At 46.6% G+C, this 72,089-nt stretch overlaps 1 protein-coding gene and 1 long non-coding RNA gene across 3 annotated transcripts; both read right to left on the reverse strand.

Annotated features, from left to right (window-relative positions):
• Positions 1–754: 754 nt before the first annotated feature.
• On the reverse strand, positions 755–6,259 carry LOC119165611 (uncharacterized). Its single transcript, XR_012885857.1, has 4 exons — positions 6,149–6,259; positions 2,779–2,973; positions 1,598–1,784; positions 755–925 (listed from the first exon to the last, which is right to left on the reverse strand). It is a non-coding gene; the product is annotated as an uncharacterized LOC119165611 (long non-coding RNA).
• Positions 6,260–31,557: 25,298 nt separating this feature from the next.
• LOC142771276 (uncharacterized) lies at positions 31,558–36,340 on the reverse strand. 2 transcript variants are annotated; one of them, XM_075872753.1, is made up of 4 exons: positions 36,117–36,340; positions 34,822–34,983; positions 32,280–32,466; positions 31,558–31,730 (listed from the first exon to the last, which is right to left on the reverse strand). In XM_075872753.1, exons 1-4 carry the CDS (start codon positions 36,192–36,194, stop codon positions 31,669–31,671), a joined length of 489 nt encoding a protein of 162 aa, XP_075728868.1. In that variant the 5' UTR covers positions 36,195–36,340; the 3' UTR covers positions 31,558–31,668. The 2 variants fall into 2 exon arrangements, with proteins under 2 accessions (XP_075728868.1, XP_075728867.1); XM_075872752.1 differs by having other exon boundaries at positions 34,822–34,986; positions 36,117–36,334.
• Positions 36,341–72,089: the final 35,749 nt, after the last annotated feature.

Here is a 72,089-nt window from a genome sequence, read left to right on the forward strand (position 1 = left end):
GCGGCCATTTGTTTGGTGACGTGTCGCGTTCTCTTTTAGGAGCCAAGCTCCTAAGGTCTTTGCTCTGCCGATGTCGACGTCGCCGTCGAAGCTCCCTGCGCCGGGCAAAGGCGCCGGGCAAAGGCGCCGGGCAAAGGCGCCGGGCAAAGGCGCCGGGCAAAGGCGCCGGGCAAAGGCGCCGGGCAAAGGCGCCGGCCAAAACAGGTGCGCCGCGCGTACCGCTTCACTCACCCGCTCAGTCGGTCTCGCCACCGTGTGCAGCAGACGCTCTCCGCAACAACTCCCCACTCCCCCACCTTCACGAAAGCCAGCGTCGAGGTCGGGCCCACAGTCGTTTAATGGCGTCCCATTTTTAAGGACCTCCGATGATTATCGGAAAAAGAACTGTCCTGTATAGATTGTTGGCCACGTGGTGTTGTAGTGTGTTGCTGGCTAGTTACTCGATTTTTGCTTTTCTTCCTTCTCTTTTAGTTTGTTGGTATCTCCATAAACATATGGCGCTGCTTTATTTTCTGTAGGCTTATGGGAATAGAATACACTTGTAATAAAATTCACCTGGAAGTCTGCGCTAGTCCTCGTCATTTCTGTGTGTATTGTGTTCATTTTTTTGTACTGAGCAGTTTATTAATTTAGGTCGGTCCCAAGCTCCACTTACTACTTCAGCCTAACACTACTGGTGCAACGTTTTTTCCCCCACGCAGCCTTGCGCACAATAGGTTAAGCATCAAGGTTTGATTTAGAAAAGGAGCGCTCGAAGCGAAGTAATATAAGTTTATTTCCTCCCTATAAACTCTCACCTCCACGACATCGACTGGTACGCAGTTCAATGAAAGTGCGCCGTGTTCGGCATTGCACTTTCAATATCACGGTTGTAGAATGCAAGTACCTGTCTGAGCAGTAGAGCTGGATATGAAGCAAGTATAACCTGAAACAAAAAGATGCAAGTGGGTTTTATGAAGAGAGCGTATAAGAAGCTAGCACCACCGTACCTGAACAAATGCCACAAAGAACATACACACGCGTAAAAAGCAAAACTTCGCTTACTAACACTATGGCCCATTGACCGACCTTCAGCAGAAAGTGATAGTCTGGTCCACCAACTGCATTTGCTTGTGTGTGTGTGGGGGGGGGGGAGGGGCAAATTTTTGTGGCTATTTTCTGAAGCAGCTATAAATGCTTAAAACACACTCAGGTGGTGTGTGACCTTCGAGGCTTCTTATTACAGAAAAAAAAAGCTCCTTCGTTCGAGCCTCGGAAATTTTGGCGAATTGGATAATTTAGACGTGTTTGCTGCTGAGTCGGTTGATTCGGTGGTCGTGCATGGAGGTGTGCCAGTATAGCGAAGTGTAGTTTTGTCAGCTACACGAGTTCGAGTAAGAGTGTGTGCTCTCGCTCGAAGCGCTGCTCTTTCCCGAGGTTGTTGTACATTACTTTCGTTTTCTGCAGATTTATTTTAAGACCCACCTTTCTGCTCTCCTTGTCTAACTCCGTAATCATGAGTTGCATGAGTGTATATATATATATATACGGTAAATTATGCTGAGACTGTCCATGCTATTGCGATAAACAATTAATAAAACTAAGAAAACTGTCCTACCTCGTTGGCAAGGGCATTCATATAGGTGCAGACCCTTTGAGTTAGTGTCTGGTGAACAGGTTTGCCGAAATAAAGGTTTAACTTTGCATAATCCAACCTTCTCATTTTGACCATTCGCCACACAACAGAACATGTCTGGGTTTCCGCAGTCACCGTCTTTTTTACAATTCCTTCCTGTTCTGTCGCCCTGTAAGAAAGTGGCACCCAAAGGTAATTAGAACACAGCACATATTTAGCTTATATATAATTTACTAAAACCGTGATTCCCTGATTGGTGTTTTAGCAGGGAGGGTTCCAATAGCGTTTAAAAGATAAGCGATGAACACAGTACAGACATAGAAGCCACGACAGCATGTACAACTAAAATTTCACGCTTGTAAGACACCAATGCATGCAACTTTAAGACACGACTTTTAAGACAAATGGGTGAACATCTCTACAAGAAGAACCTCATTACCGAATGGGCTTTTCCACTCGTTACATGTTCAAGGAAAGATGCCTGTGTCTGATAGTAAGGAAGGCAGATGTGTTGGTTAAGCTGACATCAATTTTTGGCAGGTTCATTTCTTTCTAGCTGTTTGTGTTTTGTGCGCGAAGCTCTTCAACACCTAGCCTTGTCTTCCGTCATGGTGTCAGCATAGCTATACTCAGAACGTATGTGAGACACACACACAAAAAAAATTTACAATAGACCTAAATGTCGGCATAGCAAAATATAAGTGAAGAAATCACTGTTCCCGGTGATCGAGAAGAGTAGTCTGATCTCTAGTAAAATGTGCCTAGAACTGTAGGCTTCTCAATGAAACCTGCAACACAGAGGCACACATCAAGCTCTGTACGTCCCAAAAATTGCTCATGTTAACACGATATCTTGCCACCAGTCAGATTGCGGGTTCTTGGACTCACTTTCGAGGCATAATTTCCACTATAGCAATTTTTTTAAATCCTCTTAGTATCACCTAAGACTACTGGAAGGTGAAATAATGTTTCCTTTTTATGTACACTTTGTCACTAAATTAACGTTATATAGGGCGATTTTCGGGTTATATAGGGCTATCTATACGATGCTCGCAACTCCGCCCGCTCATCATGATGCACTTCTTGCAGATGTGTACATTTCTTTTATCTGTAATTTCCTTCCCCCAGCGCAGAATAGCGAACCGGAATTGGGTCTTATGGACCTTCGGGTCTCTCCTTTTTCGTCCTCCTCCTCCAAGGAAAGATGGAAGCCCCAGGTGTTGAAAAAACCGTTGAGCACCGTTTGTCACTGGAGCCAGTTTGTTGGCAAACAGTCTTGCCTTCTCCGGGACTGTACCCCCAAGCTGCCGCCCCGAAGAAGACAAAGGCGCTGTTATGGGTTTTTTTGGAGGCGCAGCCTGTTGAAAATAGATTACATTTGATAAATTAGTGAGATACAGACACAAAATTAGTTCTGCTGTTTTTTTTTCTGCGTAAAATGAAATGAAATAGCATACCTTCAAGATTTTAAAATATGTACTGCTAAGGGTGAGTACACCGCGAAAACTTAATTAGGGCATGTTTTCAAACGCTAGTTTTGGTGCTGGCTTTACCCCGACTGCACATGCCATGAGCCCCCCGAGATGTGCTCGCACAAGATATTGTGACGCTTCCGCCACCGCTCCGTGGCTTCGTTGATGTCACCAAAGTGGCCATTTCGAATTAAGTGCAGACCATTTCCTTGCCCACCAATTTCCTATCTATCTATCTATCTATCTATCTATCTATCTATCTATCTATCTATCTATCTATCTATCTATCTATCTATCTATCTATCTATCTATCTATCTATCTATCTATCTATCTATCTATCTATCTATCTATCTATCTATCTATCTATCTATCTATCTATCTATCTATCTATCTATCTATCTATCTATCTATCTATCTATCTATCTGTCTGTCTGTCTGTCTGTCTGTCTGTCTGTCTGTCTGTCTGTCTGTCTGTCTGTCTATCTATCTATCTATCTATCTATCTATCTATCTATCTATCTATCTATCTATCTATCTATCTATCTATCTATCTATCTATCTATCTATCTATCTATCTATCTATCTATCTATCTATCTATCTATCTATCTATCTATCTATCTATCTATCTATCTATCTATCTATCTATCTATCTATCTATCTATCTATCTATCTATCTATCTATCTATCTATCTATCTATCTATCTATCTATCTATCTGTCTGTCTGTCTGTCTGTCTGTCTGTCTGTCTGTCTGTCTGTCTGTCTGTCTGTCTGTCTGTCTGTCTGTCTGTCTGTCTGTCTGTCTGTCTGTCTGTCTGTCTGTCTGTCTGTCTGTCTGTCTGTCTGTCTGTCTGTCTGTCTGTCTGTCTGTCTGTCTGTCTGTCTGTCTGTCTGTTCTCCAATCATTGTTAGACACACTTCGCGTGTTTGTTGGCGCGTTCAAATCACACACGATGAGTTTGTACAACAGGACAGTGGCTGTCATGTGTCCAGTGCCTGAAGCTTTCTGTAGGCACCATGACTCGCCGGTTTACAGAGAGGTGGGATAAGCTTGCAGTCCTTCGCCTACTATTATTGAACGCAGCACTGTAGTTTAGGCTCACGTGTATCTTTTTAAATAAGAAAGTGTCCTATGCCGGGGTCCACCACGGCTCCGCTCACGTGATTCCTTCACCTTCACGGATATGAAATTGTAAAATATATATTAACAAATTGCAAAAAAACGAGGAAAAGGTTTCAGAGATGGGCGTCGAACCTACGACCTCTCGCTGCGCAGTGCGCGGCGCGAAAACCACTAATCAACAAGGCGTACGTTTCCAGCTTGCTAATGGCGAGCTATTTACATACACCACGCGCGGTTGGCAATCCTCAGAGCTCAGCGATTGCAGCTCCCATTTTTGTCATCAGTAGCGAAATTGCGCGAGGAGAGTGTTCTGAGCGTGCTCTATAAAAGTGGTCGCCCCGCGCTTTGTTATGCGCGCGTTCTTATCCCCTGACTCGCGAGTTTGCTTTTGATGTTACAGTGGCGAGGGAGCGCGAAGGTCACTTCTCTCGCTGCCGCGGCCGCGTTTACAAAAGGAGTGCACCGCTCACGCACGAAGAACAAAGAATTGTGACACTTAGCGCAGGGAGCGCGAAGGTCACTTCGCTCGCTGCCGCGGCCGCGTTTACAAAAGGAGTGCGCCACTCACGCACGAAGAACAAAGAATTGTGACAGTTCGCGCTCGTTCAGTGCACACTTGTCCGTTCGTTTCGTGCGTCTTTCTTTCCGTTTGAGCAGCGCACTTTGTACGTCGAGCTGTGGCAGTTGTCATTCCGCGCTCGCCCAGTGTGTGCTCATTTCATGCGTGCTTTTTGCCTGAGGTTGCCGCTGGAAGCTTCAAGCTCCTTGCCGTTCTTCGTGTGACATTGCGGTTCGTTGCTGTAGCATTCAATCATTCGCAGTTGCGCAGCCGTGCAGAACAAACGCCCAAATTTAGCTGTGAAGGCACGTTTCACTTTCGGGTTGTATACCGATTGCAAGACAGATAGATCAGCCGTGTTCTATATGTCCTCATCTTCAAATCTCTCTACCTCTTGAACTCTTAATCTGGATTCCCCAGTGTAGCATAGCAAACCGGACAGGTTGACATTCCTGTCTTTCCTTGCTTTTGCTTCTAGTACCTATAACGTTGTTTATGAGTCGATTTCGCTAAGAATGTAACTATCGCCGAAAAAAAATATGGGACCATAAAGCTTCACCTTTAGGAGTTTGTTTGTAAAGAATGAAAGCTACTTTCACTGCATTTTCAAGCAGAGGAAGTCCTTTTCACTGTACTAGCTTGTAGGTGCATGGCCGTGTGGTAGAACATCCGCTTGCCACGCAAATTATCCGAGTTTGATACCCACTCGGACTCAAACGACCCTGGTTTGGTCCCCACTCTGACTCAGGATTTTCTTATCATGTATTATTCTTGCATCTTTATCAATATTTAGACCACGCATAAGATGACGATTTTAGAAGTGAAGCTCCTTAAAGCGGCACCCGTTCGCCCCTCGTAGTAGTGCGTAACATGTCTTACGCTTTGACCTGCAAGGTGGTGCCGGTGGGAGATTTCTCCTGTGCGTTGATGAACAATAAAAAATTCGCAGCGTGCGCGTTAACTAAAAGCCCAATTCTCCTGTATCGATGGACTAGGTGGACTCCTGACTAGATGGACGAACGGACACATAGACAGATGCATGGACGGACGCACGGATGGCATCACGGACGGATAAACGCATGGGCGGACGCAGGAGTGGACGCAGGGACGGACGCACGAATGGACGTGCGGACGCATGAACAGTCGCACGCACGGACGGGCGTATGGACGCACGTACGGTCACACAGACGGACGAATGGGCGGGTGGAAGCTAGAACGAATGGACGGACGGATGCTTCGCCACACTTTCCATCATTCACCTCGTGGATATGCTGCCTTTTTTTTTGCTCACAACCAACTATTCTTACACCGACGCACGAATTTCTGTGAAACGAGCTCTTTAACGCGACAGCGTTAAAGATATGCCTAAAGATCTCACCAACGTTTCAGTCCATGCACACAGCAATATAAATGGCAGCAGAGAGTTTGCACGGATATTCATTTCGTAGCGATCTCTTTAGCGTCATACACGGGAAGAACCAGATATATATGCTCGGAGATGCGCGTTCTGTGAGCTACGCGAAAATATATTTCGCTAATTGCTCTGCCGATACGTCATTTGGCCCGAAAGGAATGGATCGATTGCAATGCGTTCGGCCGCTAATGACCTCTAAAAATATGTATATGTAGCAACCTGAAAATAGCTCTTCAAGATTTGGTTAGCGTATATGTGAACGTGCCAGTTGTGGATATGTGCTCAGAGGCGCGCTGACAATAGAGCACTGCGTAAACGCCACAAACGCGCGGCTGTTCCTAAAGAATTCTAATGAAGACGGAACGTTCGATGGCCGCATCAATGCAGCTTAACAGGAGTATCATTGCCGTATCGACATCGCCGTTCTAAATGCGAAGCATTCCTTAGCGAACTTCTACAACATTGAGCGTATCTATCTATCTATCTATCTATCTATCTATCTATCTATCTATCTATCTATCTATCTATCTATCTATCTATCTATCTATCTATCTATCTATCTATCTATCTATCTATCTATCTATCTATCTATCTATCTATCTATCTATCTATCTATCTATCTATCTATCTATCTATCTATCTATCTATCTATCTATCTATCTATCTATCTATCTATCTATCTATCTATCTATCTATCTGTGTGTGTGTGTGTCTGTCTGTGTGTGTCTGTGTGTGTCTGTGTGTGTCTGTGTGTGTGTCTGTGTCTGTCTGTGTGCGTGTGTGTCTGTCTGTGTCTGTCTGTGTCTGTGTGCGTGTGTCTGTGTCTGTCTGTGTGCGTGTGTGTGTGTGTCTGTCTGTGTGCGTGTGTGTGTGTGTGTGTGTGTGTCTGTCTGTCTGTCTGTCTGCTTACGTTTAGGTGCTCTCGTGGTCACCTCCTTAACTGGGCGTGAACCAAAATTAGCATAGGAAGGTAAGAAGGTTTGACGAATATGACGTGCTGGTCAAGACATAAAAAATGTCACAATCCCGTCGCGTACATCGTCAAACACTTCCTACCAGACAGTGGCACATACCCACGGGCAGGTATGTGTCCCAGGAAGCGGGTATGTGCCACAGGTGGTTGACACTTAATACCTACCCAAGAACGACTAGGACCCACATGGGTAATTTTAACGTTAAAAAATACCCGACATCGGTAACGTCGGCCCAACGAATGCAAAGAATAGATGTCAGGGTCCCAGCTGGAATCGAACCTAAGCGTTCTGCGTGGCAATGAAGCATTTTACCATCCAGCTACGCCAGGTCTCGGAACTACTTTTAAAATAGAAGCTAATCTTCGTAAAACGTCAATAGGGGTTGCAGTTCTGCCTACCAAATTTTATAAACGTTACATGTGTACTCCTTTGATACAGCCCTCACGTCGGGTTAACGTCAATTGTGGTTGGTTACCACGCGCCGGAGTCGATTTACGTAGCAGTGTGCAGGGCCAGCATCCTCGCGAGCATCAAAGCTTCTTATCAACTTCTGGTGTTGCTAATACGCACGTTCCAGTTGGCATCGTTGCGCAAGTGCAAACAACTGGTTATATAAACATCTGCAACTCTTCAACATATGTCTGTGCGTGCAACATTTGTGTCGTCATTTCATGACATGTCGCTCATTAAAAAGGTTGCAACATGGTCACCTTCCCTCTGCATGCTTCGCATAACGTCCAATCCCAGGTATGTGCGTGAAATCTGCTGATTTCTTAAAATATTAATATGTGGGGTTTGTACGTTTCGTAACCGCTATATGATTATGAGAGACGCCGCAGGGGAGGACTGGGTAAATGCAGGCTGTCTGGTTTTCGGTGACGTGATAGTCATTTTCGTACTCCAGTAAAAAACAAAATAACAAGCAAACATATAAACGAGGTATGTCACAAACGCGCTCAGCCAGGGACACGAGTGGCTAACATGTCGATTTCTTAGGAACGAAGCAACTAACCTTTGAGTCTCCGCTTGTGGGCGTGTCTTGTCGTCATCATGGTCTGTTAATGAGTATGCGTCACAAAAATCGCCTAAATCCCACTATGCGCGGCCGGTTCCTACTATACATAATATGCATTACAAGCATCTACTGCTTTTTCCAGGTTTGTGCACAGGTTCTTGCATTGATCTATGATAGGTTTTGCAATATTTCTAGCCGCTGTCGCTGCTGCCCTGTGATTTATTTTGCTTTGTGTTTGCTGTGAGTCTCTGTACTTATCATGTCAAAAGAAATCGCCAAACTATTGCAAGATTTTAAAGAGGAAATGAGAACTGAAAGAAAAAGCACGAAAGAGGATTTTGAACGAAAAATGCCCACAGACGAGCGCAAGATGCGCGTGGAAGTTGAGGAAATAAAATCCAACTTAAGTCATGTTAGCAACGGTCTCGATTATGTGAATCGCCGACATGACTTTGTTCCGAACGAGAACAAACAAATCAAGAAAGAAGATGGCGCTCTCAAACTCAGGATCATCACTCCAGAAAAGGGTCTTGCAACCTGCGAAACGAACATGCTGAAATCTGAGCGATAGTCGCGAAATCGAAACATTGAAATCAAGGGAATTGTAAAGGCAGCCGATGAGAACATTGCACAGCTTTTGATAAAAGGTGGACAGGCTATCGGAGAAGCCATATCAGCCTGTGATGTCGATGTGTGTCACCGGGTGCCGAGTAAAGGTAAAGAAAAACCAAACATCATTGTTAAATTCCAACGCCGCGAAAAGCGTGACAGGGTTCTCGCTCGAAAAAAGAAGATAACGAACGCTACTATAGGCTTGCAAAGTGACGCTTCCATCTATGTCAATGAGCACTTGTGTCTGGAAATGAAGAGACTACTTGGCATGGCAATTTCACGTAAGCGTGAACATGGTTGGAAGTTTGTTTGGATAAGAAACGGAAACATTTTTGCCAGTCGCACGGAGACGTCACCTATCGTGGTAATCTGTGGAAAAAGTGATCTTGAAAAACATGGCGCCACTTAACAAGTGAAGCCTTTGAAGTATTGGGTGATGGCTCTTTTTGCCTTGTTGTCGGCTAGTTATATCCCCGCTGTGGACTTTCAGCGCATTGTGAAATCTAGAAAAAAAAAAAAACGCCCGTAGTCTGTTCAAAGTGATGCATTCAAACGCCCGATCACTTCAACCAAAAAAGGGATGATGTCACCTCGCTGTTGGAATCGTGTGGCACAAACTTTCACCTTTTAATGTTCACAGAAACGTGGTATACTGAGGGGTAATTCTAGACGCCTAAAGCACCACAGACGCCTAAGCACCACCATTCTCTGTGATTATTTCTTCCTGTGGTGCTTTAGGCGTCTATAATTACCCCTCAGTATTACGAACCAACTAGTCCAACAACAAGTACTTCTAAGTTACGTGGTATACTGATGAGTCAGAACATTTCATGCTACCAGGGTACAATCACTTCTTTTTAAATCGCATGGAGAGCAGAGGGGGAGGCGTTGCCATTCTAACAACACTTGAGTCTTGTGAAGTAATCGAAGAACATAGTCTTATCACAAAAAAACTACGAATCTATATGTCTAAAGAAGGACACAAATGTACTTGCTGTTGTCTATGGCCCTCCTGGTGGTTCTACGGCTGATTTCCTAACATTTATTGATGGTCTTTTAACACAAGCAGGTGTCATGGATTATATGCTTACCGTAGGTGGCGATTTCAACATAGATGTCTCGAAGAACTGTCACCAGTACTGAATTTTTATTCGTGCTTGAGTGCAACTCATTTAGAAATGTCATTACTATACCTACGCGTATTACTTAATTCACAGTGTCATTGCTAGACATGTTTGTTACAAATCCTATGGCAGAAGAAACAATTTCAAGGGTGATTAGTTATGACATAAGTGATCACTTGCCCATAATCATTTTCCTAAAAATGCATACAAATTTGGTTTATGTAAAACCGGAAAAAATCATGTACCGCTCAATAACACCAAATACATTGGAGCACTTTAGGTGCCGCATCATGCAGACACATTGGAATAATATAATGGCTGATGAAGATGCAAACAACTCATATAACAACTTTATTGCAACATTCAAGGAACTTTACTTCAAATCATTTCCTCTCAAGGCACATCACAGGTCAAGGAAATCGCGGAAGCAATGGATAACAAACTACCTTAAGGGTCAGATAAACCATAAAAATAAACTTTACCAGCAGTTCGTCAAAACACGTAATGCGGACTTATGGGTTGAATACAAGGCTCTTAGAAATTGGTTTAATAAAAAAAATAAAGGACGAAAAGAGACTACTACAGTCGTATTTTTCAGCTGGAACGTCCAGAGCAACGTAATACCATGGGGAAAAAGGTAAATGAAGTATTGAACAGAGGAGCCCCTGCTGTGAAAACAGATAATCTTGAAATTGATGGAAGGATATTAAACGGCATCGACCTTGCTGAAAAATTTAATGACTTCTTTGTGAAAATAGGAAATGCCAGCCAGAGCGCGCAAACAACAACTGACATTACTCACTTGTCAAACACACTTTTTCTTAAACCGACTTCCACATCTGAAGTAATTACGCTAGTTTGTAAAATAAAAAATAGTCGGAGCTGTGATCCTGACGGCATACAAATGCGACCAATGAAGTACGTATTAGACCTCATAGCGGAAGTGCTAGCACATATGTACAACTTAGTGTTATCAACAGGTATTTTCCCAACCAACATGCAACTATCGAAAGTTACTGCAATATATAGGTCCGGAGATAAAAACAACTTAAGCAATTGTCTCCCAATATCCATACTACCAGTTTTCTCGAAATACCTTGAAAAAATAATAAACGGTGGAATTTACAGTTTCTCGAGAAAGCACTATCTAATAACCGAATGCCAATATGGGTTGAGAAAGAAACTTTCAACAGAAAGTGCCTTATTAGCACAAAAAGAAATCATACTTTGCAATATCGAAAAGAGACTTCGGACACTTGCGTTGTATTCGGACTTTAGTAAATCCTTTGATCGTGTATCTCATGAACTGTTACTAAATAAATTAGAATGCTATGGGTTTAGGGGAATACCACTCATACTTATGAAGTCATATCTGAGTGCGCGGTCTCAGTATGTTGAAATAAATGGCTTCAAATCGCACAACAAATTAAAACTGGGGTACCAAAAGGTAGTATTCTGGGGGCCTGTATTGTTTTTATACAACACAAGTGATATAGTCAAAATTGGTGAATATTGTAACTTCATAATATATGCTGATGGCTGCACATTATTTTTTACTGGAAAAGATTTTAGTACTCTCGAAGCTTTAGCGGCCAGCACATGTTATAAGCTTCGTGATTGGTCTACCAAGAACAATTTAATGTTAAATGAATCAAAAACAAAATGTGTCCTTTACCGAGCTCTCGGCATATCCCTGCATGTACCAAATTATGTTACCCTAAGGCTCTACGAAATTGCAGTGACCAAATCAATTAAGACGCTTGGAGTAGTTCTTAATGAACATATGTCCTGGAATGAGCATACAGACCATATTAGTTTAAAGTTGAGACGCGTGGTTGGCACTTTAAATCGTTGTCGACGTCTTTTGCCCGTTACTGTAAAACGACTCTTATATCAGGCTCTTTTCCATGCCCCTTTGAACTGCTGCGCCTTAGTATGGACAAACATTACGTCAACAAATTTGAATAGGCTAAAAATACTTCAGAAAAGAGCGATCAGGGCAATAGAAAACATACCATACCTTGAACACACAGGACACCTCTTTGTTAAATTGTTAAGGTAAATGACATATACAAATTCAGGTTGTTAAAATCCTATATTAGCGCAAACAGAGGGAAACACGACGCATTTCTGACACTTGGAAATCTTAAACATACTCAAACCATTTACTTCCATCGATATAAACCCCCGTGGAAAATTCCGCTATCTCGCACCAATTATGGCACCCAAAGGCTTAGCCACATGCTACCTACTATGCTCATATGAGCAGCAAAACATAAAAATTGACAAATTAAACAATATAGATGTGCAAACACTATTCTTGTAGATTTGTATTGTTTACATAGGTCACTCTGTGTTGCTTTGCATAATTTTTGGTCTACCTTTACTTTTTTATTTCTTTTGTGTAACCTCATTGTGTACCTTTCTTATGTACGAAAGCGATGATACATACTCTGCGAATCACTGTGCTCATGTGTTTATGAAATATTCCTTTTTGTTCGTATACCTTGGCCTGTCTTTTACTTTGCCTTTTGCTTGTATCGTTACTTGCTTTATAGTATTTGTTTTTTTTTCATTTTATTGTATTTCTTTTTTACCCTGCCATTGCTGACGTAGGGTGGACGGTGCTTAGTCAAGTGGCAATAACTGCAGCTTTTTTGCCGTCTCCCCATTTTTCGCCATTGTATCTGTTTTGGTGAAAATAAAATAAATAAAATAAATAAAAATAGATAAATGAATAATAATTTGAATGAGAGGTTTGTCGTTGCGGCGTTTTCCATAATGCTCCCATATACTGAGTCTATACCCAGGCAGTTGCCTAGTCTATAGACTAAGCAACTGCCTCGGTATAGCCTGCGAATCGATATTACTTTATTTGTAGGTGACATTGGCAGCAGAGGCGGTAACGAATGGCAATGCCATGCGCTGTGCACTGATATAAAACCTAGAAGCTCCCTCGAGACGAGGTATAAGTAAATGAGCGAGGGCCATATGGGCGCCGTGCACTTGCCTAATGTGAGAAAGGCGGACGAGACCTCGTACGCTCTAGGAAGAAGCCGCTCGTCTCGAGTGGGATCGTGTGTTTGCAAGAGAGCGCTTTGCTGTTTCGACAGCCTTCACTATAGCTTTATCACTACGTCGCGAATATTTTTGTCTTCGCCTTTTTCAGGAGGTATACCATGATACATCACTACGTGTTCAGCTCATTGCGCTTCCCATTTATTTTTTATTATTATTTTTATTTATAAAATACTGCAGGCCCAAACAGGGGCCCAAGCAGGAAGAGCAAAAGGACACAAACAAAGCAAATAAAGGCAGAGAAATAATATAACCTCGGATTATCACAGCCACAAGGTTAAAGGTACATTTTTGTAACGCTTACACATTTTCTTACTCCTCAATTCATACTAATTACAGAACCAGCTCCAGGGTGACATCGTTTTTCTTTCTGATCACTCCATTTTCTGTCATTCGTTATTGGCTGACCTGCTTCGTGATAGCTTTCCGTAGTCGCCTGATGTATTCCCCGTTCCTACAGCTTTCCTTCGACATGTGTTGAGATGCAAGCGTTAAATTTCTTTCCTTCCTTTTTTTTTTTGCTTTTTGCGACATTTTTTTTACGTTCACATTTTGCCGCTAATACTGTTTTGCCGCTGGTACCGCGTTTTTTGTTTTTTTCTTCTATTCACGTTTCAGTTTTGTTGCGTTTCATAGAGTAAATTTTAATTTGTTTAGTTTTGTGTATTGTGCAATACGTCACCCGAGCCCAAACGAGATAGGCCCACAACCGCACGCGAGGTTTCACATGCCGCGACGGGCTGGGCCCTCGAGTGAGTTCGGGAGGGCTCGCCCACAGTGATCCTCTCGTTACCTTTCACGAGATGACGTCTCGTTACAGAAGAAAGCGGCAGACATTTCCCTTTCCTCATTATAAGCTCCATAGATCACAAGCAAGCACGCTTCGCATGCTCCACACGGGGTCTACCTACCCCTCCGAAGGCTTTATGAGCGTGCTTAATCCGGAAGTCAATCCACTTTGCCCGGATTGTGGTGAATATCGTTCTCCGAGTCGCATGCTCTGGAAGTGCCCTGCGTTACAGGACTTTAACCGAGGAGTGTATTGGACGACGCCAATGGAAGACTCCGGACAGGACGTCCAGCTTCAGTCTGTCCAGACGCCCCGTGAACGTGCTGAGAGGCATGGCCTCTCTGTTCCGACATGGGACTGGCCGACGGCTGGGAGGGGACCTACTTAATTGGCCCACTGCCTGGCCTCTCGGTACGAAATTAAAGTTGTTTGACTGTCTCTTGTGTAATATGACATGTTTTCTTTGTTTTGAATTTGTATGTGTTGTAACTCACTCCCTTCTGTAATGCTTCGGCGATTGATGGTAACATAAATAAATAAATAAATAAATAAATAAATAAATAAATAAATAAATAAATAAATAAATAAATAAATAAATAAATAAATAAATAAATAAATGGCCTTATGGAAGTAGGTGCAAAGTACGTTAGGGGCTCGGCATGTCGCATCTCTCTGGTCGTCTTGGTGTGTGTCATACATTCGCGGTGCACCCCAATAACGAACATGCGCCACATTGGGTACATCCCACTGACCACCCCCGGTCCTTTAAAAATGACGTAAGCAACAGTTAGCCCGACCAATAGCCGACGACGTCGGTGCAGTTGAAACACCCTTTTCTACACGCCGTAGGGATCTAAAACCGGGCATGTGATGAAGCATCACCACCTTAGTGTTAGCTGCATTCCTACGTATTTTTTCAACGACGGCATGCAGTGGAGCGGAAATGGCCTTTCCCTGCGGTTGCAGGCTTTGCGCACCAAGTGGATAATCAAAGAAATCTTTCTGATGACACGGCGCGCATCGCTGCTCCACAGCTTTCGTGTCAGGAGCTGAAACACCCGTCCCCAAGTGCTTCGCAGCTCCCCAGGTTTTTGATGACTTGTGTTTGCTCTAGTTTGCTAACGGGGTGTTTTTAGGGGCGAAGCTCCTTAGGCCGTGGGTCGTTCCCTCCTCTGCAATCGTAGTAGTAGTAGTAGTAGTAGTAGTAGTAGTAGTAGTAGTAGTAGTAGTAGTAGTAGTAGTAGTAGTAGTAGTAGTAGTAGTAGTAGTAATAGTAGTAGCAGCAGCAGTATGTAGCCACCTATAGTTTATGAGTTGACTAATAGAAATAGGCGCGTAGCCAGAAATTTTTTCGGAGGGGGGGCACCTTGATTTTGGGAGGGGCACAACCTTAAAATTGTCATTTGTGGCTTCTATACCATGTCAAAAAATATAAGGGAGAGGGGCACGTGTCCGGTGTGCCACCCCCTGGCCACGCCCCTGAATAGATGGCGTTGTGCGTATATGTCCTTGGGAATTATATTGTCACGGGTATAGAATGGTACCTCAGGCACGGGTGCAGAAATGACGCAGAAGGAATGAAGACGACGATGTTGTTGTGGGGCTGTGTCTCGACTGCCCTGTTGTCCTGCATCCTTGCACACTGTGTGCAGTGCTAGTCCAACTGGCGTTAACTTATTAAATACTCCCAGTTACATATTTTTGGTGGAAGTGCTGGGTAACATTCCGACTCCGGATCTCAGTAGCGGACGTCAGCTTCGTCCAGCCACGATGCCCGAAGGCAGTGCGCCGTCCGTTCAGTCTACGCATGCTCCGTCACCTGTGATCCTTTCCCATCTTCTCGATCCAGGTACATTTTGTGCCACCGACACAACTGACGTTGACGAGTGGCTCGCCTTATACGAGCGCGTCAGCAAGCAATACAGGTGGGATGAGACTCTTATGCTGGCCAACATCATCTTTTACCTGCGAACTGCTGCACGTGCCTGGCACGAGACGCACGAAGAAGACCTGACGAGTTGGGACGTGTGCAAGCAGAAGCTCCGCGACTTGTTCGGCCGGTCAGTCGCTCGACAAATGGCAGCCAGGCCAGAACTCGCATCACGAGTTCAATCTTCCGCCGAGTCGTACGTGACACATATCCAAGACGTGCTCGCCTTGTGTCGGAAGGCCTACAAAGACATGACCGAACTAGACAAGGTCAGCAGTGTGTTGACGGGCATAGCTGACGATGCCTTCAACATCCTGATCTGCAAAAACTGTACCACCATTGACCCAGTTGTCAGTGAATGTCGGTGGTTCGAACAAGCCAAAAGCAGGAGAAGCACTCAATGCTTTTCCCGACTCCAGAACACCGCTGCAACTTCTTCCTGCGAGGATCCTGTGGCACCACGTCCATTCGTGAATCCTCCCAACATTACAAGAATTGCATGCCAGTAGCTGGAAGCCATGGCTCCTTCGGCTTATCAACCCCCTGAGCGTGACAACTTAGCCCCAATATCTCTTATTCAGGCTGTTGTGCGACAAGAGTTCGCCAACATGGGCGTCCTAGTTCCCCAAAACTCCAGCCACACACCGCAGCCCACGAATCTTAACGCTCATAACTCTCACTACCACGCCGCCCCACTTGTTGCTGCTGCCGCGTCGGTCCTGCGGCTCTCATCGCGATACCGAAATCCATCTGAGTGGCGCACAGAAGATGATCGACCGATATGCCTCTCTTGCCATCGTGTTGGCCACATTTCCCGCCACTGCCGCAACAGATGGTCTTTCCAGCCACGTTTTCTAGACGACCACCGACAGGATTGTGGGCAGTATTCGTCATCTCGTTTTGCCGATGACCACCTTCAGGACCTCCCACCTAGCCATCCTACGCTACGCTCCGAACCATCCTACGCCGATGTCGCCGCCCAGAGAACCTGGTTCAGCCGCTCGCCGTCGCGCCCAGGGTCGCGAGTCGCGCTCCTATCAACGCCGTTGCTCCCCATCACTGGCGCATTCTGGGCAGTTCTCGGGAATTTAACAGATGCAGCTCCTGGAGGTGGCGCTGCATCAACAACTAGGACGGGAAAACCTCTACCGACCACTAATTCCAGACGAAATTTACTTGGTGTTTTTATCGATGGCCTGACCGTTACAGCTCTTATAGACACTGGTGCCCACATATTGGTTATGAGTTCACGTCTTCGATTCCGCCTGAAAAAAGTTCTTAGCCCTGCCATGTCTTCGACTGTGCGAGTAGCCGACGGCAGCCGAACATCAGTTCTTGGTATGTGCACTGCCTGCGTCACTGTTGCCAGCCTTCATACTTCAGTCCTCTCCGCTGTTCTAGACGCTTGCCTACACGACGTGATTCCCGGCATTGACTTCTTCACCGCGCATTCAGCCCTCATCGATTGCTCAACCGGCACTTTACAGCTAGAGCTGCTTTTGTACTCTGATGTCCCTCCTGCAGCTCGCACACGGCTACGGTCTGTGGAGTGTCTACGATTACCGCCCCAGGCCGCTGTGTACCTTGCTATGTCGCCGTTTCCAGCTGTTCCTGATGGCGACTACTTGGCAGCTCCACTCATTGACCTGACCCTTTCCCGGAACATCATACTTACTCATGCTATAGTGATGATTAGGGACAACAAGACGCTTTTCCCTGTTTTCAGCTTCTCCGTGTCGACCCAGGTCATTCCTCAAGCTTATTGCCTTAGCAGAACTCTCCACTCTGGAGCAATCTACAATTTCATCTCTCACTCTTGACATCAAGACCGTAGCCGAACTTGTCGCAGCCGCACAGAATGGAGCTTTCCTTGACAAAATAATATCAAACAACCTGTCGCCGTCCCAAGTTGAAGCGCTCCGTGGTATTCTATTTTGTTACCTCGTCATCTTTGATATCGACGACCGTTTCTTGGGCCGCACGAGCATCGTAGCCCACAGTATCGACACTGGCGACGCCAGTCTCCTTCATAAGCGTCCGTATCGTGTGTCTCCTTCAGAGCGCCAAATAATTCAGAAGGAGGTAGAGAAAATGCTCAACAAAGACGTCATAGAGCCTTCAATTAGTCGTTGGACATCACCTGTTGTGCTTGTTAAAAAGAAGGACAACACCTGGTGGTTCTGCGTCGACTATCGCCACCTCAATCGAATGACCAATAAGGATGTCTATCCCATACCTCGAATTGATGATGCGTTTGACTGCCTTCAAGGTGCCAAGTATTTCTCTTCCCTGGACCTACGATCTGGATATATGCAAATTTCAGTCGACGACCGCGAGAAGACGGCATTCATAACACCGGACGGGCTTTATCAATTTGAAGTCATGTCTTTTGGGTTGTTCAATGCGCCAGCAACTTTTGAACGCATGATGGACTCCCTCCTTCGCGGTTTTAAATGGTCTACGTGCCTGTGCTATCTAGACGATGTCGTCGTTTTCTCGCCAACCTTTGAAGGCCATCTTCCACGTCTGTCAGCCATTCTTGACGCTTTTCGCTGTGCTGGCCTCCAGCTTAACGCGTATAACCGCACCTCTGGACGCCGTCAGATAAAGCTACTTGGCAACCTTGTTGACGCTGGTGTACGACCCGACCCTGATAAAGTCCGCGCTGTGCGCTAGTTCCCGGTTTCACGTTCCACGCAAGATGTCCGCAGCTTTTTGGGATTCTGTTCATATTTCCACCGTTTTCTCAGCAACTTCACGGAAATTGCTCGGCCCCTCCCGGATCTTCTAAAAAAGAGAACGTGGTTTTTCCCTGGCGTGAAGACCAAAAACATTCCTTTTCGTCGTTGATTTCTGCGCTCACATCACCACCTGTGTTGGCTCATTTTTGCCCAGCCGCTGGAACGGAGCTTTGCACCGACGCAAGTGGCCATGACATAGGGGCAATACTCGCACAAATGCAGAACGGCACAAACCGTGTCATAGCACACGCCAGCCGCCTACTTTCGCAGTCGGAAAGGAACTATTCAGTTACTGAGCGAGAGTGCATGGCTCTAATCTGGGCTATCGCACAATTTCGTCCGTACCTATGTGGACGCACGTTTGCAGTCATCACAGACCACCATGCGCTGTGCTGGCTGTCAACCCTTCAGGATCGTACAGGAAGACTCGGGTGATGGGCATTGCGATTGCAGAAGTACAAGTTCTCTGTAGTGTACAAGTCTGGAAAGCTTCACAGCGATGCCGACTGCTTATCTCGACACCCTGTTGATCCACCCAACTCCTCAGAGTTGGAAGCTGATGCCAACATCCTAGCCATAACATATTTTCTTCACATAGCCGACGAACAACGCTGATATATATCGCTGCTATCGTTGATTGAACGTCTTCAATCCGGTCATAAAGACCCTTCACTGAGTCTGTTTTTTCTTCAAGACAACGTTTTGTACCGCCGCAAATTACAGCCCGATGGCACGGAACTTTTGCTCGTCGTCCCGCGTCATCTGCGCAAGAACATCTTGCAAGAACTTCACAACGCCCCAACTTCTGGACATTTAGGTGTCTCCAGAACCTAAGACCGCGTCCGCCGACGGGTGTTCTGGAAGGTCCTATATCGTTCCGTTCGCCGCTACGTTGCAGCGTGTGACCTGTGCCAGCGTCCGAAAAAGCTTACGTCTCTCCCTGCCGGTCACCTTCATCTTATTGAAGTCTCAGCCGAGCCGTTTCATCGGGTGGGTTTAGATTTGTTAGGTTCCTTCAAAACATCAGGTCCCTTCCCTCAACGTCACCTTGGTGGCTGGGAGCTTTTGAAACGTTCGACACGGATAAGAGGGATGGAATGCGCTGCAACGCGACGAACGCGGCCTCTTGAAATCCACTTTTCACCACACGAATCTTGGGGTGGTGGTAAATACATTTGACAACAAAAAAGGAGGAATGCAGCAACCGCCTCATAAGAGGACGGCACCCACAACGAATAGGTGGGGATCCCTAGTACGGCAGCTAGGAATCCCCACCTTGGTTCAACAAGCCCAGGCAGCAGCCGACGCCAATGGCGTCGGCTGCTGCCTGGGCTCGTTGCCCTCAAACATCGAAATGTTTGAGGTCTGCCGGGCACAGCATAGTTTTCGTGAAGAGTTGGAGTGAAAGCCACTGCTCTGCTTTACTTAGGCCTTTGCATGGGCGTGGATAAATGCTGTGATCAAATTGGTAATAGTCCATAATTTTGCGGAAAGAATACACTGGATTAAATTCAAGGTCGTTCTAATCCGGGGAGGTAAGTGGGAATGCCCGGTGAGAGAGAGCGCGGGCGTCGGCGTCGGCTGATTCACTTATTTATTTTTTATTTATTTATTTGAATACTTTCCATTCCCGGAGGCTTTACAGAAAGGAGTGGGGGTTATACAACAAAAAAATTGCCCGCAGCTTCCCTCGGGGGAACACTGAGGAGGATGCGGACCATATAATTGGTTAACGGGGTGTTAAAGTGCGACTTACTTGGGTCGATGGCTAAATTGGTTAACGTGGTTGTGAAATGGGGTGTTAAATTGCGACTTACTTGGGTCGATGGCTAAATTGGTTAACGTGGTTGTAGGAGGGGGTGTTAAATGAGTGAACACGTACACACGTATGCGAAAGGGCGGCGCTGGTCGAAGGGACGTCGATCATTGTGTTTGTGGATTCGTTGGAATTCATTTCACCGCGACCTTGGACGTCGACGCGCCGTACAAACCAACCGACGAGCGGCAACTGAGCGAGCGAGCGCCGACCTTGAGTATATATACAGCACGACGGCGCATGCACTGTCAGCTGTTGAATGTTCTCGAAGCGCGACGCCACATGCGCGTCCACTGGAGAATCAGGAGATTTGTAGATGTCGAACGCGGTGTGTAGAGGAGGAAGGGTGCACAGATGGTGGAGGAGTGAAGCGCGCGCGGTGTGTAGAGGAGGAAGGGATGCACAGATGGTGGAAGAGTGGGCGACGGCGCGACGGCGCATGCGCGCGCGTCAGCTGTCGAATGTTCGAGAAGCGGTGCGGACGGCGCGCTACAAGGCGCGAGTATAAGATGCTCCGCATCTAAAAGTAAGCGAAATGTTACAATTGCTGCAAAATAGAGAGTTTGAAGTTTGCAGGGTCGATGAGGGATGCGGTGGCAGCGGAAAGACGCTCCAGTCTTTGCTTGTTCTCGGAATGAAGGAATCACTGTAGTGGTTTGTTCGGCAAAATGGCACACCTAATTTAAAGCAATGATCGAAACGAGGTGAAATGTAAGAGGGGGAAGAGAGAAGGCTCTCTTTTAAAGATGGATTGTAATGATAAATTTTATGAAAAAGAGAAAGGCGAGAGCATTTTCGACGGAACGATAAGTCGGTTAGATTCAGAGTTTTTTTCATGGCTGTGACGCTGGCATGACGGAAATAATTGCACAAAATGAAACGGGCTGCACGGTTTTGAACGGCTTCTAGAGTGAGAGTTAGAGTTACTTGACCGGGATCCCAGATGGCGCATGCGTATTCCAGTTTAGAGCGTACTAACGTTTTGTAAAGGTTTAGTTTCACTGACATGGGTACGGAAGAAAAGTTTCGTCGCAAATATCCGAGCATGCGGTTAGCATTATTAGTGACGTATTCGACGTGTTTCTGCCAGGATAGATTGTTGGTAATGTTAAGCCCAAGGTATTTATACGAGTGCACTGATGATAAGGGAGCATCATTAAGAAGATACATGCAAGTGTTAGAAGCTGAAGTTTTTCGAGATACACGCATGCTTTTACATTTTGTTGAATTAAGTTTCATCCGCCAGTCACGACACCAAAGAGACACGTTATCTAGGTCATTCTGAAGTCTGATAGAATCAGTTGGGTTAGGTATATTGGAATACAGCACACAATCATCAGCAAATAATTTATTGGTTGAAAACTCAACACAGTTAGGAAGGTCGTTTATATAAATCAAAAATAACAATTCCCTTCGATTCCCATATGAGCAGCAACCCGTACTATACAGCGGGGTGCAGGGGTTCCCTGGTAGTCCGAACGTTGCAATTCACGATGTTTCGACAGGCCTTTCGAGAATCGAAGATGATGGTTTTTAATCTAGGGTGGCAAGCGGCCAATGCAATGGCGGCTTTCTCCACATGGATTATGTCCCGGGCTCGAAACGTGAGCCCGTTAACTGTTTGGTTCTCGCGTACGACAGCGGCCGTTTACCAGCCCTTAGGGTGTGGGCCGGAGGCGTCAACGTAGATAACGCCGGGTTTCGGTCCATATTAGCGGGCCAGGGCTTCCGCCCACGCCAGGCGCCGACCACTGTGGTCTTCCTTTGTCATAATGTTCGGAAGAAACTGCGCATGGAGGGCGCATCTCCACTCGAATAGGAGTTGAACGCGATCTTCCGTGATGCGAATGTGTTGTATGTGTAGGCCGGCTAATAGGCGGCGCCCCGCTACCGTCTGTGAAAGTCAAGTGTACTGATTTGTGAGGTGGGCCTCTCGAAGCTCCCGAAACGTATTCACCATCCCCAGGCTTAGATGGCGCTCGTCAGAGGTATTCACGGGGAGGTTGAGGACGCGCTTTACAATTTTGCGAAGGATGACTTCAAGTACATCCTCGTCTTGCTTCCGCAGGTGGCGGTATGGCGTAGAATATAAGGTTCTACTGTTACAAATGCATGTGCCAGTCGCACGGCATCTCTGCACTGTAGCCCCCCGCGTTTATCACCCGGCGGACCATGCGACCCACCTGGTCACCCACCTTCCGGAGTTTGGCCAATGTGGTGTCTGACCGTCTGTTTTGATTAATAAAGACCCCGAGTACCCGGGCTTCTTTTTGTTCAGTGATTGGACCAGTCTCTCCAGTGAGAGTTCAATTTTGCCTTGCACTTGGGTGAGGGGCGTATGTACACGAATATTGATTTGGATGGTGAGCACTGAAGGCTGCACTGGTGGGCATAGGAGTCGACTATGCTCGCGGCTTGCGGCAGGTTCGCCTCAATATCTCCGAGTGCACCCTGCGTGGCCCAGATGGCGACGTCATCGGCATACGACGCATGATGTGTACCGGGAACATCAGCCAGTTGAGCTGGCAGGTGCATCATGGCCAGATTGAATAATAAAGGAGACAGCACCGCACCTTGTGGTGTACCTCTAGTTCCTAAGGGGAAAGGGCCGTGCTCCTTGTCCTTTATTAATATGTAGGATTGTCTGTCGGTTAAGAACTGCTCAATGTATCCGAATGCTCTCAAGCCGCAGCCACTTTGTGTAAGGTTGTATTAGAATTACCTCATGGATTACATTGTCAAACGCCCCCTTCAAGTCCGAGGCGAGTACAACCTTGTCGCTGTGAGGGCATGCAACAGGGTCTTGGATATCCCAATTAACTTGAAGGACAATGTCTAGCACGGATCAGTATGGGCGAAACCCGTGTATCTAATCTGCGAAAATAAGTTGATTTTCCATGAAATCAGACAAACAATCCTGCACCATCGCCTCCATCAGTTTGCCCGTACATGACGGTCATGGAAATGGGGCGAAGGTTGTCTGTGTTCACGGCCTTTCCAGGTTTTATTATAAATGCGACTAGGGCAGTCTTCAACTGCATGGGGAGTGGAACTTCCCCTGACCAAACTGAGTTGAAGTAATCTAATAGTGATTCATAAGCCGGGTCAGGAAGGTTAGTTAACATTTTCACAATAATATTGTCCCGACCCGGAGTGATGCCACATTTCATTTTAGTCATGAGCTTTTCTAAGTTCGAAGAGCTTGAATGGGTGATCCAGTTCCACGTCCTCCGCACCCGCGTAGGAGTATGCCGATCCACGCGGGTCCTGTGTGGAGCAAAGATATTGGTCCCTCAATTTCTGCGCCAGCTGGGTTGCATTACCTTAAAAGAGATGGATTGCTTTTTGTAAGTGTTTCAGTTTCGGTGCGGGTCTCTGTTGGGTCTATGATCGCGCGAAGTATTTTCGCCGGACATCTGGCGCACTGCCATGTTGCATTTTTTCGCCAAGTTGGCGTATGCGAGTTGGGCCGCATACTCGGCCACCTTCATGGTGAGCTCGGCAATTCGAGCTTTAAGTTTTCGGTTATGCTTTTGTTGGTGCCATCTGCGAACCAAGCAATGCCGTGCTTCCCAGAGGCGGAGGAGGTAGTTATCCACGTCCGAGACCGCCTCTCAAAGCTGAATTTTGGTTTTAGTGGAGTGAAGGTTACTAACCAATTCGTGGGACCACGTTTCGGAGCCTCGCTCGAGTATCGATCTCGCCATGTTATAATTTTGCCCAAATTTTGCCCAAATTTTGACCAGACTGGGAGCCGGGTCTTATATATGGGACGTGCCAATGGTTTGGTCCGGACTGTTGTATTCAAAATGCAGTGGTCGCTACCAAGGGTTTCCTCCGTGTTGACCCACTCTGCGTACTGAATGTTGCGGGTAAAGGCCAAATCTGGACACGCATCTCGTGTCACAGAGTTGCCTATCCGAGTTGGGCGGACCGGGTCGGTGTGAAGAGTAAGGCCCAGCGTTGACGCAAGTTCCGCCAGCTTGCGCCCACTCTTCTATTCACGGTGGTACCTCCAAACACGACTGGGGGTGTTGAAGTCACCAACGATCAGCAGGGGGTCCCTCCCCGCAACTCTTAGCACGCAGATAAAGAGGTCCGAAGATGAAACATTCGGCAGTTTCGGAGCGCAGTATACGTTAAGGATATATATATATATATATATATATATATATATATATATATATATATATATATATATATATATATATATATATATATATATATATATATATATATATATATATATAAAACTTTTTTACACCCAACATGTTTACACCCAAATTGGTGTAAAAGGCTTGCCTATGGACGACACCGTAAGGTGTTAATTCAGTACCTTCTATAATGGGTGCTTTTCCATGCACCCTTAGAGTAGGGTGTAAATGTAAAAAAACTTTAGGGTGTTACGAAAACACCTTTAAAGAAGGGTGCCTTCAATGTCCTTCACTCTTTTAACACACACTGAGGAGGGTGCGAGAGGGGTGCACAAGGGTGTTGAGTGCCCATGGCAGAGATGCCAGTATTCTTTTAGACTGCACTAATAGATATCAGCATGCACTGATTACACACTACTTGAAGAAAGTGGTCCTGATTAGCACTGGTGCGTCACCTGTCGAGCTCCATTCATACCGTGTGGGCAATAATATAAACACGTACAATCGTGTATGAACTTCTGCCGAATCAATATATACTTCACAGTATATGCATAATGTGCGTTAGAGAAAACTAAGCCTTGCTGCCCTTGCATATTGCATTCATTTAATAGGCAAATGAAACATATTTAGTAGTTGGTGCCATTGCTGTAAACTTTTTCTGCCACTCAACTTTGTCACCAGACGTGTAACATGTTCACGTATACGTACACCACAGACGCAACACCTCAAATGTTTATTATATTTTTTTTCAGTTTCACTTTATTGACAATTCTTTGAAAGATACAATTACACTCGTTTCAGTTTAGTATACTGCTTCAAGTACATAGAGACTACAAATGAAATACATGCAAATATATCCCCATATTTCTTTCAAGTATTTACAATCCCAATGGTTTAGGTTTAATACTCCTTCATGTACACAATCGTTCCAAAGAAGTGATGCACACGAAAAGATATACCGATAGTGTTTTCGAATGTATACAATCACTGAGGTTTAAGCTTTGTATTCCTAGATGTATAACGATTGGTTATGAGAAATCATGTACAAGCAAACATATGCGGGTTTTCGCATATATAACTTCAGCGAATACTTAAAAAACCAATACAAGGATCAGAAACAGAATAAGCTTAAAACGAACTCGAACGTGAGTCAAGACACACAAAAAACAAGAGACAATGCATAATTATGGCTAATGACACAGCTGGGTCATTTCATGCCAAATGTGGCGTGCATTTTGGCGACCATCTCAAATGTATTCGAAAAACTTGTGCAGCATTGAAAATAGTGAACTTCTAGAATATTTAGGAGAAATAATATATGGTCAGGTGGCTGCCTTCTGAACTTGCTGAAATGGCGTAGATGTGTGTGAAAAATTTTATTTTAAAAGCACTGCTCCTTCTTCCTGTACGAAACTCGGTCTACATGTTAAGTAACAAGAGTTTAATTTGGGCGAATTGGTTCGTTGTTGTTGTGTTCTAGTCACAACGCGACAACTTCAGGAAGAGACATAAAGGACAGGAAAGAGCACCGACTGTCAACTGAATTTTTTTAAGGTGCTACAGCTGCTTTTATACGGAGTACAAGAACACTGCTCATGCGCGACGACACACGCCTCATGCAGCTAGCGCTGTGTGATTACTACCTACAAAAACAGTACACTCACCGTTAACAGGCCAACGTTGTCTGTGTCCGCCGCTCCACGAATATTCCTTAATCCGAGCGTCACTTCGAACACGGAGTCATGCGTGACCACCATTGGCGATGCGCCTGTTCACTGGAACTCGCACAGTGACCAAGACCCCGGATCAACGCAACGCATTTGAAAGCAGGATGAGACAGAGAGAGAAAGAGGAGGCACTGGCGGCGGCGCCGCAGCTGTCGACGCAACTCTTTCCCTGTCTACACGGCCGTTGCCAGGGCGACCCTGCCTGGGTGAGCGGGAAACCCGCCAAGAGGGCGCCGAAAGGCAAACGCTATGACGCATACGGCGGGCGGCGGCTTCGACACGGAAGACAATCGAATTGCGCTTCGAGAATGGCTCCTTGTAAATGGCAACTCTCCTTCCACCCAGCCGCACAGCGGCGCAGAATATTCTACAGCCTCGCGTTCTTTGAGTATTTTTACGGAATCCGACTGCAGTTGGCGAACAATAGTGAAGCAAATCTTCCGGAAAACAAAGTGCTGCCTGGAACGGCCAGAAACAATAATTATTTCGTCCTCGGTGGGATTAGCGAGAGAGCATCGCTACACCTCTTTCCAGAGGAATTTCTTTTCGCGTGGTCCGTGTCTGGCAATTCCGTATATAGTGCCACAAACACTGAATGCCTAGTCGTAGCTGGAACAAATTAATCCACAGTCGCGGATGTTTAGAAGGCTTGTCACGCGCCACGAATGCCGAGGTTGTTGCCAAACTTATTGCTGACCACATGATCAGCACACAATTCCATATGGTTGCCGAATGAGCTAGCTAAGCACCTGTAGCGAAGGCAAGTTACGTTCTTTTTAAATTTTGTTAATATAAACGATGGTTGTGCATAAGCGCAGTTACAGCTTTCGGCGTGAATTGGTCATAACCCACGTTTTTGAGAGTAGCAGAGCCTCATCGTACCTAATCATCTGCCACAGCAAGTTCATAAGCAATGATGAGGTACGAGAATGTACAGCTGTTTGCTATGTAACGAATAGTCCATGTACAGTGCTTTGACCATCGCCATTCATTAAGCCACCTCTCATATAGACTCCTAGTCTGGACAGGTATGGGATGTTAAACACTAAGAAGCAATGCTTTTCTCACTCCCCCCCCCCCCCGCACACACACACGCAAAATTCGATTGCGCACGGGCTGATACACACGCGTGCCCATGCACAGGCGCACAAACATACACGTATACACACATACGGCCGCACACACATGCGACTGTAAACGTACACATGCACGGGCGCACAAATGTGCAGAGACACGCTTAACACAAGCACGAACTCACACATACACACACATGTGCACGCACAAATGCACGGTTGTACACACAATCGCGCTTACAACGAACACATGCGCAGGCTCACGGACACACACATATTCGGGCGAATATGTGTGTGTATCTAATTTATAGCAAACATGTAGCTTATAACCAACGCTAAGGAAAGCTTTCGTAGCATGGATTGCAGTTAATTGCCACTATAGATGAAACGTGATTTGCTTCTGCTGGTGTTCTGCTGTGTTCGGAGAGTATGTTCACCCATTCTAAGTTAATTAGGCCGGCATTTAACGTAAGGTCCTCATATTCGTACAGTAGCTTCGTTGCTCGGCCGCCGATCCGAAGGTCGCGTGTTCGATGCCGGCCGTGGCAGTCGCATTAAGACGGAGGCAAAACGGTTGAAGCCTGTGCACTGTGTGATATCAGTTTCTGTTAAAGAGCGCCAAATGGTCAAAATCTCTGAAGCTCTCCACTAGGACGACCCTCATAATCTTATCGTGGTTTTTGGGGCGTAAAACCAAAAAAATATTATAATTCTGTTTTCTTCTTTTGCTCTATATTCTATCTGATCAATCGTCACCTACACCTTGCTCAGGCACAAAAGCACCCTAAGAGCAAATTTTAGGGTGCTATCGAGTCAACCAAGCACCAAATAGAGGGGTGATTATTAAAAATCGACCATTTGTGTTAAAGGGTGTCGCAAAGGGTGTTTTACCGTATAAACGCACCCGTTCACACCCTTTTGGGAGTAAAAGTTTTTACTGTGCATATTATAGTACACTATACTGCAGGAGAGAGCGCTGCAATGTGGCCAGAGACTCACCCGAAATTCTGCTACATACCCGGCTGCAAGGAGATCGTTTGACCGGTCGGAGAAACGATCCCCGCCTCCCCCGGGGAGCCATGAAGAGGTCGCGTCAACACACTAACCCGTGACGTCGTTGTCACGTGATGCGCCATCATCGCCTCTTCTCTGTGGATTTCTCCCTCGTGTAAATCCCGCTTTACATGCTTGAAAAGTTGCGGTTCGAGTCCTTGCACGCTTCTGTAGTCGAGGATTGGATACCTTATATGGTTGGGAGGGTCACAGTTCGATTTATCTATCTCTCTTCCTCCCGCCCCACTCAACACACACGCACGTGCGTGCGCTTCTGAAGTTTACGGTGCTATAACCTACAGACTTTGAAAGCTCGGAGGTCGAGGGATGGGCATTTTACATTGAAGGATTTAGGGTCCGAGTCTTCTAAAACTTTGTTAGTGAACGGTTACACAACGTACACACTTGGAAAGTTTACAGCTGCATATTGTTCGCAGGTCGAAGGTTCGATACTGTACATGCTCAGGAGTTTTAGGTTTCAAATCCCAGCTCACAAAGTACGTCGCGAGTTTTAAACGTTTTTCACTGCATACCACCATATGTTTCCCATGTACGAGTATTGGACTAAGAGTGTTAGAATCTCGGACGAAGGAAGGATCTTACCCTATCTTCAATCACCAATACGTCAGTGCACGTCCACAGGAATATAAAGAGCAGAACAGACCTTGCGCGGATACCCATCTTTTTGCGATCTCTCTAACGCCATACACGAGCAGAAGCAGATTTCTACGTGGAACTGCGCGCGTTCTGTCACCTACGCCAAAACATGTTTCACTAAATTCACTGTCCGTACATGATCTGATCCGAAATGGTTCAGATAGAAGTGAGTCCGGCCGCTAATGGCATATTATAAAAGATGTGTATCGCGGCCTGAAATGAGCATGCTAGGTGCTTGCACATGACGCATCAAAGTTAACTATGACATTGAGGACGACGCAGCGAGCAATGGAAAGAAAAATGGTAGGTGTAACCTTAAGGGACAAGAAGAGAGCAGAGTGGATTAGGGAACAAACGGGGGTTAATGATATCATAGCTGAAATCAAGAAGAAGAAATGGACATGGGCAGGGCATGTAGCGCGTAGACAGGATAACCGCTGGTCATTAAGGGTAACTGACTGGATTCCCAGAGAAGGGAAGCGGGTTAGGGGGAGACAGAAGGTTAGGTGGGCAGATGAGATTAAGAGGTTTGCGGGTATAAATTGGCAGCAGCAAGCACAGGACCGGGTTAACTGGCGGAACATGGGAGAGGCCTTTGTCCTGCAGCGGACGTAGTCAGGCTGATGATGATGATGACATTGAAATATTTCAATTGATAGGTGAAGATTTGATGAGCACACGCGAACACGTCAGTCTCGGAACTGTGCTTAGGCCGCCGTTAAAACAATCGAGCAATAAAGAACTGTGTAAACGTCATAAACGCCGGCACGTCGGGTGGTCAGTTCGCTTTGCAGGGCAGTTCTGAAGAACTCCATCTTACAATTACAGAAGGATGGCCGCGTTAAGGCTGCTTCACATGACGCTAAAACACAGCGATAATTGCCGCAGCACCATCGCGGTTTTCACGTGCCGCAAAAAAATGCTGAAGCTTGTACAGAAACGCATCAGTCTTGAAACAGTGACACTGGATGATTCTGAAAACTAATCAGGTTGCTTCCTGGTTAGTTTCCATAGGCATCAGCAAAGTGGTGGAGGTTGTTTTCGAGGTTGCTTCTGAGTCGTTGCTAGGCTTTAGCTTGGCGATGCTATGTGGTTTTTACGTTGACTCAGCGCACAGAGGATCGACGTTAACCAAGAAGAGACGCGTCACGATCACGTGAACGTGGGTGGCGTAAGCCGTTCATCGCTTTAAGGTCTTCTCGCACTACCGTTGCCTTTCCCGTTTTCTATAATAACCAGTCGTACGCACTCTGGGTCTCCGTCTTGTTGCGACCGGGGTTTGCAGGCACTGGAGGTCCAGGAGGAAGTTGTCGAGGCAGGAGGAAGAGAGACTTGATGAGGGTTTGTTTACATTATATACAAGGTGAGCTCTTGTACATGACGAGCTCCTTCTTCCATGGCGAGCATTCGAATCTGGTGTTCCTCTACATGGCGCTCCCTCGAATGAGCCGGGTGGCTCACCAGATCAGGGAACACGTGCATAGGTTACTGTCCAATCACAAATCACACACAACTTGTGAGGGGGCACGAGCGTGCACGGCCCACGTGAACGTACAATATTGAGGCGTGATCTTCTGTCCAAGATCGCGCCAGCGGGGCTCTTCCTCGTCGTGTGTGTGCCGCTGGGCAAGGGGTCCCAAGCTCATGACAGCAAACTTCAAAGGGTCCGCCGAACTGCTCGCTTAATTAGCGGGGCGATTTGCGGCGGTTACCGCGGTCTCTTCCAAGGAAGATGCTGTATTTGTTGTCCCGTCTCGAACGGCTTACAGCGCAGTGGCGACACGACGTCTCACCCTCCGGCTAGGAGGGACAATGCCTGGCAGTCATAGGCAGCGGCCGGTCGGCTACTGGTTTGAAGATCAAAAGAGCGCCGCTCTCTCTTCATCTCGGGCGCCAGTCACAACAGTCTCGCCGCCGTCTTTTTGTGGCCATTTGTTTGGGGACGTGTTGCATTCTCTTTTAGGAGCAAAGCCCCAAAGGCTTACGCTCCGCCGATGTCGACGTCGCCATCGAAGCTTCCTGCGCCGGGAAAAGGCGCCGGGCAAAGGCGCCGGGCAAAGGCGGCGGGCAAAGGCGCCGGGCAATACAGGTCTGCCGCGCGTACCGCTTCACTCACCCGCTCAGTCAGCCTCGCCACCGAATGCAGCAGACGCTCTCCGCAACAACTCCCCACTCCCCCACCTTGATGAAAGCCAGCGTCGAAGTCGGGCGCCCAGTCGTTTAATTGCGTTCCATTTCTAAGGAGCTTCGATGATTATCGAAAAATAACTGTCCTATATAGATTGTTGGACCCGTGGTGTAGTGGTGTGTTGCTGGCTAGTTACTTGATTTTTGCTTTTCTTTCTTCTTTTTTAGTTTGCTGGTATCTCCATGAACATATGGTGCTTTATTTTCTGTAGGCTTAGGGGAATAGAATGCACTTGTAATAAAATTCACCTGGAAGTCTGCGCTAGTCCTCGTCATTTCTGTGTGTATTGTGATCACTTTTTGTGCTGAGCAGTTTAATAACTTAGGTCGGCCCCCTCTCCACTTAGCACTTCAGCCTAACACTACTGGTGCAACTTTTTTCCCCCACGCAGCCTAGCGCGCTACACGTCAAGCATCAAGGTTTGATTTAGAAAAGGAGCGCTCCAAGCGAAGTACTATATTTTATTTACTCCCTATAAACTCTCACCTTCACGACTTCGACAGGTGCGCAGTTCAATGAAAGTGCGCTGTGTTCGGCATTGCACTTTCAAAATCACGGTTGTAGAATGCAAGTACCTGTCTGAGCAGTAGAGCTGGATATGAAGCATGTATAACCTGAAACAAAAAGATGCAAGTGGGTTTTATGAAGAGAGCGTAAAAGAAACAAGTACCGCCGCACCTGAACTAATGTCACGAAGAACATACACACGCCTAAAAAAACAATGTTTGTGTGTGTGTGCGTGTGTGTGGCACATTTTTTGTGGCTATTTTCTGAGGCATCTATTAATGCTTAAAACACAACTAGGTAGTGTATAACCTCCGAGACTTCTTATTACAGAAAAAAAGCTCCTTCATTCGAGGCTCACGAATTTGGCGAATTGGATAATTTAGACGTGTTTGCTGCTGAGTCGGTTGATTCGGTGGTCGTGCATGGAGGTGTGCCAGTATAGCGTAGTGTAGTTTTGTTAGCTACACGAGTGTGAGTAAGAACATGCGCTTTCGTGCTTTCACTATATATATATATATATATATATATATATATAACATGTGTTGTCACTTTATGCTGAACATGATGGTGGCGACGCCGACAGCGACGCCAAATTAGGCCGACAGTGTCCATGCCATCACGATAAACAATTATTAGAGCTAACAAAACTGGCCTACCTCGTTGGCAAGGGCAGGCATATAGGTGCAGACCCTTTAGGTTAGTGTCTGGCGAACAGGTTTGCCGAAATAAAGGCTTATCTTGGCATAATCCAACCTTGTCATTGTGACCATTCGCCACACAACAATAGGCCTCTCGGTTTCCGCAGTTGCTGTCTCTTCTACAAATCATTCCTGTTCTGCGGCCCTGTAGAAAGAGGCAGCCAAAGGTAATTAGAACACAGAACATATTTAGCTTATATATTATTTCATAATTCCGCGATCATCTGATTGGTGTTTCAGCAGGAAGGGTTCCAATTGCTTTAAGAGATAAGCGATGAATACAGTACAGGCATAGAAGCCATGGCAGCATGTACAACTAAAGTTTGACGCTTGTAAGACACCAATGCATGCAACTTCACGACACGACTTTTAAAAGAAATAGGTTAACATCTGCTAGAAGGACCTCATTACCAAATAGGCTATTCCACTCGTTAAACATTGAATTGAATCTTTATTTTCATGTTTGAGACTACATGAAGGATAGCGGGTGTAAAATCTGTATTAAAACACCCTGACTAGCTCCCACTGCCTAAAATGAATGGGTCGAAAGCATTGGCATACAAATAAAAAAAGCATACTATACAGAAATATGGTCATGTCAAATAATGTAATTACATAATATAAACGAAAAGAGACACAGCAGTTTCCATGAAAAGGTTATGTATACATGTGTTATAAATACATTAGAGGTCAAACTGGTACGAAAGTGTAAACGACATCATGAATATTTTTAAGAACAATGATTCAGCATTTTTTGTGGTCATATTTTTTATATTTGCATCAATGCTGCTTAAGTAATTCAACATTCTGGGATTAGCATTGCGTATCACTTGATCACTATATTTTGTGCGTGACCGTGGTATTAACCAGGGGTTATGCTTACGGGTATCATATTTTTTCTCCGAAATTTGTAGGTTGGCTAAATCAGATAGCACAGTTTTTTGGCTTCAGCTCTTTTTTTATACTTCTACAATAGTTGTAATTGTAAAGATTTTGAAAAATGATTAGTTTATATTTTTATTGCATGTATACAAGTGATTGATAAGATTCTTTCTTAGCGATAACTTTTAGGAATCTGCTTCGAAGTCTACTGAGCTTATCGATCAATATTTGTTTGTGTTGTGTCACCCCATACTATAAAGCAATAGTTAACATAGGAGATAAACGAAGAGGGATAAATAATAAGAATCGTTTTTAACGGAAGTAGATGATTGTTTCGATAAATTAAACCAAGTACACGTACCGTTTTTGTCGCTACTTGCTCTATTTGTGTGTCCCATAATATGTTGTCTGAAAATACACCTAATGTTTTCCCATTATCCACCATTTCAATCAGACTTTTATTGAGATAGAGCGGAGAAGTTACTTCTACCTGCTTACCTTTTGCTCGAAACATAACCGCTTTGGTTTTTTCTGTGTTTATTAATAGCCCATTGGAACATGCCCACTTATATATCTTTTCTAATATATTATTTCCTCTTTGAATCAACTGGTCAGTATCATCATGTGCAAAAAATACGTTTGTATTATCAGCATAAATAAGAAATTTTGCTGAAGGATCTATATATACAATGTCATTTATGTATAAATTAAACAAAAAACGGACCTAAAATACTGCTTTGACGTACTCCGAGATCGTTAGGTTTAGTCGTCGAAGAAAAATTGTTTATACACACGTATTGTTTCCTTTCACTTAAGTATGAGTCAAACAAGTCTAAAGCAACGCCTCGTACACCGTATAAATCTAGCTTACGTAAAAGTAATTGTCTATTCACATAGTCGCAGGCCTATTCAAAGAGTCGAAGGAAAGATGCCTGCGTCTGATACTAACTTAGGAAGGCAGATGTGTTAATTAAGCTCACATCAATTTTTGGTAGGTTCATTTCTTTCTAACTTCTTGCCTTCTGGGCGCCAAGCTCTTCAAGACCTAGCCGTTGTTTTCCGTCGTGGTCTCAGCATAGCTATACTCGGAGCGTATGTGAGACACACAAAAAAGGTTTTACTGTAGACTTCAACGTAGACATAGGCAAATTATAGGTGAAGGAATCTCTGTTCCCGGTGATTGAAAAGAGTAGTCGGATCTCCATTAAAATGTGTCTAGAACTGTAGGCTTCTCAAAGAAACCTGTAACACAGAGGCATACGTCGAGTTCTCTATGTCCCAAGAATTACTCATGTTAAGATGACATCTTGCCACCAGTCGGATGGCGGGTTCTTGGACTCACTTTCGAGGCATAACCTACACTCTAGCGATTTTTTTAGAAATCCTCTTATTATCACCTAAGACTACTGGAAGGTGAATAAATGTTTCTTTTTTATCTACACTTCGTCACTCAATTAACGTTTCAAAGGGGGATGATCGGGTTATATAGGGCTATCTATACGATACGCGCTGCTCCGCCCGTTCGTCATGATTCACTTTTGCAGATGCGCGGATTTCCTTTATCAGTGGTTTCCTTCGCCCAGTGCTAAATAGTGAATCGGAAATGGGTCTGATTGACCTTCGGGCCTCTCCTTCTGCTTGGTCCTCCTCCTCCACCTCCTCCTCCAAGAAAAGATGGAAGCCCGAGGCGTCGAAACAACCGATGAGCACCGTTGGTCGTCGGAGCGAGCATGTTGGCAAACCATCTTGCCTTCTCAAGGACCCTTGAAGCACCTTGAAGCTGCTGCATCGAAGAAGACGAGGGCGCTGTTATGGCTTTTTTTTTTTGGTGGCACAGCGTGTTGAAAAGAAATTACGTTTGATAAATTAGAGAGATACAGACACGAAATTAGTTCTGCTGTGTTTTTTTCTGCGTAAAATGAAATGAAGTAGCATACCTTCAAGATTCTAAAATATGTACTGCTAAGGGTGAGTACACCACGAAAACTTAATTAGGGTATGTTTTTAAACGCTAGTTTTGGTGCTGGCTTTACCCCGACTGCATATGTCATGAGCCTCCCGAAATGTGCTCGCACAGGATATCGTGACGCTTCGGCCACCGCTCCGTGGCTTCGTTGATGTCACCAAAGTGGCCATTTCGAATTAAGTGCAGACCATTTCCTTGTCCACCAATTTCCTATCTATCTATCTATCTATCTATCTATCTATCTATCTATCTATCTATCTATCTATCTATCTATCTATCTATCTATCTATCTATCTATCTATCTATCTATCTATCTATCTATCTATCTATCTATCTATCTATCTATCTATCTATCTATCTATCTATCTATCTATCTATCTATCTATCTATCTATCTATCTATCTATCTATCTATCTATCTATCTATCTATCTATCTATCTATCTATCTATCTATCTATCTATCTATCTATCTATCTATCTATCTATCTATCTATCTATCTATCTATCTATCTATCTATCTATCTATCTATCTATCTATCTATCTATCTATCTATCTATCTATATCTACCTGTCTCTATCTATCTATCTATCTATCTATCTATCTATCTATCTATCTATCTATCTATCTATCTATCTATCTATCTATCTATCTATCTATCTATCTGTCTGTCTGTCTGTCTGTCTGTCTGTCTGTCTGTCTGTCTGTCTGTCTGTCTGTCTGTCTGTCTGTCTGTCTGTCTGTCTGTCTGTCAAACAAAACAATTGGCAATGTAGAAATCCCGGATTTCATAGCCAACCAAAGTAGGTTCCGCTGTATTTTATTAAATTGTATAATTTATGAGCTTTCACAATTTTTCGCTCTCAACCAACCTTACACCGACACTTGAATTGCTGCGAAACGAGCTCTTTAACGCTGTCGCGTTAAACAAAAGGCTTAAAGATCTCACCCTTTCTTCAGGCACCAATGCTTCAGTCAATGCAAACAGCAATATAACGGGCAGCAGAGAGCTTGCACGGATATTCATGTCGTTGCGATCTCTTTAGCGTCATACACGAGAAGAACAAGATCTGTGCGCGGAGAGGCGCGTTCTGTGAGCTACGCGAAAATATATTTCGCTAATTGCTCTGCCGATACGTGATTTGGCCCGAAAGGAATGGATCGATTGCAATGCGTTCGGCCGCTAATGACCTCTAAAAATAGGTATATGTAGCAACCTGAAATTAGCTCTTTAAGATTTGGTTAACGTATGCGAACGTGTCAGTTGTGGATCTGTGCTCAGAGATGCGCTGACAATAGAGTACTGCGTGAACGTCACAAACGCAGTGCTCTGTTCGCTTTGCGGGATTGTTCTTAAAGAATCTTAATGAAGACGGAACGCTCGATGGCCGCGTCAATGCAGCTTCACAGAAGTGTCACTGTCGTATCGACATCGCCGTTCTAAATGCGAAGCATTTCTTAGCGAACTTCGGCGACTCTGAGGGTATCTATCTATCTATCTATCTATCTATCTATGTATCTATCTATCTATCTATCTATCTATCTATCTATACGCTTACGTTTGGGTTCTCTCGTGGTCACCCCCTTAACTGGGCGTGAACCAAAATTAGCATGGGAGGGTAAGATGGTTCGACGAATATGACGCGCTCGTCAAGGCATGAATAATGTCACAATCCCGTCGCGTACGTCGTCAAACACTTCCCACCAGACAGTGGCACATACCCATGGCATGCGCCCCTGGTATGCGGCTATGTTCCACAGGTGGTTGACACTTTGTATCTACCCAGGAACGACGAGGACACTCATGGGCAATTTTAACGCGTGAGCGCTTATAAATACCAGAGAACGGTTGCGTCGACACAACGAATTCAAAGAATAAAAGTCAGGGTCACAGCTGGAATCGAACCTAAGCGTTCTGCGTGGCAATGAAGCATTTTACCACACAGCTACGCCAGATCTCGGAACTACTATTGAAATAGACGCTAATCTTCGTAAAACGTCAATAGAGGCTGCAGTGCTGTCTATTTTATAAACGTTACATGTGTACTCCTTTGATGCAGCCGTCACGTCGGGTTGACATGAATTGTGGTTAGTTGTCACGCGCCGGAGTCGATTTACGTGGTAGTGTCCAGGGCCAGCATTCTCGCGAGCATCAATGCTTCTTATCAGATTCTGGTGTTGCCAATACGCACGTTCCAGTTGGCATAGTTGCGCAAGTGCAAACAGCTGGTTATATAAACATCTGCAACTCTTCAACATGTGTCTGTGCGTGCAACATTTGTATCGTCATTTCATGACATGTCGCTCAGTAAAAAGGTTGCAACACGGTCACCTTCCCTCCACATGCTTAGCATAACGTCGATGCCCAGGTACGTGAAATCTGCTAATTTTTTAAATATTGTCGCACGTTGTTAGGCACCTACCGAAGTTTTGCGCCGCTTCCTGCTCTTATGAATTCTGCCGCACCAACTGACAAGGCAAACGCGTCAAGCTAAACGCGCCGTGCAACGCTGGCTGCACGTGTCACCACACCACGCGCTGGAAAAAGAAGGCTGGAGGTTTTCTGAAGGAGCGGCACGCGGCAAGACGCAAAAAGAATATGTGGACGAGGTTTTCCATTAGCGAGCTCAGGACAACCTTTGTGTATTTAGTTGACGGGCACAAGTTCGGCATAAATAAATAGTTGTTTTAGCTTTTGGCGTTGTATTTGTTCGTTACAATATTAGTAAGTGGGGTTTGTATGTTCCGAAACCCCGATACGTATATGAGAGGCGCCGCAGGGGAGGACTGGGTAAATGTAGGCCATCTGGTTTTCGGTGACGTGATCGTCATTTTCGTACTCCAGTAGAAAACAAAATAACAAGCAAACATATAAACGAGGTAAGTCACAAACGCCCTCAGCCAGGGACACGAGTGGCTAACATGTCGATTTCTTAGGAACGAAGCACCTAACCTTGGAGTCGGCGCTTGTGGGCGTGTCTTGTCGTCATCATGGTCGATTGTTAATGGGTATGCGTCACAAAACTCGGCTAAATCCCACTATGCGCGACCGGTTCCTTCTATGCATATCATGATTGAGAGGTTTGTCGTTGCTGCGTTTTTTTATAATGCGCCCATATACCGAGGCTATACCGAGGCAGTTGCCTAGTCTATAGACTAAGCAACTGCCTCGGTATAGTCTGCCAATCGGTATTACTTTGTTTGTAGGTGGCGTTGGCAGCAGAGGTGGTAACGAATAGCAATGCCATGCGCTGTGCACTGATATAAAACCTAGAAGCTCCCACGAGACGAGGTATAAGTAAATGAGCGAGGGCCATATGGGCGCCGTGCACTTGCCGAGTGTGAGAAAGGCGGACGAGACCTCGTAGGCTCTAGGAAGAAGCCACTCGTCTCGTGTGGCATCGTGTGTTTGCAGAAGAGCGCTTTGCTGTTTCGACAGCCTTCACTATAGCTTTATCACTACGTCGCGAATATTTTTGTACTGGCCTTTTTCATAAGGTATACCATGATACATCACTACGTATTCAGCTCATTGCGCCTCCCATTTATAATTCATCTTGAGTTGATCACAGCCACAAGGTTGGAAGGGTACATTTTTGTAACGCTTACACGTTTTCTTACTCCTTAATTCATACCGGTTACATTTAACGATCGGAACCAGCCCCTGGGTGACATCGTTTTTCTTTCTGATCACTTCATTTTCTGTCATTCGTTATCGGCTGGCCAAGTCCGTGATAGCTTTCCGTAGTCGTCTGATGTATTCGCCGTTCCTACACCTTTCCTTCGACATGTGTCGAGATGCAAGCGTTTAATTTCTTTCCTTCTTTTTTTTTTGCTTTTTGCGACATTTTTGTTCCGTTCACATTTTGCAGCTGGCAATGTGAAATTTTACCACGTTTTTGTGTGTTTATTTCTTCTATTCACGTTTAAGTTTTGTTGTGTATTGTGGAGTAGATTTTAATTTGTTAAGTTTTGTCTCTTTGTAGTACCTCACATGAGCCCAAACGAGATATGCCCACGGCCGCGCGCGAGGTTTCACATGCCGCGGCGGGCTGGTCTCTCGAGTGAGTTCGGGAGAGCTCGCCCGCAGGGATCTTCTCGTTACCTTTCATGAGATCACATCATCATATAGGGGAGCGGCAGACATTTCCCTTTCCTCATTATAAGCTCCATAGATCACAAGCAAGCACGCTTCGCATGATCCAGACGGGGTCTTACCCCTCCAAAGACTTTATGAGCAAGCTTAATCCGGAGAAGAAGGAAGAAGTGTCTCTTTAGAAGAACGCTTATTTTTGCGCTCAGTATTTTTTTAGTGAAATAATAGATTTTTCGAGGTGCCTCGCCTCCCCGTCTTGCGGTGGAGGCCACGGAAAATGCCAGAGGCCCGCCTGGTGAGAGGTCCTCACACCCGTCAACCACAAGGAAGCAAGCGGGCTCCCACAGGGACACCGAAGACACTGATTTGTATTCCACGTCGGAAGACGACACATCCGATGACGACTTTATACCTGTCCGGGGTAAGAGGGCGAGGAGAAGGTCTACCAGTACATCAGCATCAGCTCCTGAGAGTACAGCGACTGTACAGTCAAGGCCTGCACACTGGCCGCACGTTATCATCTTCATGCCGGAAGATCCCTCAAGCAACTTACTACTTCTGAACAGGCAAGCCCTTTCCGTTGCTCTGGAATGTGCGGTGCCAGATCGAATAAAGGACGTAGGAATAAACCCGAGGAAGATTATTCTCGCCATTGACGTGCACAATATGAGTGCGCTATAGCACAGCTGCAGCAAATGACTGAGCTCGGCGGCATTAAAATGCACCCCTTTATCTCGATGGATAATAAATCGATCGCCGGTGTAATTTATGACATCGACATTGCCATTTCTAATGTTGACTTGCCTACCCTCATCAAGCCTGCAAACGAGGGAACTGTCATTACGCAAGTGCGGCGCCTTGGAAATACGCGTTACGTAAAAGTGTTTTTCAAGGGAGACTGCATACCGTCCTACGCTAAAGTTGGACATTTACGACATTCGGTTCGGCCATTAATCCAAAAGCCACTTCAATGTCATCAGTGATTCAGGCTAGGACATGTCAAGGGCGTATGCCGCAACTCACGACTGTGTTCCCGTTGCGCTAAACCTCATGCCGAAGACGCCTGTCGGGCGACTATTCTGTAGTGTGCCCACTGCAGCGGTCCTCACGCTGCCTCGTCGAAAGACTTTCCTCGAATCCAAAACGAGCACGTGGTTCTCAGACAAATGGCCCGAGAAAACTCGACACACAAGGAGGCAGCCGAAGTAGTCCGGCGTCGGCGTCCACGTCGGCATCATCGAAAGTCTTTAAAGAAGGCACATTCCCGAGACGCTCCTTCCCACTCTTTATTGGTTCCACCCAGTAGGGCTATGAAAAGACCCACCACTTTTACGAAAGAAGCGGAGAAGCCTCCTTCTCCGGAGGATTGGCCCATGCTCCCGACTCGCTCTTCTGCCAAGGAACCTCAGCAGGTTGCGGCCACACCAGAGCCGTATCCAGCCATGGAAGATTTGCCTAAAACGAATCGTCAAGTGATCTCGGTGCTGCGTTCCCTCATAGAAGCCATCCGAGTGATATTAGTCGACATGAAGACAGCATCTGCGCGAAGTGCACTTGGAGTATTTATTTATTATTTATTTATTTATTTACATTTCACCTACATCGCCGTGAGGCATTACGAAGGGGACGCCTTTAGCCCAGTGCTTGAATCTTTCAACTAGGGAGATGGCTACTCACACCTCATCATCTCGTAAAGAATTCAAGGCTGCATCCGTCATCCAATGGAACGTCAGAGGACTAAAATCACGCCTTTCAGATTTTCGTCAGTTTGTGTTTACCAACGTGTTTCCACTCATCGTCATTTGTGAACCCAATTTGTCGAAACCAATAAGGCTATGGGGGTACGAAGCTGTCATGTCTTCAACAAACGGTGCGTGCAGCAAAATCATCGTCTTTGTTCGTCGTGAGCTGACGTATGTTACGCAACCAATTGCACCTCAAGATGACAATCAGTATGTCTGCATCACTGAAAAAGAACAAACTCATGTTTACTCTCATAGGCGCTTATATATCGCCGTCGAATAATCTCGATTCCAGAAGATTAGCGGATATTTTGAGAGTGTGTCCTGCACCATGGGTCATCATAGGTGATTTTAATGCGCACCATATCACGCATGGGGACGTACGCGGACAAATGCAAGAGGACGCAGGTTAGCAAACATCGCCTACAACTATGGCCTTACTCTCCTGAACGATGGCAGCCCCACTTTTCTTCGAGGGGTGACATACGGCAGCTGTCTCGACCTTGCTTTTGTCTCCAACTCTCTCGCGAGATACGTCAAGTGGTTTCCACATGTTGAGACACGAGGAAGTGATCACATTCCAATCTATCTTAACATCAAAGGCTTGTCTGATTTGGAGTCCACGGACGACCATTCGAGCAGTCCAATGGATCAACTTCAAATCTGACATGGAAGAGTCTTGCAGCGATGGCCTACGATCTGGGTTAAAGCAGAGTCCTTCAATTTGAAGGACTATGGTTAAAGCAAACAATTAAGAGCACAATGCAAAACGCCACTCACACGTTGACCATATCTTCCCCACGAAACGACTTTGGCATAGAGTTGGAGTGACTCCGAGCACTTCGACGCTGAGCGGAGCTTTGGTATTGGCGTACAAAATAAATTCACAATCATTGGGCAGCCAGGAGGATGCAAAAGGAGATTCGGCATCGCATGGATAGATTAGCGTCGGAACGATGGACAACGTTTTGCCAATCACTAGACCCTCGCAAGCCACTCTCACACATTGGAAAACGGTGAAAGGTCTGCGTCACCCTACGGAACAGCGTTTTCCACTCGAAGCGCTCGCGCTGTTTCAAAGGAGGCAAGACATCGATGTCGCAGAAGATTCTTGTGCGCACATCGCCAACCAAGCCATTCGTCCAGATTCTCCAGTGATAAGTGACGTCCCCCGTTCCCGTGACCACATGGACCTCCCTTTTACAATGGAGGAGCTCGAGGTGGAACTAGCTCTCTGCAGGCGCTCAACTTCACCGGCCCCATATGGTATTCCGTACTGAGCCTTGTGCAACCTTGGGGAAGGTGCAAGGAGAGAACTGTTGAGCCTTTACAAGATCTCGTGGCAAGATGGCAATGTTCGTGATGACTGCAAAGTAAGCCGCTTGTTACCCATCTTGAAGCAGGGCAAATCCCCACTCGAACTCGCCTCATACCGCCCAATAGCATTGGCCAGCTGCCTAGGAAAGATAATGGAACGGATGATACTAGGCCGCTTGGAGTCGTATCTTGAATGCTACAAGATTTATCCGAATTCTATGGCTGGTTTTTGACGCGACCGCTGTTTTATTAAAAATGTCGTTGATCTAGTTTCGTACGTTCAGCATGAAAGATCCCGTAAGCGACTATCTACAGCTTTGTTTCAAGATGTGAAAGGCGCGTATGATAATGTACTACATGAAGCCATTTTGGGTGCTCTTGCGGTGGTTGGCCTTGATGGTCGAGTCTTTCGGTAAATTTCGAGTTTCCTGGCTGCAAGATCATTCTTTGTGTTAACAGAAGATAGCCCAACTACGCGACGCTATACTTCTAAGGGTGTTCCTCAAGGCGGAGTTCTTATCCTGGCACAATTCAATCTTGCACTAATTGGCCTTGCTGAATACTTGACAAGTACCATTAAAATCTCAATATACGCAGACGACTACTGTGTCTGGACTTCGGCAGTCACACGTCCTCAGATACGTTCCCGGCTTGAAAGAGCAGCAACTATGATTGCCAACTGCTTGTTAAAACAAGGTCTCAGCATATCACCAGAAAAATGCGCACTGGTGGCCTTCACTCGCAAAGCAATGACCCCTTATGTCATCTTAAGCGGCGGGTGGCTGATTTAGTACGCCAGAACCCACCGGTTTCTGGGCATCATTATTGATAGGGACCTCTGTTGGAGTCCGCATGTGGCCTATATGAAGAAGCGCCTGACCGCTATTTCCCAATTGTTGAAGCTTCGGGTGGGAAAGACGTGGGGGATGTCAGTAGACGCAATGATGGAGCTCTACAGGGCCTTATTTCTTGGTTTCCTGGGATATAGCTTGCCCGTGCTTAGCAATACCCGCAAGACCAATGTTCGTGTTCTACCGGCAGTACAAGCCCAAGCACTGAGAGTGTGCCTTGCTCTGCTCAGATATACGTCAACAGAGGAAACAATTGCAATTGCTGGCGACTATCCGAGACAAACTCACATTGTTGGAGAAGTCCTGAGAACGCACATCAGACACTTCGCACGTGCTCCTTGCCATCACCTTGCACTGTTGCCTTCAGAAAGGCCCCAAGCATTGTTCGCTAAAATGATTGTGAAGTACAACGAGAAACTTCACTCGGGCTTCATTCCTGCATCTAAACCATCGATACCGCCTTGGTGTCTTAGTCGACCCACAGTGCATCTTAGTGTACCAGGGATCCGAAGGAAATCTGAGCTTTCATCGCCCGTGCTGAAAAAACTGTCTCTTCTTCTTTTGCACGAGAAATATTCAGACAGTGTACATATATATATATACCGATGGCTCCACGAACCGCCAGTGTTCGTCAGGTGCAGTAGTTGTCCCAGCAAGAGGTGTTATCATCAGCTTTAGGACTGACCACTCCACGGCATCTACAGTAGCGGAATTAGCTGCTTTGTGCGCTGCACTTTGTGTGGTCAATCGGGAACCACCGCAACAATGGTCGATTTTCAGCGACTCAAGGGCAGCACTACAATCTGTGCTCTCAGCACTGCGTCGCGGGCCGTACGAACAGCTTGTTTTTGAAATTCGATGCCATCTCCACACTTCACATGAGAAAGGGCATCATGTGACGCTTCAGTGGCTGCCAACTCTAGTTTATGAGTTGATCAATAGATGCAGGCGCGTAGCCAGAAATTTTTTTTTCGGGGGGGGGGGGGGGGCACCACCTTGATTTCGGAAGGGGCACTCCCTTAAAATGGCCATTTTTTGCTCTCTATACCATGTGAAAAATTTTTGGGGGAGGGGGGCACGTGCCCAGTGTGCCACTCTCGGGCCACGCCCTTGAATAGATGGCGCTATGTGTATATGTCCTTGGGAATAGTATAAATAGATGGTGTTAGTGGTTCTCTCTTACAGCATATCCATGGAGTAAATGATGATGAGTGGGGTGAAACATCCGTTCGTCTGTCTGTGTGTCCATTTGTCCTTGCGTGCGCCCGTTCGCCCGTCAGCCCATTCATCCGTGCTTACGTCCGTCCGTCTGTATGTACGTCCATGCTTCCGCCCGTGCGTCTGTCGACAAGAGCTTTCCCGCTCTTGTGACGTTGTGGCCTACTATATTGTTCTGTTTGAGAGCCTTTATTTTTTTCTTGTAACACTTTGCTCTGTCATATGCTCTGATTGAGGGGTTATTAATGTCGATGCTTTTCCGTTGTTGCGGCCTTTTTCTTTGTTCTTTCTTTAATCACATGTGCGCTAAATGTACGCCCTGTACAGACCCTTGATTACACACGGTTTCGTTCACCGATGTGCCTGAATAGCATCGGTATGCAAGAGAAGCGTTAGAAAATAGCCCGCTTATTTTCTACACTTCTCTTCCCTGATTTGGCAAAATATATTCGAATAAATGTTCTTTTGAGCTACATACAGATTACATGAAACTGCCTTGAATGTTACGCACGTTCTTTTTAACTGAAAAACAATCAAGAGACTTTCCTTATCCTTGAAAAAATGTGAATACGCCCTCAGAGTTTCGACGTTACGTAGTGGTAAATGAGGTGACCGGAAGTTCTTTCAGAGCCCAACGCTTGCAATCTTGAAACCGTCTGTAGGCTGTATCGCACACGGTCGTTTCGCACCTGCGCTTCGACCACGGTGAGGCGAGCCTCGACGACAGCTGCAGGACTTTGCGTGACCCTATACAAGGTGCTAAGCTCGCGAAAGGAGAAGAACGATCTCAAGCTGACGCGTGTTTGCGTACGAGTGTAGATTCTTGCCGCTTTGTCATTCAACTTCCCACCAAGCCTTCAGTCTGCTGGCTGGCACGAAAGGCATGCTACGAATCCCTGTCAAACTGCTCGTACTTGGCAGATTCTAAAATATTTCACGGCACTCAGTTTGCGGGGAAGGTCATGCGATGATTTCTTGGAAAAGTGTTGACGGGCCCCTGCGATTCGTTCGGTACTGTCGCGTGCGTGAGAATCTCAATAACTACGCAGAAAAAGACGTTAACTGGAAACTTGTCTACATGGCTAATGTATATACGTATACACCACATCAGGGGTAATTTGCCTACTGATGTTGAAAAAAATATGTTAGCATTTAAAATAACAACGGCAATCGTGAGCGTTACTAGAGAGAGATAAAGATGCAAGGAAAAGCAGGGAGGTTAACCGGACGCACATCCGGTTTGCTACCCTGCACTGGGGAAGGGATGAAGGGGAGAAAAGAGGTTGAAAAGAGATAAGAAGGTAGAATAAGGTAGAACATAAGAAGGCTAGAAAATTAAACAAATCTAGGGCGCTGATTGTTCTTATACTCCTTTCGGCAATAGTGTAGAAAGGTAATAACTAGTACCAGATAAAAAAAAAGCTTCAAGAACGTGTGCTGACATATTTTGCGTCATCTTGTCTTTGACACACATTCTTATACTACAGCTACACCTTGCGTTTCTGTTGTTTTTTAAAAACGATAGTATTTCTTGGGGAGCTTCGAAGCGAAATGTTTGGTCTGTCTGTCTGAATATTTTTTGTTTGTCCACACTTAACGGCATCGGATACTTTAAACGGCCGACCCCACCAGCAGCGCCCACCAATGTTGCTCAAGGTTGAGCGTTCATGCTTGTGCGATTGTCAATTAAAAAGCAATTATTGCGCAAGTTTAGGGCACCATAACAACACGTATATATTCTGCATGTGCGTCTTTTACTAGAAAAGGCATACATAAATAATTTTAAGGACCGTAGCGCTTATCACGTTGCGCTGATCATGCAACGCTTGCACAGAACGGGGAGTGTTTCCAACGCTTTGTTAAGACGAGACCGTTGATTGATTGATATGTGGGGTTTAACGTCCCAAAACCACTATATGATTATGAGAGACGCCGTAGTGGAGGGCTCCGGAAATTTAGACCACCTGGGGTTCTTTAACGTGCACCCAAATCTGAGCACACGGGCCTACAACATTTCCGCCTCCATCGGAAATGCAGCCGCCGCAGCCGGGATTCGAACCCGCGCCCTGCGGGTCAGCAGCCGAGTACCTTAGCCACTAGACCACCGCGGCGGGGCAAGACGAGACCGTGGCGGCACCTACTCGTCGCCTTGCGTTCTACACCTTACCACCTCTGAGAGGGGCGCGCGCACCCGTATCAGAGCCACGTGCTTTGTTTTCTAAAAAAACTGCCAGATGGCGCTCATGTCTCACGTGTGACGTGCCTTTATGCGCTTCTTCGCCTCCACTGCACGCTCGAGGCACTCTAACGCACTGCCTCCAGAATACAACTCACGGATTTTCTTGCGCAGAACATCAAATAAATGTCTTGTTCACTCTCTCCACACACAAGGCTATCGTCTTTCGACGATATTTGCAGGAACATGCAGATATGGGACCAATTTTTTCCCCGGAATATGCATGTCACCGAAAGCATGAACTTACCGATCTCTGTAAATGGTACACTGACGCCAAAACCGGTGGTTGAATCGAGCTCCTGGAGTTGAATCGAGTAATTCAGCAGCTCTTACAGAAAACGCAGATGCTCACCGACTCCCGTGTTAGCGGCAATATTTCGATGTCCGCTTATTTCAATAAACTTTTGTCACAGGATCGTTACGTAGATGAAGGCGAAAGTTGGCGAGTCAGGAGATGAAACTCATTATGCGATCGAACTTGGGGCCGGGGAACGGAAACTTGAGGCTACGGCAATACACACTGATGAAAACAGGGGCTGGATGCAGGAGCCGACGTTTCTACAAATGAACTCGCCCTTTTCAAGACTGCAAGTGATTTCCTTAGAACTGGCATGCATATAGAATTCGCATCCTCTTAAATTACCTCTCTTCTTTTCTCTTTCTCTCCTCCTATCTTATTTTCCTCTGTCCCTTCCCTTCTGTAAAAGTAAACAGGCGTTGTGCACCTCCAGATGGCAGCTGTTAGCTCTCTCTCTCTCTCTCTCTCTCTCTCTTTTTCTGTGTCCTTGTGTGTCCGTGCATGCAAATCGAATAAATAATTAAATAAATAATCCCAGCTACATGGAGACACGAAATGAGAGGAAAAGGGGAGAGGGGGACAATAATAGGCCGCCGTGGCGAATTGAGTATGGAGGCGGAATTGTTGTAGGCCCGTGCGCTCAGATTTGGGTGCATGTTAAAGAACGCCAGGTGGTCGAAATTTCCGGAGCCCCCCACTACGGCGTCTCTCATAATCATATAGTGGTTTTTGGACGTTAAACCCTACATATCAATCAATCAATGTGGCGAATTGAGCGAGTCAGAACGAAAAAATAAACCACGAAAAAAATGTGGGTGCCGGAGGCTCAGGTGGGGGGAGAGTTCACGTGTTGCTGAATATTGGTTGCCGGAAAAAAACCACCACTTGACAATAGTAAGTTATAAATTTCTAGAAGAATGACTTGACATTTATCGGTTTCCGTTGCGTGTGTATTATGACGTATGGACTCAAGAGAAACGTGTATATCGGCTAGCTGGAGTGTATTAAAGCTGTAAGGTATGACTCTGTATATTATCTCCCTCTTGGGGGTCGGAAGTTCGACTCAAGGTTGTAAAGCTTGAGGTTGACGAAGTTATGGCCTGCAGCAGCAGGTCACCGTGCACTTCACTGACTTCAGCCGGTACCTTCGGTACCTGCTGGTGGGACCTGCAACAACAGGTCCTGGGGAGCTGAACGTATTCACCCGAAACGTATTCCCGAAACGTATTCACCATGCCCAGGCCTAGAAGGCGCAGGTTAGATGTGTTAACGGGGAGGTCGAGGGCGCGCTTTACAATTTTGTGAAGGATGACTTCAAGTACATCCTCGTCTTGTTTCCGCAGGTGGAGGTATGGTGTAGAATATAAGATTCTACTGGTTACAAATGCATGTGCCAGCCGCAAGGCATCTCTGCACTGTAGCCCCCCGCGTTTATTAGAGACCCGGCGGACCCTGCGGCCCACCTGGTCATCCACCTTCCGGAGTTTGGCTAATGTGGTGTCTGACCGTCTGTTTTGAATAATAAAGAGCCCCATTACCCGGATTTCCTTTTGTGCAGGGATTGGACTTGTCTCCAGTGAGAGTTCAATTTTGGCCGTGCGCTTAGGTGAGGGGCGTTTGTGCATGAATTCTGATTTGGACGGCGAGCACTGAAGGCCACACTGGTGGGCATAGCGGTCGACTATGCTCGCGGCTTGCTGCAGGTTCGCCTCAATATCTCTGAGTGCACTTTGCGTGGCCCAGATGGCGACGTCATTGGCATACAACGCATCATGTGTACCGGGAACATCAGCCAGTTGAGCTGGCAGGTGCATCATGGCCAGATTGAATAATAAAGGAGACAGCTCCGCACCTTGTGGTGTACCTCTAGTTCCTAAGGGGAAAGGGCCGTGTTCCTTCTCCTGTATGCGAATGTAGGATTGTCTGTCGGTTAAGAACTGCTCAATGTATTCGAATGCTCTCAAGCCAAAGCCAGTTTGTGGAAGGTTGTATTAAAATTACCTCATTGGTTACATTGTCAAACGCCCCCTTCAAGTCCGAGGCGAGTACAACCTTGTCGTTGTGAGGGCATTCAACAGGGTCTTGGATATCCCGATTAAGTTGAAGGAGAATGTCTAGCACGTATGTGTATGGGTGAAACCCGTGCATCTTATCTGCGAAAATACGTTGATTTTCCATGAAATCAGACAAACGATCCCGCACCATCGCCTCCATCAGTTTGCCCGTACATGATGTGAGGGAAATGGGGCGAAGGTTGTCTGTGTTCACGGCCTTTCCAGCTTTTATTATAAATGCGACTAGGGCAGTCTTCCACTGCATGGGGAGTGGAACTTCTCCTGACGAAACTGAGTTGAAGTAATCTAATAGTGATTCATAAGCCGGGTCAGGAAGGTTAGTTAACATTTTCACAGTAATATTGTCCCGACCCGGAGTGATGCCACATTTCATTTTAGTCATTGGCTTTTCTAAGTTCGAAAAGCTTGAATGGGCGATCAAGTTCCACGTCCTCCGCACCCGCGTAGGAGTACGCCGATCCACGCGGCTCCTGTGTGAAGAAAACATCATCATCATCATCATTATCATCACCACCGCCACCACCACCACCACCACCACCATCATCATCATTATCATCATCATCATCATCATCATAAGCCTGACAACGTCCACTGCAGGACAAAGGCCTCTCCCATGTTCCGCCAGTTAACTCGGTGCTGTGCTTGCTGCTGCCAATTTATACCCACAAACTTCATCTCATCCACCCACCTAGCCTTCTGTCTCCCCCTAACCCGCTTGCCTTCTCTGGGAATCCAGTTAGTTACCCTTAATGACCAGCGGTTATCCTGTCTACGAGCTATATGCCCGGCCCATGTCCATTTCCTCTTCTTGATTTCAACTATTATATCCTTAATACCGTTTGTTCCCTAATCCACTCTGCTCCCTTCTTGTTTTTTAAGCTTGCAACTACCATTTTTCTTTCCATCGCTCGCTGCGTCGTTCTCAATTGAAGCTGAACCCTCTTTGTAAGTCTCCAGGTTTCTGCTCCGTAGCTAAGTACCGGCAAAATACAGCTGTTATATACTTTCCTGTTGAGAGATAGTGGCAATCTACCTGTCATAATTTGAGAGTCCTTGCCAAATGTGCTCCACCCCATTCTTATTCTCCTAGTTACTTCAATCTCGTGGTTCGGCTCCGCGGTTATTACGTGCCCTAAGTAGACATAGTCTTTTACAACTTGAAGTGCACTATTACCTATCTCGAAGCGCTGCTCTCTTCCGAGGTCGTTGTATATTACTTTAGTTTTTGCAGGTTAATTTTAAGACCCAACTTTCTGCTCTCCTTGTGTAACTCCGTAATCATGAGTTGCAATTCGTCCCCTGAGTTACTCAGCAATCCAATGTCATCAGCGAAGCGCAGGTTACTAAGGTACTCTCCATTAACCCTTATGCCTAACTGTTCCCATTCTAGGCCTCTGAAAACCTCCCGCAAGCAAGCGGTAAGTAGCAGTGGGGAGATTGTATCCCCCTGCCTTACACCCTTTTTGATTGATATTGTCATGGTTATTAGCCGTAAGCACAAAAGGAAGAAGAAGCCAACATCACGTGTGGCAGTCTCTGGCGTTTTCGAGGAAGACGACGTTGCGCGTCAGCTCTTGCGCTTTTGTTTTTGTGTGCCAATAGAGCCTTGCTGTTAACGTCGAAAGGAAGCCTTGTGTCCTGTTCTTTGCACGTTGCGACACTGGTGGAGGTGCTGGGCTCCTACGACTGATGCTCGGGACTCCTCCGCGGTCCGGCACTTCAAGTCCGACACCGGAACCCATTCCTTCAGTGGATACCCCTGTCCACCGCTACAGTCGCCGACAGCGAGGCCTTAGTCCTGAGGCGATTCCCCTGGAACTTTCCCAGCATAGCACTCCGCCTGGAGAAATGGCAACTGCAGGTGCTTCCCAGCTGACTTTTGAGCAGCCTCAGATTCCGGAAACATTCCATGGTGAGGCGTATGAAGACGTTGAGGACTCGTTAGCCGAGTATGAGCGAGTCGCTAAGGCAAACCGCTGGACCACCGAGCTAAAGCTTTCACGCGCTTACTTTGCTTTAGCAGACAGCGCTCGTACGTGGTATGAGAACCACGAAGCAAAGCTGTCTTCATGGGATGAATTTTGCCGCCAGATTCTCAGCACCTTCACAAACAACGACCGCCGTGACTTTGCTCAGCAACTCATCGAGTCTCGGGTCCAGAAACCGAATGAGAGTGTCGCCATGTTTGCGGAGGACATGATGCGCCTATTTGGACGGGATGACCCTGATATGCCTGAAGCCAAGAAACTCCACTATCTGATGCGAGGCGTCAAAGAACAGCTGTTTGCCGGCCTTCTCCGCAATCTACCGACGACCGTTGCGGAATTCATCAAAAAGGCTACAGCTATCGAGCGCACACTGCAGCAACGGTGTCGCTATTACGACCAACCAAACGGTGCCTCAATCAGCGTCTCTGTTCTGACGGCCGGCAGTGACGGTTCTCTTCGTGAGCTTATTCGCGAGGTTGTTCCTGAGGAGATCCGCAACTTCCTTGTGACTCCGCAAGAACGGGCGATGGCTTCAGTTGGAGAAGTTGTGCGGCAGGAAATCAGGCAAGCATTTTCCCAGCCCGAATCACTACCAGCCCAGCGATATATTAACTATGCGGCAGCCACCCGTCGTCCGCGGCCAGTGCCGCACAACTCGTCTGCACTGGTTCATTCTTATAACACGCCGGCGCCACCAGTCTACAACCCACCGCCGTCGCCACCAACGACGACGACTCCGCAATATAACGCACCTACTGAAACTCCGTTCTACCCGCCGTTCTACCCTCCACCGACACCTGTAACTTGGTCGCCGAGGGTACCTACCAGTCGACCATTCGTTCTGAAGACGGATCTGTGGCGCACCGTCGACCACCGTCCTCTGTGTTTCAATTGCGGAGAAGCTGGACATGTCTACCGCATCTGCCCATATTGTGAAGAAAGATACCCGACTTATGGGCCGACTTTTTCACGACCTCGTTTCGGCACCCGACGTGACAGTGCGCACCCGCAAGGACAGCCATCCGCTCTGTATCATCGACCCCGCTTTCCGTCACCTCCGCCGAGCTCTTCGCCCAACCGTCGTAGTTATGCCGACGTTGTCCGGGGCAGGTCCCCAAGCCCTCATCAAGGAACATAACAGCAGCGACCTTTGGAGGGAAGGTTGCCACTCGTCGAGATGCTGCAATACCTCCAGTACCAGTACGATACGACGATACGACGAAACATGCAACGCCACCGACCCCACAGGAAATCGTAAGCGCCGACATAACTGTTTACATAGACGGACGCCCCGTGACAGCGCTAGTAGCACTGGCGCAGATTTCTCTATCATGAGCAGAAAGCTTGCTGATTGGCTTAAAAAAGTTAAAACGTCATGGACGAGGCCTAACATAAGAACCGCGGGGGGCCAACTGATGACGCCAACTGTAAAGTGCACTGCCAGAATTAGTATTGGTGATTCAGCTTTCGTTGCCACGTTCTTGATTTTGTCCGAGTGCTGCAAAGACCTGATCTTCGGGATGGACTTCCTTTGTGAATACGGCGCCGTCATAGACACTCCAGACAGGTCAGTTACATTTTTGATGGTCCCAGATCAAGTTCCAGATATCAGATGTAACGACCAGCGGCGTAAACATCTGCGCGTCTTCGAAGATCACGTGACCCTTCCACCCCGTTCAAGTGCTCTCGTAGCTGTAACATGCGACCACCCAGGCAACTTCGACCACATCGCTGAACAAATTCCAACATTGCTATTCAGCCATGGCTTATCTGTTGCAAGAGCCGTCGTAAGCCTCAATTGCGGACACACGCACGTTCTGGTTACGAACTTCAGTACTGAGCGACGACATCTTGCAAAAGGTATGGCAGTCGCGTACGTCGAGGAGCTCATTGAGGTTGCAAGCTGCTTGACTGTGGAGGAAGCCGATGTCACCGGGTCAGCCCCTCTATCCGTCTACGTTGGCCCAAGTTTACTGCCCCTGCAGAAGCAAAGCCTTCTGTAGCTTAATAATGAATTTCAGGACTGTTTTTCTTCAACGTCCAGAGTTCGCCAAACGCCATTGACGAAACATCGCATAATTACGGATGAAACGGCCAGACCCATACGGCGGAACCCATACCGAGTAGCTCCGCGGGAACGAGAGGCCATAGAAAGTCAGGTGCGAAAGATGCAAGTCGGACTCTCTCCCGTACAGAGGAGAATTACTTTACCACTGAAAAAGAGTGTCTTGCGGTGGTGTGGGCGGTCATGAAGTTTCGTCCATATTTATACGGCCGCCCGTTTAAAGTCACCAGTGCTCACCACTCGCTTTGCTGGTTGACGAACATGAAGGACCCGTCAGGGCGATTGGCGCGCTGGAGCCTCAAGCTTCAAGAATTCGATATGGCTATAGTTTATGAATCCGAAAGCGACATACAGACGCCGATTGTCTTTCTCGCGCCCATTAGAATACGTAAATGCTGAAGATGATGACTATGCGGTGCTTGTCCGTGTAGTCAACCCGTCTACAATCGCACAGCAGCAACGCGACGATCCCGAGTTGCAACCCCTCATTGACTTCTTAGAGGGACGCACATCTGCTATACCAAAGCTCTTCGCAAGAGGGATAGAATCGTTTTGTTTGCGCAACGAGGTCCTTTATAAGGTGAACTTTTATCCTTGCGGCAACACTTACTTACTTGTCGTCCCAACACCACTCAGGACAGAAGTACTAGAGGCGTGCCATGACGAACCGACATCCGGTCATTTAGGCCACACACGAACGCTATGCCGAGTGAGACAGAAGTATTACTGGCCGAAACTGACGGCAGCCGTTCAACAGCACGTTCGGACTTGTCTTGAGTGCCAACGTAGGAAAGTGCAAGCCGTCAAACCAGCAGGGCTCCTCCATCCAATTGATGTGCCGGAAACTCCATTCGCTCAAATCGGAAGGGATCTTCTAGGACCATTTCCAACTGCAGCTGCTGGTCGCAAATTGATAATTGTAGCCACAGACTACCTTACTCGCTACGCCGAAACCAAGGCTTTGGAGCGGGGCACAGCAAGTGAAGCAGCACAGTTTTTCATTGAGAATATAGTCCTGAGGCATGGCACTCCATCTGTAGTAATAACTGACAGAGGAAAAGCGTTCACAGCCGAGCTGTTACGCACAGTTTTAAGTCTAAGTGGGACATCTCACCGGCGGACACCGGCATACCATCCACAAACAGATGGTCTGACGGAACGGCTGAACAAAACACTTGCGGATATGCTTTGCATGTACGTCGATGTGGAACATAAAATCTGGGATGAGATACTGCCTTACGTCACTTTCGCTTACAATACGGCACAGCAAGAGACAACACGCATGACACCATTCCGCCTTTTCTATAGCCGTGACGTCACAACCATGCTCGACGCTATGTTGCCGCATGAATGTGATGGCGTTAACACAAGTGCAGACTACATAACTCAGCTTGCTGAAGAAGCTCGCCAACTTGCCCGCGTACGTATTCGTCACCACCAGGACTATGATACAAGGTGCTATAATCTTCGTCACCGACCTGTATCCTATGAACCAGGACAGAAAGTTTGGATCTGGACCCCAGTTCGCCATGGTGGCCTCTCGGAGAAGCTCTTGAGATGGTACTTTGGGCCGTATAAAGTCCTCCGTCGTCTCAGTGATGTTAACTATGAGGTGATTCTCGACAGTCCACATTGTTCAAGACGTCAAAAACATGCACTAGAAGTTGTGCACGTGGTTCGGATGAAACCTTATTTGTCCGAATGAACCCATGGGCTGCCAATGACTACAAAATTTTCCGCCATGATGACGAAGCATCGGGACGATGCCTTCTGGAGAGGGAGGCTAATGTCACGGTTATTAGCCGTAAGCACAAAAGGAGGAAGAAGCCAGCATCACGTGTGGCGGTCTGTGGCGTTTTCGAGGAAGACGACGTTGCGCGTCTGCTCTTGCGCTTTTGTTTTTGTGTGCCAATAGAGCCTTGCTTTAAGGTCGAAAGGAAGCCTTGTGTTTTGTTCCTTGCACGTTGCGACAATATTCTGTTGCTTTCTTTATGAAGCGCTATGGTAGCAGTTGATCCCCTGTATAAACCAGGATGTTTATATATACTTCATTGACGCCCTGATTCCGCAGTGTCTGCATGACTGCTGATATTTCGACTGAGTCAAACGCCTTCTCGTTATCTATGAAGGCTATGTATAGTGGTTGGCTATATTCTGAGCATTTCTCTATTACCTGATTGATAGTATGAATGTGGTTGATTGTTGAGTAGCCTGTTCGAAATTCTGCTTGTTCCTTTGGTTGACTGAATTTTAATGTTTTTTACTGTGTTAACAATTATTTTTGTAAATAGCTTGTATACTACGGAGAGCAAGCTGATCAGCCTGTAATTCTTCAAGTCCTTGTCATCTCCTTTCTTATGTATTAAGACGTTGTTAGCATTCTTCCAAGACTCTGGTACTCTTGCTGTCAGGAGGCACCTCGTAAACCGGATAACTAGTTTTTCTAACACAATCTGTCCTCCATCTTTCAGCATATCTGATGTTACCTGGTCCTCACCAGCAGCTTTACCTCTTTGCATGCTCTCCAAGGTTTTTCTGACTTCTATCATTACTGGTGGGGTGTCATCTGGGTTACTGCTAGTTCTTATAGTATTAAGGTCGTGGTGTTCCAGCTACAGTACAGGTCTCTGTAAAACTCCTCCGCTATTTTTACTATCATATCCATATTGGTAGTTATTTTGCCTCTTTTGTCCCTTAGTGCGTACATCCGATTTCTGCCTATCCCAAGTTTCCTCTTCACTGCCTTGACGCTTCCTCCGTTTTTGGGAGCGTGTTCAATTCTCTCCATGTTATACTTTCTTACATCGGATACCTTACGCTTAATAATCAACTTCGAAAGCTCTGCCAGCTCTATTTTGTCTGTTGTACTCGAGAGTTTCATGTTTTGTCGCCTTTTAATGAGGTTCTTCGTCTCCTGGGACAGCTTTCCAGTGTCCTTCCTAGGTACCGCACCTCCAACTTCCACTGCGTACTTTGTAATGATACTTGTCAGTTTATCATTCATTGCGTCAACGCTAAGGCTGGTTTTCTCGATAAGAGCCGAGTACCTGTTCTGAAGTGAGACTCTGAATTACTCTACTTTCCCTTTCAGTGCTAGCTCATTGATTGGCTTCTTGCGTATCAGTTTCTGTCGTTCCTTTTTCAAGTCTAGGCAAATTCCAGACTGCACCATTTTATGGTCACTGCATCGTACCTTGCCAAGCACTTCCACATCCTGCACTATGCCTGTGCGCACTCGTTATAAAGTCTATTTCGTTCCTATTTTCGCGATTAGGGCTCCTCCATGTCTCCTTACGGTTTCCTCGTTTTCGGTAGAAGGTATTTGAAAATCCGTAAATTATTGCGTTCTGCGAAGTCAACTAGTAGCACTTCTTTGGAATTTCTAGTACCGATGCCATAATCTCCCAATGCCTGGTCTCCAGCCTGCTTCTTCTTTTCTACCTTCGCATTAAAGTCTCCCATCAGTATAGTATACTTTGTTTTTACCTTACTCATTGCAGATTTCACGTCTTCATAGAAACTTTCAACTGAAGCGTCATCATGGCTGGATGTAGGCGTGAAGCCTGTACCACCTTCATCTTGTATCAGTTATTGAGTTTAATTACGATACCTACCACTCTTCCACTAATGCTATAATATTTCTCTATGCTGTCAGCTATATTTCTGGGAATAAGGAACCCCACTCCCAGTTCTCTTCTGTTAGCCGAGCCCTGATAGTGAAGGCCGTGCCCATTCTGTAGCACCGTATATGCCTCATCTGTCCTCCTAACCTCACTGAGCCCTATTATATTCCATTTAACACCCTCTAGCTCCTCAATTAGTACAGCTAGACTTGCCTCACTAGATAAGGTTCTAGCATTAAACGTTGCCACGTTCAGGTTCCTGTGGCTGCCGGTCCGAATCTAGAGATTCTTAGCACCCTCTGCTGCGTTGGAGATCTGACCGCCGCCGTAGTCAGTTGCTTCGCAGCTGCTGGGGACTGAGGGCCGTGAGTTAATTGACGTATGCATGTGGGAGGTATACTGGCTAAATACTGCACCAGGGTGGCCAATCTCTCTCTGGGGAGGGAGTGCGTTACTGGTGGTGGTAACCGGTGAGGCCGCACTCCAGGCATCTTAATGCAGTTCCATCACCTCGCGGATTTTTTTAATCTGGTTGGGAACTGCGCCGCATCGAGATTCGAACCACGGACCTCTTGCATGCGAGGCGGATGCTCTAACCACTACGCCATCGCCGAGAAAATATATCGGTTCCTTAATTTATGCGCCAGCTGGGTTGCATTACCTTGAAAGCTATGGATTGTCCTTTGTAAGTGTTTCTGAGTTTCGGTGTGGGTCTGTGTTGGGTCTATGAGCGTGCGAAGTATTTTTGCCGGACATCTGGCGCACTGCCGTGTTGCATCTATTCACCCAGTTGGCGTCTGCGAGTGGGGCCGCATACTCGGCCGCCTTCTGGGTGAGCTCGGATATTCGACCTTTGAGTTTTCGGTTATGCTTTTGTCGGCGCCATCAGCGGACAAGGCAATGCCGGGCTTCCCAGAGGTGAAGGAGGTGGTTATCCACGTCCGAGACCGCCTCTGAAAGCTGAATTTCGGTTTCAATGGAGCGAAGGTTACTAACTGATTCGTGGGACCGCGTGTCGTAGCCTCGCTCGAGTATCGATCTCACTATGTTATCATTTTGCCTAAATTTCGAACAGCCTGGGAGTCGGGCCTGAGATATGGGATGTGCCAATGGTTTGGTCCGGACTATTGTATTCAAAATGCAGTGGTTGCTACCGAGGGTTTCCTCCGTGTTGACCCACTCTGCTTACTGAATGTTGCGGGTAAATGTCAAATCTGGACACGTATCTCGTGTCACAAAGTTGCCTATCAGAGTTGGGTGGACCGGGTCGGTGTGAAAAGTAAGGCCCAGCTATCCCTATAGCCACCATAGCCCAGCGTTGACGCAAGTTCCGCCAGCTTGCGCCCACGCTTCTCTTCACGGTAGTGCCACTTAACTAGACTGGGGGCATTTAAGTCACCCCCAATAAGGAGGGGGTCTCTACCGCAACTCTTAACGAGCGGATAAAGAGGTCCGAGGATGAAACATTCGGCAGTTCCGGAGCGCAGTATACGCTAAGGATATGTAACGGTGGATCTGATTTACAGATGGGAAGGAGGGTCGCCATTACATAAAAGTATTTCAGTTGGAGGTCAAGTTCGACCATGGTGGCAGTGTAGTTTTGTGGACGCAAGGACAAGACGAGGGGTCCTGTTGGAACATTGTATAACTTTACATGGTGGTGCCATTTTCTGGCTCCTGAATGGCCCCCACAGTGGGCGTTTGAGTAAAGGCTGAAATGTACATCCGGAGGTTTGCCCACTTAGCACGAGACTGGAGTTCCCGACCGTTCCACTGAGTTACGAGAGTGGTGGGAAGCCAATTTGGACCTGGGGGTTCGCCTACACGAAGGGTGTCCTGCTATTATCAGTATTTTGAATTACATTTGCGGAGATCATAGCTCCGTAGCCAGCTCCTTGGGCCTGTAATTCTGTCCCAGAGAGGGAGCCGCTATTCTCATCGTCGTTGAGAATAATTTCGCGACGGGAAAATCTGCTTGGGTGGCGAAACAAATCTTTGACGCTACCCTTGCGCGCAGTGCGGGCAAGCATGTTAGGAAGGGTCTTCGCTAGTTGAGCGTTAACCTGAGCATTTAACTGATTAGAAATTTGAGATATGATTTGTGCAGCCAATGTGTTCATCATGGTGGTAAATTTGGTATCGATGCGGGTTTCAAGGGCGGCAAAAGAAGATTCTAGAGTCGCCGGTGGCACTACCGCTCTCTCCATTGATTCCGCGTGTGATGTAGGTTGGGGAGGGGGAGGGAATTGCTGGGCTTCAATTTTGGCTGGAGCATCTCGTTTTGTGCTCGGAGAGGTGCCACTAGATTGTGGAGCTCAGCGTCATCCGTTGAACGGAAATGGGATGATGGAGGAGAGGGGATGGAGGGGGCAGCCCTACTCGCACCGCTCACCTGTTTGCCATTTCTGACGATGCTCGCCCAGACGTCAAGCGTGCCTCGCTTCCTGGGTTGCTGCTTCTGCTGCTGCTGCTGCTGCTGCTGCTGCTGCTGCTGCTGCTGCTGCTGCTGCTGCTGCTGTGAGTGGCTCTGGCTCCCTCGGCCGCCGTGTGTGTGTGTGGGGGGGGGGTGGAGGTATTCCCCGCTTCTGGGGGTCACTACTTTGTGGTGCTGAGGTAGCGTTGTGATCACTGTGTTCTGGTGAGTCATCCCCCGTGCCAGGGCTGTGTGTTGGCGGACGTGACAGTCATGGACTTGCCGTCCTTTGAGCTGGCCAACTTGGTGGCAGTGTGGTATTTCGCCACACAGTCCTTTGAGTTCGTGGCGTGGCCACCACCACAAACTGCACATTTCGCGTTGCACTCTTGAGGGGCCCGCACCTCTCGACAAATGACGCGTGTTGTCCACACAGGCCACAAATATCTTGTTTTGGACTGGGGCATGTGTCCGCCCTGTGTCCCACGGTGCCACCCGCGCCGCAGGCCCGGATGATCTGGAGGTACGGCCGGACATTGATGATCTCAGAGTTGTAGAGGACAGTGTGTGGCTTGACGTTCCCGGCGAAGATGAGTCGGGCCTTGTTAGACGTCCCAAACTTGCGAATGTCGTGGATAGTTCATTGAATGCTACTCGTCAGGGTTTCATCTGTCTCATGATTAGCTATGGAGACGACGCCAGAACTGGCATTCTCGCCATGTTGTTTGAGATGGCCATGAAGGGCCACATCCCCTTGCGCCATTTTGATGAAGAAGTCCCCAAGAAGGTGGTTGGCCACGTGAGCATTCTGCGTACTTGCGACAAGAAGGTTCTGCTCAGGGGACAGCACAAAGCTAAATTCTGCAGCCAATTGTGCGCCAAGGTAAGTGCGCAAGAACAGGCCGAGTTTACCAGGTTGGAAAGTGGCTCCGAGCGCCTAAGCAGTCCGGGTCTTTAGGACAAATACAATGTCGTCCGGGTCAAATTTCCGAAGAGGCTTCGGCTTTCACGTTGGCTTGGCATGCCCTTTTTCCTTGCGCGAGGTATGAGCTGGCAGTTTGGATGGCTGCTTTCCTGAAGCGGCCTGGGTGGTGGCCATGATCATTCTGGCCTTTCGTGGCTGGGAGTGTCTCTCCACAAGACGTAAGATATTTTCATTGTGGATGGGCTCCGTTGGTGCGAAATCTTGGTTCCCGACCTGCGAAATGGTCGACTATGCCATTTCCTCGGGGTCGTAGCCACGTTACAAGCGTCTGTTTTTGGCATGAACGTCCACTTCCTCGCTGCCAGACGCTGGCTGAGTCATGAAACTCAGCGTAGGTGCTGTGAGGCGAGATGGTGAAGTCGCTCCAACTTGTTGATGTTGCTACGTGCCAGTGCATGGAGATGAAGAAGACAAAGGAGATAGACTGGCGTGAGCTAATTTCTGTGCTGGCGCTGCTCGATTAACCGACTTTAAGGACATCTGTGACTACTTCTCGGTGTCGGTCTCCTTCTCGTAACATATTTGGTGGAGGTGCGGGGTAACAATATATCGGCCCACCTTGACAAATTAGATGTCTCCGTGGTCCAGGTGTCTTTGTGGGTCCAAAGGCCACACAATTTCAGGGCTTCGGTAGAAAGGTTCGTGGCTTCAATCAAAAATCGTCAGAGCCGATGTTCCTCGCGTCCGTTCGCTACGCGCACTCGCAGCGTTCCCCACACGAATCTTGGAAGACGTGCGTTCACTCATTGATCACGTTAGCCCTTATACTAGGCTTAATGTGCCTGTTCTTTTAACGCACCTGCGATAGTCAGTATGCGTCATTTTCCTTGGATGGGCACATCCATTGGATGGTTCCTTTCTATTGGATGGACGCACCGGGAACAGCTCCCCTCAGATGCTCGGGGGCAAAGGCATGAATAAAGATTTCGCGCTACTACGGAGACTAGTAGCCGATGTAGCGTAGCTCAGACCTCTTATCAGAAAAAAAATCACAGCATATTCACGGAGTGCGTAATGATGAGTGGGGCGAAGCATCCGTCTGCCTGGCCGCGCTTCCGTCCGCCCGTCCGTCCATCCGTTCATGCATCTGTCCGTCTCTGCATCCGTTCGTCCATTCGTATGTCCATGCATCCGTCCGCCCAAGCGCACGTCCGTGCGTTCTTCCGTGCGTCCATGCGTTCGTTCATGCGTCCGTCCGTGCATCTGTCTGTCCGCCCGTCCTTGCGTCGATCCATCTGTCCGTCCATCTAGTGAACGCTCCAAGTACCGCAATCTCGCACCTTTCCAGGATATATTCATCATATAGAAGTACCGCCATCTAGCGGACATTCCAGAGACTAAACGAGAGGTAGCACGGTCGGACTAGAGTAGCGGCACGCTCGCACTCGCTTACGGCCTGCGCTTCGTGCCTAGTTCCCACATTTCACCTTCGCTAGTTCATGGCACAGCGGCCCAACCCTTACTAAACTTTGCTAAAACCAAGGAGGTTACACCCAGCGAGTTTAACGTGGCAACCTTTTCTGGTCAGATAGTGCTCAGAATGCGTCTTTCTGTTGCTAGTTTTTTTTAGTAAGCATCAAATTCGAGGCAAATTTTATTGGAGAATAAGTCACCGATACTCGTCTCTTTAGCTTAGTTAATCAGAAACAACTATCTTTTTTATTTATAATTAACGTGTGCGGGTCTCCTCCTCAATTCAAAAGAGCGCGTGCATGCCGCTCCTCTAGTGTGGCCGTGGAGGTGGCTGCCTACTACTACTACTACTACTACTACTACTACTACTACTACTACTATTGCTACTACTGCTACTACTACTACTGCTACTACTACTACTGCTACCACTACTACTGCTACTACTGCTACTACTGCTACTACTACTACTACTACTGCCACTACTACTACTACTACTACTGCCACTACTACTACTACTTCGACTACTGGTACTATGTCTTTTATTTCTACTACTACTACTACAACTGCTTCTACTACTACGACTGCTACAACGACTACTACTGCTGCTACTAGTGCTACTACTGCTACTACTACTACTACTACTGCCACTACTACTACTGCTACTACTACTTCTACTGCTACTACTGCTCCTACTACTGCTGCTGCTGCTGCTACTACTACTACTGCTGCTACTACTACGACTACAACTACTGCTACTACTGCTGCTGGTACTACTACTGCTGGTACTACTGCTACTACTACTGCTACTACCACTACTGCAACTACTACTACTACTTCTACTGCTATAACTGCTACTACTACTACTACTACTACTACTGCTACTACTGCTGCTGCTGCTACTACTGCTACTACTATTACGACTGCTATTACTACTGCTACTACTGCTGCTGCTACTACTGCTACTACTACTACTACTGTTACTACTGCTGCTACTACTGCTACTACTACCTTACTACTACCACTACTGCTACTACTACTACTGCTTCTGCTACTGCTGCTACTACTATAACTGCTACGACTACTACTACTACTGGCACTACGACTACTACTGCTGCTACTACTACTACGACTACTGCTACTACGACTACTGCTACTACTGCTACTGTTACTACTGCTACTACTACTACTACTACTACTTCTGCTACTACTACTACTGCTACTAGTATTTCTACCGATACTACTGCTGCTACTACTACTATTACTACTACTGCTACTACTACTGCTACTACTGCTACTACTACTACTACTACTACTACGACTACTGTACTACTACTACTACTACTGCTACGACTACTACTGATGCTATGACTACTTGTCTCCTACTACTACTACTGCTACTACTACTACTACTGCTGCTACTACTGCTACTACTACTACTCCGTACATCGCGGACGCACGACGCATAGCCTAAGGATCTTCGCCCCTAAAATACCACCACTTTGTTACACGCTCTAGCTTCCGCATCGACGCGGGGCAGGTACTGTGATCAGTTTATAGACCAGCTTTCTACATTAAGAAATATCGTGAGGGATGCATCAGAAACCACACCAGGCAGGCATTAGACACTAACTGAATTGATTGATTGATAGATTGACCGACCTACTGACTGATTTATTGATTGGATTGACTGACAGATTGAATGAATGCATGATTGATTGATTGGGATGACTTTATTGAGGTCTTGCGGGAGACGCCGTTGCCAGTAGCGGGCGAATGCCAGGAATCTCACTGATTATGAAAGAGATCAGATTCTCATAGCAAACGCTTTGAACAGGCACGAGAGTTAGACTTAATAATAAAGACATCAACCTCTCGCGGGTAACCGAACAAATCTTTGTAACATGGGCTGGCAATGCCCCCGGGAGTCTTCTTCTCTTGCATAGACGCACGTGTGACCTGCAAATAAGTAACAGGTATGCGAAAAAGAAGTATCTTCACAAAGAACCAAGCTATAGATACGCAGCTACAAAAGCAAACAAAACATTCTGGTGACCAATGAGCAAACCTATATCAGTTTTAGGTAAAACGGGAGGGGGGGGGGGGAAATGTGACATTTGAAATACGAAAAGGAAAGATGGTGCCATTTCATTATTGTGATAATAATACGTCTTTGTACGTTTCACTATAGCCAATGGCAGGCTCGTTTAGAATAATGTACATCTTATAGCCCATAAATGTTTTTAGATTAAACAGAAATTGGCCGAGGCATGTGTGAATGCTAGTTATAATGATAGAAGTGTATGTTTTACTTGGTTTTGCGAATATTGATTGAGCTGACATTACTCACGTGTCTGCACTCAACGTTTCAGTGAAGTACATCATCCTGTTGTTGTTGTTGTTATTGTTGTTGTGGTTGTTGTTGTTGTTGTTGTACGCATGGTCCATTGATTTCAATATAAGGGAACCGCCACTCCATCAAGCTGCTCATGGCTGTAGCTTTTTGTTTGCTCCTTTCTTACATTTAAATATACGTGCTCTAATGTATTGAACAATCTGGATCAATGAAGCAGTACCTACAGTTCTCGACTGTTGACCCGCAGGTCACGGTGTTCTATCTCGGCCGCAGTTGTCGCGTTTCGAATGAGGCAAAATGGCAGAGGCTCGTGTACTGTGTGATGTCAGGACACGTCAAGTAACGCTTGATGGTTTAACTTTCTGCGCCCTCCACTACGGATGTCTCATATTCATATCATGGTTTTGGGACATAAAACTCCACACAGTGTTGTTTATGTATTGAAGTGACCTAAATTGAAAAAGAAAGGAAGTGCAACTGGAGAAAGCTGAACTGTACAGACCTAACCGGCAGGGGCAACCATACAAGAATAGGTGGCTTGGCCGTGGTAGGTGGGGAAGCGCCAACATTGACGTCGAGCAGGGCTGGTTGGGCCCAGGCTTGTCCACGCAGGTTCTGTAGCTGTAGCCTCTGCTTTGTGCCACGCAGCACTGACTCCGAAGGCAGTGGTAGCTTCCTCGACAAGGGTGTTCCCCTATCTGTCGAAGGACGCGCTGGTATTAATACCTGAAAGCAATGCTTGAGGAGGCATTGGCCGCTTACGCAAGGTACAGTTTGAGAGACGTATGTGCAGAGAACAGACACAAAGGTGAGAGGCCTCCTTCCTTCATCGCGAAATCTTGTCAAACTTGCTTCCATAATTCAGTGGAACGCCAGAGGTCTACAGTCAAGAATGCCTGAGTTTAGACAGTTCATTTTCGAGAATAAGTTTCCTTCACCGTCATTTGTGAACCGTATTTAAAAAAAACCTTGACTGTCGGGCAATGAATCGTTCGTTTCTTCAGCGTGCATTAAGCGAAGTCAAGTTGCTGTGTACATCCGTAAAGAACTCACTTATGTTCCCCAAAGAGTAGAGTCTCACGACGGAAACCACTACGTGTGTCTATATGCTAAAAAGAAGTAGTTGTCGTTTACGCTCATAGGCGCATATATAGCGCCGTCACGTGTACTGGATCAACAGATAATAAATGATATATCTTCAACGACTCCAGCACCTTGTATATTGATGGGTGACTTCAACGCCCATCATCTACATTGGGGAAGCATCAGGACAAATAAAAAAGGCTCGAACCTAGTTGATCTCGCATCAAAGCACGGGCTTCAGGTGCTGAACCACGGCAGCCCTACTTATCTCCGAGGAGTAACTTATAGCAGTTGCCTGGACTTAAAATTAGTGTCGCATAGCATTGTCACGAAAGTCCAATGGTTCACACATATTGAAACCCACGGTAGCGACCATATCTCCACGTACGTGACAGGCAGAGGTCTGGACGATTCTCCTTCCCTAGACACTCAAGACTTATTGACTGGAAAGAGTATCGGATATCAGTGGAGAGCAAGTGCATGCACGAACCACCGGAATTTGTTGAAGAAGTGATTTTTTGCGCGATGGAGACTTCCACGAAGATATGTTCGAAAGAATCGAGAGGCACCACACTCGACCAAGAGTTGGAACAACTTCGAGCGTTCCGCCGACGTGCCGAAAGACGATACAGACGCACGAAATCTATGACCTCAGAGAATCCAGACGCATTCAGTAGAAAATTCAGCGTCAAATGCACAAACTCCAGTAACAACGATGGAAGAGTTTTTGTATCTTGCTAGACCCTCGAAAGCCTTTGTCTCCCGTATGGAGGACTCTTCGAGGTATTCACTCGCATCCGCAACAGCTTCGTCCCTTCGCCGCTCTGGCGCTACATAAACGTCGCTCACAGCTTGATGTATCCAGTGAATTTGTACAAAGATTGCCGATGACATCTCTATACCGATCGATATATTGCCACAGGGCATTCATTCCAGTCGTACGAGATCAGCAAATGAAGGTTGCATTCACTATGGAAGAACTTCATGCAGCATTGAACATCTGTGTACATCCGATGAGCAGACGCTCATCGTCCCCAGGTCCTGATGGAGTGAGCTATACTACCCTACGTCACCTAGGCCCGAAGGCACAGCGCTGTCTCCTGGACATTTTAATAAGTCTTGGCATGATAGAATGGTGCCTGATGAGTGGAAGTGCAGCTGCCTGGTGCCTTTGTTGAAGCCCGGAAAGTCTCCATTGGAATTGGCATCATACCGGCCTATAGCACTAGCAAGCTGCGTCGGCAAGGTCATGGAGAGGATGCTGCTTACACGCATGAAATGGTACCTGGAACTTTATAACAACTATCCTGATGCTATGGCTGGCTCTCGACGAGGTGGGTCCTCAGTTGATAGCGTCATTGTCTTAGTGACCGCGGTTCAGCAACAGAAAGCCATAAGAAGCTGCTGTCGGTAGCTCTGTTTTTAGACGTCAAAGCGGCCTATGACAACGTGACCCATGTGGCTGTTCTCAGTAGTCTTGAAGCACTTGAACTTGGAGGTCATGTCTCTCGATGGGTAAGAAGCTACCTCACAAAGAGATCTATGTTCGTTCTAACTGAAGATGGGCCTACGAATAAGCATTTCACAAGTCATGGGGTGCCACAAGGCGGCTATTTTGAGTCCGACTCTTTTCAACCTGGTTCTGGAGGGGGCTCACAGAAATGCTGCCACAGACGGCTTATATATATCTCTACGCTTATGATATCTGCATTTGGGCTTCCGGCGTGACACGGCCTCAAGTGCGCGCAAGGATAGAGAAAGTGCCAACAATGACATCGGCATACCTTTGCCAGCAAGGTTTGACTATCGCCTCAGAAAAATGCGCAGCGATGGCGTTTACACGCAAACCGATGTCTTTCTGCCCATTATGCATCGATGGCAGATCAATCGCTTACTAGAGCAGTCACAGATTCTTAGGTGTCATCGTATATCGTGACCTAACCTGGAGCCCGCATGTCGCATACCTGAAGAAAAAGCTCATTGGCATTGAGAATGTATTCAAGCTCGTCACCGGAATATCATGGGGCCCATCCGTGCACTCCACGTTGCAGCTTTATACAGCCCTCTTTCTCGGAATTGTCTGGTACAGCCTTCCTGTCCTGTCCAACACGTGCAAGACTAAGATCCGTGAACTATACAGAGCGTACAAGCCCAAGCACTTCCGACATGTCTTGGTCTTCCAAGACGCTCATCGACAGTGGCAACTATTGTTATCACACAAGAACAGCCGGTGACAATGAATATTATTGTCGAGACGCTGAGAGCGCACAGTCGGCAGGCATTTATCACGGCTACCGTTACATCATTTAGCGTGTTTGACTGCGCGGATGCCCCATTCTTCGTTCTGCGGTAATGTGACAAAACATCTTGACATATTACCGCCTGGCTTCAAACTTGCGGTGCATTCATCAGCAGCGTTATGGAGTCTCCGTCAACCTGACGTGCGCTTGTCAGTTCCCGGAATCGTTAAGAAGGCGCGCATGTCACCGTGAGCTCTGAAGCAATTGACTTTGCGCCTGTTGGACCAAAGATACTTCGACCGCATACATGTTTACACCGATGGCTCCACTAATTTCAACACCTTTACAGGAGCAGTGGTTGTTCTATCTGATAATGCGTTGCTTCAATACAAGTTTTCTCACACCACGACGTCGACAGCAGCAGAGCTCGCAGCGCTTCAATGTGCAGTAAAGTACATTCTTCGGGAGCAACCCCAACCAATGGGCCATCTTTTGCGACCCGAGGTCAGCCTTACAGACACTACTGTTTATAATGCAGCATGCGTTGCATGAACAATCATAAGGCACGGCTACCACGAAGCGCTCAGGGAAGGTTACGATATTGTGTTTCAGTAGCTACCAGTCATTGCGGAATCGTCGGCAATGACCGCGCGGATGAAGCTGCTCGATCGGCTCATGACCAAGACCTGCGAATGCACATACCACTCTTGAGAACGGACGCTGCAAGGAGACTACAATCACTTGCCCGCCGTATAACACTCCTACAATGGAATACGCCGGGTTTCTCCAACACGCACCTGTATTCGATCAACCCAAACAATCGACCCAATCCGGGTTCCCAGTATGCGCTGAAACTTCACTGTGCCGGATGAGGTTGGGCGTGGCATTTACGAATGCGTACTCTCGTCTCCTTGGAATGGCGAGCACTTCGGCATGCAACATCTGTGCCTGCGAGGAAACGCTTGAGCACAATGTATGCCATTTCCCAGCATACCAGTCTGAACGCCGTAATATGGAAGCCAAGCTCTGTCAGCTGGATTCACGGCCGCTTACAGAAGGAAAGATCCTGGGACCTTGGCCGATGGTTTCCCATACGCGCAAAGCCACGAAAGCCCTCTTGTACTCCTTAAAGACCAAGAACTTCACGACCGCTTGTGAAAGAACAGTGCGAGACCATACTGTGTAGCCTCGAGCGGACTATTCATCCTTCTCTTTTTTACTCATCTTCTTTTCAATCGCTTTCCTTTCTATTATTCTCCCTTTCCACCAGCCCAAGTGTAGGGTAGCCAACCAAGCCAAACTTGGTTAACCTCCCTGCCTTTACTCTCTATTTATCTCTTTCTCTCTCTTGTGTAAACACAGAGTGAAGGGCACGTGCAACGTCAATGGCACGTGCGGGTATTGCGCAAATGTGTGTCTTGTATTGAGTTTTGCGTTAGAAGTGCGGCGGACTTAACGAACCGATACCACACCAGGTAGCCCAAATCGAGGACTTATGGGGGAAAGTCAATCGACTGTGTGCACATACAGTTGCTTCCATTTTCGCTGGGAATCCGCAAAAATGACCCCGTCATGTCAGGAGGGTGAAACAATGAGTGAATTAGCTACGGATTGAAATGTTGCGCGAATAACGGGCAAGTAGCTCGAAACTTGTAGCGCTTTGCTAAAGCACGAAAATGGACGAAATAAGTGCACGGGAATACACAGGACAAGCGTGAATACTAACAACTGTCGCAATCCTCCTTTTCCACGATGCCCTGCCACTCTTCACCTAGCGGAAGAGTCGCGAAACATCTCTTCATCTCGGAGGCTTTGGTTTCGGCAATACCCCTTGTCCCGGGCCCCTGCCAAAAGCCCTAACAAACGGCAGAGGGCAGCGCAAGAATATGAAAGAAGTGAGTTGGTACTTCAGTTACCCTGTAGTTCTATTCTAGGAGCTTGCAGCTGACTTTGACGCGACCACTGAAGCGAGTGGAAGGACCTTCGTGCCTCAATGAAAACTTTGCGGTGAAAGCGCAAGACGTATGACCTCCGCCCCACAAAATATAATCATGCAGGCACGGACGACCCTGTTGTCAAAGAAGGCGTGCTTCTAGTGTATGGTATACAGTGCGGGGACTGCCTCTATAAAGCGCGCCCTTCGGGCTATCTCACGTGTGACAGGGAACACGCTGACGCGCCCCCGAGCTCGGCGTACCGTCAGCGATGAATAGTGCTTATAAACGCATCGCTGTGAGTATGCTAGAGGTTATGTTCGGCGTAGCGATGTGAACCAGTGACCCCTAGGTCGCAGCATGCACATGCTGTGATTGCTGCGACCTAGGGGTGTCGCTGGTTCACATCCCCGGGACACGTGCGCTTCATCAAATCTTTTTTTTTCTGAATGACCATTCCTCCTATATATATATATATATATATATATATATATATATATATATATATATATATATATATATATATATATATATATATATACGGTAGAAAAAGAGGTCGACAAACGTGTAAAAACACAAATATTATACTAACGTTTCGGCAGGTGGGCCTGCCGAAACGTTAGTAAAATTTGTGTTTTTACACGTTTGTCGATATATATATATATATATATATATATATATATTATATATATATATATATATATATATATATATATATATATATATATATATATATATATATATATGACGTATGAAGCGTTGAAGCGATGGTTGGTAGAGGTCGGGAAGGAAGAAGTGCAGAATAGAATAGACATGGGGTATGAGCCAGGCCACGTCACCCATTCATCACAGCGTCACGCGAGTCGACAGGATGAAGACCTGCTAGCCCCTTCATCAGTCGCTCATCATCATCTACGCAGTCCTCCGCATGACACCCTGAGCATACATGGACTACCGTACAAGCGCCTAGCATTACGCATCGACCAGCATCATGTCAGAAGCATCTACTGACCTTCCCATCCCCAAGTACACCGGAGCAGTGGACGATGGACCCGTACAAGACTGGTTCGACCTGTTCGAGTTCCACGCTACCGCTGCATCATGGTCTGAACGGGAGATGGTCACGAACTTCAGCGACTACGTCACCGGTGAGACATTCAAATTCTACCTCACCCACATATTTCAAAACGACGAGTCATGGGAAAAGATCAAACAAGAAATGATCGTTTGGTTTAAGGAATGCAAGGACGACTACGACGAAGACTTGCTTATAACCCACCATCCACAGACAATCGTGCTCGGTCGTCACATTCAAAAGCAGTCTTCACGCATGAACCCACCTCTTGCTTTTCCATCGCGTGGATCTCGTATCGCTCACCATTTGCCTCATTAGGACGCCGCAACCATGGTATACGACCTGACGCTTCACGAAAATACCATGTCAAGCCATGCACCATCCATATGGGTTCATTCATCACCGTGCAGTGAATACACATTAGACAATCGAAACAAAGTAAAACGTTCAGACGAATCGAACATCGCACGCTGCCAAGCGCAAGAGTCCTTCGTAGTGAACAGTGCAAAAGAAGCCTCCGAAGACCTTTTTGTCGATTCTAGTGCACTACCTTCATTTTCTTTTGAGAATCACGACAACCCAATGACTACCAACTATTTATTGGTCACACCAACTATCAAAAAAAGCAGGATCGTGTTACTAAAGGAGTACCACCTCGTCGGGTTCCGCAACATGAGCAGTGCCATCAAGAACTCAAAGAACTCCAGAAACCACGGCAGTTACATCAAGCACTACGACGAACTAAAATAAGCTCACAAGCAGATTTGCGGCTCAAGGATGGCCGTCAGGAACGACACCAACTAAAGGAAAGACCAAGTCAACATCTGAGCCATATTCGTAGAAGGAAACGTCAAGGAAGTCCAGATATCAAGGCATCACGTACAATCCTACCGACGGAGATACCACCACAGAAAACCACGAAACAGACTGAACGCTACCATTAGCAAAGCGCAGAAACACAGACATCGTATCATCAACTTCGGTTCTCGCAGACGCAAGCTGGAAGCAATGCTTCTGTCTCAGCCACGACACAGAATACAGCGCCCACGACAGAAAATTCGGCGCCTACGACGTCCGACCTTCAAAGGCTACAAGGACGTCCAACCTCGTTCGTTCTTTGCAACTGCTGAAGCCGTGTCATGGTCAGTGCAGTTGTGCAGAACGCGGTTATCTTTTCCAGAACGCCACAGTCAGCCTCGCCAACCAGAACTCCTGCGTTACCCGGACTGCTGCACTCTTTCCTGAAGTTTTTGAAACTTTACGGAACTCATCTGGAGCATAGAAGCAATTGTGAATTTTGACATTTGTGACTTTTCAACTTCTCCTTGTTTACTTTTTCTTGTTCGTAATTCATGTCTTCTTTCGGGGGGAGGGGGAATCGTGTGACGTATGAAGCGTTGAAGCGATGGTTCGTAGAGGTTGGGAAGGAAGAAGTGCAGAATAGAATAGACATGGGGTATGAGCCAGGCCACGTCACCCATTCATCATAGCGTCTATATATATATATATATATATATATATATATATATATATATATATATATATATATATATATATATATATATATATATATATATATAATATTACCAGAAGAAGCGAAACGAGCAAACGAAAAACGATGCTTTATTGCCAACGTTACGGCCGGGGACCGGCCTTCGTCAGGGCATACGTTGCCAACGAAGGCCGGTCCCCGGCCGTAACGTTGGCAATAAAGCATCGTTTTTCGTTTGCTCGTTCGCTTCTTCTGGTGACTTATAACTCGACCCGAACCCAGGAAGACTTTCAAGAATATATATATATATATATATATATATATATATATATATATATATATATATATATATATATATATATATATATATATATATATATATATATATATTATATATATATATATATATATATATATATATATAT

This window comes from Rhipicephalus microplus, chromosome 9 (genome assembly GCF_043290135.1).
Source record: "Rhipicephalus microplus isolate Deutch F79 chromosome 9, USDA_Rmic, whole genome shotgun sequence".
Lineage (NCBI taxonomy): Eukaryota > Metazoa > Arthropoda > Arachnida > Ixodida > Ixodidae > Rhipicephalus > Rhipicephalus microplus.

Excerpts from the sequence above, each read along its gene's own strand:
- LOC142771276 (XM_075872752.1), bottom strand. The coding sequence starts at position 36,194 with ATGAATATCCGTGCAAGCTCTCTGCTGCCCGTTATATTGCTGTTTGCA. Across the intron at positions 32,467-34,821 it reads GCAGAAGGAGAGGCCCGAAG|GGCCGCAGAACAGGAATGAT; the intron begins GTCAATCAGACC and ends CTCTTTCTACAG. Across the intron at positions 31,731-32,279 it reads TGCCTGCCCTTGCCAACGAG|GTTATACATGCTTCATATCC; the intron begins GTAGGCCAGTTT and ends TTTTTGTTTCAG.